The 72,089-nt window shown below is 47.3% G+C and overlaps 1 protein-coding gene and 1 pseudogene across 1 annotated transcript; one reads left to right on the top strand and one right to left on the bottom strand.

The window, feature by feature from the left end:
- Positions 1-38,712: 38,712 nt before the first annotated feature.
- On the top strand, positions 38,713-46,104 carry LOC149440127 (C-type lectin domain family 2 member B-like). Its single transcript, XM_089658899.1, has 5 exons — positions 38,713-38,846; positions 40,969-41,073; positions 41,854-42,029; positions 43,466-43,572; positions 45,167-46,104. Exons 1-5 carry the CDS (start codon positions 38,747-38,749, stop codon positions 45,312-45,314), a joined length of 636 nt encoding a protein of 211 aa, XP_089515025.1. The 5' UTR covers positions 38,713-38,746; the 3' UTR covers positions 45,315-46,104.
- A 12,305-nt stretch (positions 46,105-58,409) lies between these two features.
- On the bottom strand, positions 58,410-58,523 carry LOC149440126 (U2 spliceosomal RNA; annotated as a pseudogene).
- Positions 58,524-72,089: the final 13,566 nt, after the last annotated feature.

The raw sequence follows: 72,089 nt of genomic DNA, 5'->3' as shown, positions 1-72,089 counted from the left end.
TATAGTGAATGCGGGGTCCGGGGAGACCAGATACAGTGAATGCAGGGTCCGGGGAGACCAGATACAGTGAATGCGGGGTCCGGGGAGACCAGATACAGTGAATGCAGGGTCCGGGGATATCAGATATAGTGAATGCGGGGTCCGGGGATATCAGATATACTGAATGCGGGGTCCGGGGAGACCAGATATAGTGAATGCAGGGTCCAGGGTTTAGTAACACTTTAAATGGCTAGAATTGTTACATCGTATCTGTTGCTGCAAAGATATTTCCTATGCTCCTTAGGTCCATCTAGTGGCTATAGTGCAGTATTTTACTAATGCCCATAATAAAAGCACATTACAGTAGTTCCAAAGAGAAAATAGCCTAAAGAACATTTGTTCTGTTTAATCTGCACAGCACAAACATACCTGCAGATTCACCGGCTATGAAAAAGTGTTTATGAATAGACCCCTTGTAGCGGGGTTAGGCAAATGTCAGCCCTTCAGCTGATGTGGAACTACAAGTCCCATTATGCCTCTGGGAGTCATGCTTGTGGCTGAGTCTTGCAATGCCTCTGGGACTTGTAGATCTGCTGCCAGAATACACATAGCAAACAATGTTGAAAAGCTACAACAAGCTATAAAAATTCCTCTTATCCATTATATTGTATATACAAAAACCACGATAGAGCCGCGCCCCGTATAGATCTTTATTACCCAGATATATTGTTAAAACCGCCATGGTAATGCAAACAAGGGCACGGCTCTATGATGATTTGTGCATCTGGGTGAGTAGAACTGTACACCTTTATTGTCTCTTATGCAAAAAAAAAAAATACAGAATCTCCTGGAGAAGAATATCAACATGACAAACATAAAAGATCTGTAAGAACAAGACTATAAAAACAATTTTATGCATATAAAAAGTCTACACACCCCTGTTAAAATGTCAGGTTTCTGTGATGTAAAAAATGAGAGTGCCGGAATCACATCAAAAGGGGCTTCAACAAAGGATTAGTGTAAGGGTGTGCACACTTATGCAACCAGATTGTTTTAGTTTTTTATTTTTACTTCCCTCCACCTAAAAGATTTCAGTGTGTTGTTCAGCTGAATTGTACATTTTATAGGTCACATTAAAGGAGGAAAAAGTTCTGAAATGACTTATCTTTGTCTCATTTTTTACATCTCAGAAACCTGACATTGTAACCAGGGTGTGTAGACTTTTTATATCCACTGTATATGTGTGTTTTTATGTGTATATATATATGTAAAACTATCCTAAGAGCTGTGCCCTTCCTTCAGTTTCGATGGATATTGTTGCCATGGTGGTTTAACAATGTATTCGGGTAATAAAGATCTAAACAAAAACACGGCTCTCTGGCTATATTTGTCTTTGATCTCCTGCAGTCTATTTGCAGCCACTTCCTGCGACGTGCTGTAGGGATGGATGTGAGAATTTCCAGGCAGATAGCTATATAACACTCAATGTATAATTTCCTGAATAGCGGAATGTTTCCATTCAGGGACAAGAGACTAAAATACAACACTGGCACTGGCCCATGGGAGCTAAGCCCCCCCAAACCCCTCCCCCACTCCAGTCCTCTTATGTACTTTATACAAAAACTGAAGAAAAATATTTTGTTTGTATTTAAAGCTGAACTCCGGGATTAGCGAATATTGTCCATTGGTCATGTGTATTCTTCCTTGAATCTTGCTGTGCTTTGTCAGTGGTGTATTTTGCTTTTGTGATGCCCTAGGCGACACATAAATAGGGAACCCCCTCCCCCCCAAAATGAGAGAGAGAAAAAGAGAGAGGGGGAGAGAGGGGGAGGGAGGGGGGAGAAAGAGAGAGGTGGGGAGGGGGAGAGAGATGGGGGGGGAGGGAGGAAGAGAGAAAGGGAGGGAGGAAGAGAGAAAGGGAGGGAGGAAGAGAGAAAGGGAGGGAGGGAGGGAGGAAGAGAGAAAGGAAGGGAGGAAGAGAGAAAGGGAGGGAGGGAGGGAGGAAGAGAGAGAGGGGGGAGGGGGATAGAGATGGGGGGGAGAGAGAGGGAGAGAAGGAGAGAGATGGGGCCAGAGAGAGGGAAGCGAGAGGGGGGAGAGAGGGAAGAGGGAGGGAGAGAGGGGGGAGAGAGAGGGTGAGAGTGGGTGAGAGAGGGAAGAGGGAGGGAGAGAGAGAGGAGAGGGAGAGGGAAGAGGGAGAAAGAGGGGGAGAGAGAGAGGGGGGAGAGAGGGAGAGAGAGGTGGGAGAGGGAGGGAGAGAGAGAAGGAGAGAGGAAAAAAAGAGAGGGGTGGGGGGAGAAAGAAAGGGTGAAAGAAAGAGAGGGAGGGAGAAATAGAGAGAAAGAAAAAGTTGGACCTAACAATAATCGGCTGATTTTCGCTCTGTTAGTGGAGCAATGGCACCGGCCCACTTTCACGATTCCTCCCAGTTCGTTTATTGGGCATGCTGGAAAATTTGTGAAAAATGGCCGATTTTTGAAATCATTGGAGGCATTGTCGGATTACAGAACGAACAATGTTTTTGATTTTCGATTGAAAAATCTTTCGGAATTTGACCCATATATGGCCTGCTTAAGTCAAATGTCCTTTACAAAAACGCCCAGAAAGCGTGGCAAAAACGCGGTAAAAAACGCCTATGTGCTTTTGCTGTGTTTTTGCGGTGGATCAGTGTGAAAGTAGCGTATATCCTCTGGAGGGCGAGTCCTGTATAATGAGCTAGTACGCCATGCATCCTAGAACATTATGACATTACCTTGCAGGGGACTTTTTTGTTTCTCAAGCTGCGGTTTATTACCGTTTTAGAGTGTATGTATAATTTTTTTTTTTTTAGTTTTGGATTGGGACGGGTTCAAGAGGAATTAAGAGGTTAATAAAAAAACCAAACCAACATGTGGGCGGTGCTGCAGCTGTCCTACAGCTGAGAGATCACATGACCATTGATCCAAACAGTCACTGGAGTGACAGGCTGGGGAGAGGGGCGCCCATGACGGGCTCTGACTGCCACTCAGGTGCTGAGGGGTGTCAGCTCTCAATCAGGTGATTAGAAGGATCTGAAATAGTAGGATCATCTCTAGACGTGGGGGTTCCCCGTCACCTGATTGAAAGCAATGGCCTGATATCACCCGACTCTGACATACAGGGCTGTGACCGCAAATCAGCTGACTTCCTGTCTGTGCCTTATCCTCATGCACACAGGACATTCTTACAGTGGCTGTTTTTGGCTTTTGATGTTTTTTCTACAGCTGATAAACCGCCCCAGCATGTTATCCTATTGTCCATCCCCGGCGTGTTATCCTATGTGTCCATCCCCGGCGTGTTATCCTATGTGTCCATCCCCGGCGTGTTATCCTATGTGTCCATCCCCGGCGTGTTATCCTATGTGTCCATCCCCGGCGTGTTCTCCTATGTGTCCATCCCCGGCGTGTTATCCTATGTGTCCATCCCCGGCGTGTTATCCTATGTGTCCATCCCCGGCGTGTTCTCCTATGTGTCCATCCCCGGCATGTTCTCCTATGTGTCCATCCCCGGCATTTTCTGCTTTGTGTCCATCCCCGGCGTGTTCTCCTTTGTGTCCATCCCCGGCATGTTATCCTATGTGTCCATCCCCGGCATGTTCTCCTATGTGTCCATCCACGGCATGTTATCCTATGTGTCCATCCCCGGCATGTTATCCTATGTGTCCATCCCCGGCATGTTATCCTATGTGTCCATCCCCATCATGTTCTCCTTTGTGTCCATCCCCGGCGTGTTATCCTATGTGTCCATCCCCGGCGTGTTATCCTACGTGTCCATCCCCGGCGTGTTATCCTACGTGTCCATCCCCGGCGTGTTATCCTACGTGTCCATCCCCGGCGTGTTATCCTACGTGTCCATCCCCGGCGTGTTATCCTACGTGTCCATCCCCGGCGTGTTATGCTACGTGTCCACCACCGGCGTGTTATCCTACGTGTCCATCCCAGGCGTGTTATCCTACGTGTCCACCCCCGGCGTGTTATCCTACGTGTCCACCCCCGGCGTGTTATCCTACGTGTCCACCCCCGGCGTGCTATCCTACGTGTCCACCCCCGGCGTGCTATCCTACGTGTCCACCCCCGGCGTGTTATCCTACGTGTCCACCCCCGGCGTGTTATCCTACGTGTCCACCACCGGCGTGTTATCCTACGTGTCCACCCCCGGCGTGTTATCCTACGTGTCCACCCCCGGCGTGTTATCCTACGTGTCCACCCCCGGCGTGTTATCCTACGTGTCCACCACCGGCGTGTTATCCTACGTGTCCACCCCCGGCGTGTTATCCTACGTGTCCACCCCCGGCGTGTTATCCTACGTGTCCACCACCTGCGTGTTATCCTACGTGTCCACCCCCGGCGTGTTATCCTACGTGTCCACCCCCGGCGTGTTATCCTACGTGTCCACCCCCGGCGTGTTATCCTACGTGTCCACCCCCTGCGTGTTATCCTACGTGTCCACCCCCGGCGTGTTATCCTACGTGTCCACCCCCGGCGTGTTATCCTACGTGTCCACCCCCGGCGTGTTATCCTACGTGTCCACCCCCGGCGTGTTATCCTACGTGTCCACCCCCGGCGTGTTATCCTACGTGTCCACCCCCGGCGTGTTATCCTACGTGTCCACCCCCGGCGTGTTATCCTACTTGTCCACCACCGGCGTGTTATCCTACGTGTCCACCCCCGGCGTGTTATCCTACGTGTCCACCCCCGGCGTGTTATCCTACGTGTCCACCACCTGCGTGTTATCCTACGTGTCCACCCCCGGCGTGTTATCCTACGTGTCCACCCCCGGCGTGTTATCCTACGTGTCCACCCCCTGCGTGTTATCCTACGTGTCCACCCCCTGCGTGTTATCCTACGTGTCCACCCCCTGCGTGTTATCCTACGTGTCCACCCCCTGCGTGTTATCCTACGTGTCCACCCCCGGCGTGTTATCCTACGTGTCCACCCCCGGCGTGTTATCCTACGTGTCCACCCCCGGCGTGTTATCCTACGTGTCCACCCCCGGCGTGTTCTCCTGTGTGTCCATCCCCGGCATGTTCTCCTATATGTCCATAACTTAACATACACACCCGCAGCGGTTCGCATGAACGGGGTGCGATTCTGATTCAGTGCGGAATTTGCACAGAAAACATCTGTGTGAACCCAGGCTAAGACATGGCAAACCGGCATTTTTGGAAATTTTTTTGAGCAATTTTTTGTGTAAAAAAAACACAGAAAAATCGTGGCTAAACGCTAATGAAAAAAGACTAAAAAAAAATGAAAAACTTGTGTTTTTAACGTAATTTTACACATCTAACGCTACCAGAGTTATTAAAATGCCCCGTGTGCATGGAGTCTAAGAGACAGAAAAATAGTTTGCTCACACTTTTCCGAAAATTTCTGATGGTATTTTGCTGTCTGTTTCCTGTTGGGGAGATTGTCTTCCTCTTGCTGGCGCACTTATAAAGGACGGTTCACACAATAGAAATGCAGTCCAGATGTGTTCCAGATGCGTTTCCACATGCACCTTTTTGATGCATTCCGGTGCGTTTTTTATGCATTTCAGTTCATTTTTTCCCCCTCTCTTTATCTTCAATTTAAATAGGGATATCATTATTCTGGCTAAAAAAAAACAAAAGTCCATCCAGTTCAACCATTACAAAAAAAAAAAAAAAAAAAATTAAAATCCTACACCCACAGCTGATCCGGAGGAAGGCAAAAACACCCAGCAAAGCATGATCCAATTTGCTCCTGCAGGGGAAATATTCCTTCCTGACCCCCCGAGAGGCAATCGGATATTCCCTGGATCAACTTTACCTATAAATGTTATATTCTGTGTATCCAAGAAAGAATCCAGGACTTTCCTACAGCAATCCACTGAGCTGGCCACAACCAACTCTGGAGGGAGTCTATTCCACATTTTCACAGCTCTCACTGTGAAGAAACCTTTCCGTGTTTGGAGATTACATTTCTTTTCCTCCAGACGTAAAGAGCGCCCCCTTGTCCTCTGTGATGACCTCAGGGGGAATAACTACACCGGGTTCACTATATGAACCACTGATGTATTTATACATGGAGATCATATCCCCCCTTATGTATTATACATGGAGATCATATCCCCCCCTTATGTATTATACATGGAGATCATATCCCCCCCTTATGTATTATACATGGAGGTCATATCCCCCCTTATGTATTATACATGGAGGTCATACCCCCCTTATGTATTATACATGGAGATCATATCCCCCCCTTATGTATTATACATGGATGTCATATCCCTCCTTATGTATTACACATGGTGATCATATCCCCCCTTATGTATTATACATGGTGATCATATCCCCCCTTATGTATTATACATGGAGATCATATCCCCCCTTATGTATTATACATGGAGATCATATCCCCCCTTATGTATTATACATGGAGATCATATCCCCCCTTATGTATTATACATGGAGATCATATCCCCCCCTTATGTATTATACATGGTGATCATACCCCCCCTTATGTATTATACATGGAGATCATATCCCCCTTATGTATTATACATGGAGATCATATCCCCCCTTATGTATTATACATGGAGATCAAATCCCCCCCTTATGTATTATACATGGAGATCATATCCCCCCTTATGTATTATACATGGAGATCATACCCCCCTTATGTATTATTCATGGAGATCAAATCCACCCCTTATGTATTATACATGGTGTTCATATCCCCCTTACGTATTATACATGGAGATCATATCCCCCCTTACGTATTATACATGGAGATCATATCCCCCCTTATGTATTATACATGGAGATCATATCCCCCCTTATGTATTATACATGGAGATCATATCCCCCCCTTATGTATTATACATGGAGATCATATCCTCCCTTATGTATTATACATGGAGATCATCCCCCCTTATGTATTATACATGGAGATCATATCCCCCTTATGTATTATACACGGAGATCATATCCCCCCTTATGTATTATACACGGAGATCATATCCCCCCTTATGTATTATACACGGAGATCATATCCCCCCTTATGTATTATACACGGAGATCATATCCCCCCTTATGTATTATACACGGAGATCATATCCCCCCTTATGTATTATACACGGAGATCATATCCCCCCTTACGTATTATACACGGAGATCATATCCCCCCTTACGTATTATACACGGAGATCATATCCCCCCTTACGTATTATACACGGAGATCATATCCCCCCTTACGCATTATACACGGAGATCATACCCCCCCTTACGTATTATACACGGAGATCATATCCCCCCTTATGTATTATACATGGAGATCATATCCTCCCTTATGTATTATACATGGAGATCATATCACCCCTTATGTATTATACATGGTGATCATATCCCCCCCCCTATTGTATTATACATGGTGATCATATCCCCCCTTATGTATTATACATGTTGATCATATCCCCCCTTATGTATTATACATGGAGATCATATCCCCCCCCTTATGTATTATACATGGTGATCATATCCCCCCCTTATGTATTATACATGGAGATCATATCCCCCCTTATGTATTATACATGGAGATCATATCCCCCCTTATGTATTATACATGGAGATCATATCCCCCCTTATGTATTATACATGGAGATCATATCCCCCCTTATGTATTATACATGGTGATCATATCCCCCCTCATGTGTTATACATGGAGATCATATCCCCCCTTATGTATTATACATGGAGATCATATCCCCCCCTTAATCTCCTCTTCTCAGTAGAGAATAAATTCAGTTCCTCTAATCTTCCCTCATAGCTGATCTCCTCCATGCCTCTTATCAGTTTGGTTGCCCTTCTCTGTACTTTCTCCAGTTCCCCAATGTTCTTTATGTGAATTGGAGCCCAAAACTGAACTGCATATCCCAGATGAGGTCTTACTAATGATTTGTACCGGGGGGGGGGGGGGGGAATAATGATATCTCTCTCTCTGGAGTCTATATCTCTCCTAATACAAGAGAGGATTTTGCTCGCTTTAAAACCCGCAGCTTGGCATTGCTGCCATTATTAAGCTTGTGATCTCCCAGAACTCTCAAATCCTTCTCCACCATTGACCCCCTCAGTTGTACCCCCCCCCCCCCACACGCATTCCAGTGCATTTTTGGTGCATTTTGGATGCTTTTTATTGCGTTCCAGTGCAGTTCTGTGCAGAAAAAATGTAGCCTGTTCTTTTTTTTTTCTGCTACTGGAACTGCAAGCACTGATGTGAACTATGACATTGACAACCATATAACCTACGTTCTGTGCATTTTGGATGCAGAAAAAAAGCAACTGAAACGCATTTAGTGCAAACAGGCCCGAAGTCCTCATGGACACTGGACGTTTTTACAGCAGACACGCAAACGCAGAACAATGCGGCTAAACGCTAATGCAAAAACGATTTTCTGATGGTCTTTCACTAGTTTTGCATTTGGCTAGGATCAGTGTCACTACTGAACAGTGCAGGAGATGACCAGAGACTGCGGACACAGTACAGGGGATGACCAGAGACTGCCGACACAGTGCAGGGGATGACCAGAGACTGCGGACAGTGCAGGGGATGACCAGAGACTGCGGACACAGTGCAGGAGATGACCAGAGACTGCGGACACAGTGCAGGGGATGACCAGAGACTGCGGACAGTACAGGAGATGACCAGAGACTGCGGACACAGTGCAGGGGATGACCAGAGACTGCGGACACAGTGCAGGGGATGACCAGAGACTGCGGACACAGTACAGGGAAATACCAGAGACTGCGGACAGTGCAGGGAATGACCAGAGACTGCGGACAGTGAAGGGAATGACCAGAGACTGCTGACCTTTGGGGATGGAGGGGGAGCGGGTACCTGAATTTGACAGGTACCCGCTCCCACTTCCGCGTAGTTGTCCTTCCCTCTTCTTCCCGGGCCGGCTTCTGTGACAGCCGGGTGCCCACTGCGCATGTGCGAGAAGCGCTGCGCTTTGTGAATGGCCCGGCGCCTTCTGGGACCTTTCATGTGTCCCAGAAGACAGCGGATCATTCACAAAGCGCAGCACATGCGCAGTGGGCACCCGGCTGTCACAGAAGCCAGCGCGGGAAGACTGTGCAGCGCTGGAGCGAGGAACAGGTAAGGCCCTGCAGGAGAGAACAGCTGAGCGGCCGGCCCGGTATTCTGACATGGTGGCGACAGAAATAAAAATAAAAAAAAATAAGACGCACTGACATTTTCCCCCCTTTTTTGGGGGGGAAAAAGTGCGTCTTATGGAGCGAAAAATACGGTACATGTTTGCTTTTGGGTTTGATGATTCTTTGAGCCTCAGTTCACACTATGAGCTGCATATGAATTGCACAGGAACCGCACCGCATTCCTGTGCAAGTCACATGAGATTCCATGCGGTGTGATTTCAGCCCATTCTTTTTTAATGGGCTCAAATCGCATCGCATTGCACAAAACATGTGCATGCAGTAATTTTATATATATACTCTATATTGCCAAAAGTATTGGGCCGCCTGCCTTTCCACGCACATGGGCATCCCAGTCTTAGTCCGTAGGGTTCAATATTGAGTTGGCCCCGCCCTTTGCAGCTATAACAGCTTCAACTCTTCTGGGAAGGCCGTCCACAAGGTTTAGGAGGGTGTCTATGGGAAGGTTGGACCATTCTTCCAGAAGCACATTTGTCAGGTCAGGCACTGATGTCGGGGGAGGAGGCCTGGCTCACAGTCTCCGCTCTAATTCATCCCAAAGGTGTTCTATGGGGTTGAGGTCAGGACTCTGTGCAGCCAGTCAAGTTCCTCCTCCCCAAACTGGCTCCTCCATGTCTTTATGGACCTTGCTTTGTGCACTGGTGTGCAGTCATGTTGGAGCAGGAAGGGGCCATCCCCAAACTCTTCCCACAAAGTTGGGAGCATGAAATTGCCCAAAATGTATTGCTATGCTGACACCTTAAGAGTTCCCTTCACTGGAACTAGGGGGCCAAGCCCAACCCCTTAAAAACAACCCCACACCATAATCCCCCTCCACCAAAACTTTACACTTGGCACAATGCAATCAGGCAAGTACTGTTCTCCTGGCAACTGCCAAACCCAGACACATCCATCAGAGGATTGCCAGACAGAGAAATGTGATTGGTCACTTCAGAGAACACGCCTCCATTGCTCTAGAGTCCAGTGGCGGCGTGCTTTACACCATGGCATCTGACACTTTGCATTGCACTTGGTGATGGAAGGCTTGGATGCAGCTGCTCGGCCATGGAAACCCATTCCATGAAGCTCTCTACGTACTGTTGTTGGGCTCATCTGAAGGCCACACCAAGTTTGGAGGTCTTTAGCTATTGACTCTGCAGACAGTTGGCGACTTCTGCGCACTGTGCGCTTCAGCATGCGCTGACCCCGCTCTGTCATGTGACGTGGCCTACCACTTGGTGGCTGAGTTGCTGTTGTTCCCAGTTGCTTCCACTTTGTTATAATCCCACTAACAGTTGAGCGTGGAATATTTAGTAGCCAGGAAATGTCACGGATGGATTTATTGCACAGGTGGCCACCTATCACGGGACCACGCTTGGAGTCACTGAGCTCCTGAGAGCGACCCATTCTTTCACCAATGTTTGTAGAAGCAGTCTGCATGCATAGGGGTGTGATTGTATACACCTGTGTCCATGGAGGGGATTGGAGCACCTGAATCACATGATTTGGAGGGCGGGGACAATACTTTTGGCAATATAGTGTGTATGTATATTCACTGCTGCAGCCTTGGCTGACTGCCATTGATCATGTGATAGCACATAGTACATTGCCTGGGGTCAGCCATAAATAGTATTGAGGGAGTGAAGGTATACTGTATGTCACAGAGAGAAAAAGTACAGCCTACATCTTTAGTTTCCCTTTGGATAAGAAATCATGCCAAGCCACAGAGTCACTAAGAAGGAAATCTCTCCTGCTGGGAATTCCTGAAACTCATCCTGGTGCTGATCTCAGGAGAGGGCAACGAGCCAATCAAAACTTCAGATGAGACTTCTGTAGAAGTTGTGCGCTTCAACAGCAGAAATCCCCTGGCTTTTCATATTACAAAAAAGGAACTTTCACATCTTTTAACAAAAATAAAAAAAAGAAAGCTGTTGGCTGAAATGATGAGAACATGTTTAATTACATTATTAAATTACAAAGTGCAACAATTATTCAGTATATGTTATATCAAATTTTTATATACATACCCATACAAATGTTACAAAACATATAGCGTATTACATTTTTATATATAGAATTGTTATGTATGTAGGTATATACCATATATGGGATGCCATTAGAGTTCATGTGCGTGTAAAGGGAGGCGTCCCAACACATTTAGCTATATACTGTGTGTGTATATAAATACATATATATATATATATCTCCATTACAATTCTATATATAAATATTATGTGTGTATGTGTATATATATATATATGTGTATGTGTATATATTTTATGTATATATATGTGTGTGTATATATAGATATATATATTAATATTATAAGCCATGTTGTATAATCCATTTTAAAACTTGTAAAACTGGAATTTTACCCGTTACAACTTGATAATAAAAAAATGTTCTTTAGCAAAGAACATACATTCCATAATAATAACAACTATGCTACCAAAATGAGTGTGTGCTGTAAATTGCCTCCAGAATTTCTCCTGTTTCTTCTTGCTGGAGGCGGCCATTTTTCTGAAGCCCAGAGCCCCTGAGCAGCAGTAAATCTTTAGACTGTCACCAGATTGGCCTACATATTTTAGGCACGGTTCCAGAAAAATAGAGAGCAACTGAGCATGTGCAGAGCCAGGGGAGACAGCGTATTACTGGATTATAAACAGTATACGCAACATGAAGTGATCTAGCGGGACTTCATTTTCTGACTAAAGTTCCACTTTAAAAAAAAAATCAAAGTCAATTTAACCCCAAAACTATTAAACATTCCCTTCAAAATCCAAACTAAATGTGGTGTCACAGATTGTCTGGGAAATGTTTCAGCAAATCTATCATCAACAAAACTCCAAAGTCCAACAAGTTTACCCACCTGGTATAAATAGAGACGTATTGAGAACTTTGGACAGACACATTTATGAGTGATCTGGCTGAGGCAACCAACGTATTTCTGTGTCATGTCTCTACAATACATGACTTCTGATTTTCGTATTTGTATGTCTAGTAGAAGCCACAGGAGTGTCAGGGACATATCCCACCTGAGAACCACCAATGTCCTATTCCAATCACCATAGAAAGGCAGATGTTGATTTCCAAGACCAGGATGAGAGATGTGGAGCCACCCTGGTCTAGTAGATAACCCCATCCTTGGTGTCAGAAAGATTCCATAGATGGTAATCCTTCGATCCTTCGGTTTACTTGGCTGAAGGTGTGAATCGTCAAAGCCCTGGGGTAGAGATATTCCGATTATATATGGGTGACAGATTGTGTTGAAGGCCCCCACACACACTGGTTCAGTGATGATTGTTCCAGTATGACGTACAGGAGGAGGCCCCTTTCACATTCCTGTGAACCAGATGTACTAATAATACCATACCATGATCTGGATAAAAGACAATCCTCCTCGTGGACATACATTGTATTCTTGTTCCACTTTTCTCTGTGGTGGGTTGATATGCTTAAATAGTATACTAGAGCAGTGATCTCCAAACTGCGACTAATGGGCCAGATACTGCTCTATGCCTGCCTTTATAAGGCCCTTGGGGCACTATTCCTCTCACTGACACCAACAATGAGGCACTATTCCCTCCACTGACACCAACAATGAGGCACTATTCCTCCCACTGACACCAACAATGAGGCACTATTCCTCTCACTGACACCAACAATGAGGCACTATTCCCTCCACTGATACTAGTATTGGGGAACTATTTCTCCCACTGACACCATTGGTGGGGCATTGTTCCTCCCACTGACTCCAATGACAGGGCACCATTCACCCCACCGATACTAGTGATGTGGCATTATTCCCCCCATTGACACCAATAACGGACCACTATACCTCCCACTGACACCAAGGACGGAGCACTATACCTCCCACTGACACCAAGGACGGAGCACTATACCTCCCAATGACACCAGGGACGGGGCACTATACCTCCCACTGACACCAGGGACGGAGCACTATACCTCCCACTGACACCAATGACGGGGCACTATTCTTCCCACCGACACCAATGATGGGACACTATTCCTCCCACTGACACCAATGATGGGGCACTATTCCTCCCACTGACACCAATGTTGGGGCACTATTCCTCCCACTGACACCAATGATGGGACACTAATCCTCCACTGACACCAATGATGGGGCACTATTCCTCCCACTGATACCAATGATGGGACACTATTCCTCCCACTGACACCAATGATGGGGAACTATTCCTTCCACTGATACCAATGATGGGACACTATTCCTCCCACTGATACCAATGATGGGGCACTATTCCTCCCACTGACACCAATGATGGGGCACTATTCCTCCCACTGATACCAATGATGGGACACTATTCCTCCCACTGACACCAATGATGGGGCACTATTCCTCCCACTGTTACCAATGATGGGGCACTATTCCTCCCACTGATACCAATGATGGGACACTATTCCTCCCACTGACACCAATGATGGGGCACTATTCCTCCCACTGATACCAATGATGGGACACTATTCCTCCCACTGACACCAATGATGGGGCACTATTCCTCCCACTGACACCAATGATGGGGCACTATTCCTCCCACTGATACCAATGATGGGGCACTATTCCTCCCACTGATACCAATGATGGGACACTATTCCTCCCACTGACACCAATGATGGGACACTATTCCTCATACTGTTACCAATGATGGGACACTATTCCTCCCACTGACACCAATAATGGGGCACTATTCCCCCCACTGATACCAATGATGGGGCACTATTCCTCCCACTGATACCAATGATGGGGCACTATTCCTCCCACTGACACCAATGATGGGGCACTATTCCTCCCACTGATACCAATGATGAGGCACTATTCCTCCCACTGATACCAATAATGGGACAGTATACCTCCCACTGACACCAATGATGGGGCACTATTCCTCCCACTGATACCAATTAGAGATGAGCGAATTTTTCAAAAATTCAATTTGGCTGATTCGGCGAATTCCAGGAAGAAATTCGATTCGATGCGAATTAATTCGCTATGAAGTTAACTTATAAAAAGGGTTTCTAGGCTTCAGAGAGCCTTTAAATTAGTGCAGAACACTGTACCTTTAATTTAAATGCCCTTGGAGATGAGGAAGGAGAAGGATGAGAAGAAGGAGAAGGATGAGAAGAAGGAGAAGGATGAGAAGAAGGAGAAGGAGGAGGAGGAGAAGGAGAAGGATGAGAAGAAGGAGAAGGAGAAGGATGAGAAGAAGGAGGATGAGAAGGAGAAGGAGGAGAAGGACAAGGATGAGAAGAAGGATGAGAAGAAGGAGAAGGATGAGAAGAAGGAGAAGGATGAGAAGAAGGAGAAGGATGAGAAGAAGGAGAAGGATGAGAAGAAGGATGAGAAGAAGGAGAAGGATGAGAAGAAGGACAGTTCTGTGACAGTTTCTGTCTATTTCTGACAGTTGTGGGACATTCCCTCCATACAGCGGTTGAAACATTGTATCTATTTGTTTCCATAAATGACATTCTGCAGATACACTTTTTGCCGGCTTGGAATTATTCTTATTTTCATCCTACTTCTTCCTCTTCTTCTTCTTCATCCTCATCCTCTTCTTCTTCTTCTGAGGATGAGGATGAAGAAGAAGAAGAAGTAGGATGAAAATAAGATTAATTCCAAGCCGGCAAAAAGTGTATCTGCAGAGCTCCTCTAAGTGTATCTGCAGAATAGAGGAACTCTGCACATACACTTTTTGCCGGCTTGGAATTATTCTTATTTTCATCCTACTTCTTCTTCTTCATCCTCATCCTCTTCTTCTTCTTCTGAGGATGAGGATGAAGAAGTAGAAGAAGAAGAAGAAGTAGGATGAAAATAAGAATTCCAAACCGGCAAAAAGTGTATCTGCAGAGCTCCTCTATTTCTGACAGTTCTCTGACAGCTTCTTCACATGTACAGCGGTTGAAACATCTGTATCCGAAATGGAAACAAATAGATACAATGTTTCAACCGCTGTACATGTGAAGGAACTGTCAGAGAACTGTCAGAAATAGCGGAGCTCTCTGCAGGGACACTTTTGCCGGGTGATCGGGAAAAATCCGATTCGCGCACCCGAAGTAGGCAAATATTCAGATTCTACGCGAATCGAATTTTTCCTGAAATTCGTATCGAATTCCGGTTCGCCTGGTTCGATTCGCTCATCTCTAATACCAATGATGGGGCACTATTCCTCCCACTAATACCAATGATGGGGCACTATTCCTCCCACTGACACCAATGATGGGGCACTATTCCTCCCACTGAAACCAATGATGGGACACTATTCCTCCCACTGACACCAATGATGGGGCACTATTCCTCCCACTGACACCAATGATGGGGCACTATTCCTCCCACTGACACCAATGATGGGACACTATTCCTCCCACTGATACCAATGATGGGACACTATTCCTCTCACTGACACCAATGATGGGGCACTATTCCTCATACTGTTACCAATGATGGGACACTATTCCTCCCACTAATACCAATGATGGGGCACTATTCATCCCACTGACACCAATGATGGGGCACTATTCCTCCCACTGACACCATTGATGGGGCACTATTCCTCCCACTGATACCAATGATGGGACACTATTCCTCCCACTGATACCAATGATGGGGCACTATTCCTCCCACTGACACCAATGATGGGGCACTATTCCTCATACTGTTACCAATGATGGGACACTATTCCTCCCACTGACACCAATAATGGGGCACTATTCCTCCCACTGATACCAATGATGAGGCACTATTCCTCCCACTGATACCAATGATGAGGCACTATTCCTCCCACTGATACCAATGATGGGGCACTATTCCTCCCACTGACACCAATGATGGGGCACTATTCCTCCCACTGATACCAATGATGAGGCACTATTCCTCCCACTGATACCAATGATGGGGCACTATTCCTCCCACTGATACCAATGATGGGGCACTATTCCTCCCACTGACACCAATGATGGGGCACTATTCCTCCTTCCACTGATACCAATGATGGGACACTATTCCTCCCACTGACACCAATGATGGGGCACTATTCCTCCCACTGACACCAATGATGGGCACTTTTCCTCCCACTGATACCAATGATGGGACACTATTCCTCTTACTGACCTCAGGTACCATTTCATTTGTTTTTTTACTCCTACTGACCACAAAGCCTAAGGTACTGTTTTCTCCCTGTGATGCCGGGGCATTTTCTACCCCATTGGCCACAGTCTCCCCCCTAAAGTCTGAAAGACAGCTTACTGGCCCTTTGTGCATAAAGTTTGGAGCCCCCCTGCTCTAGAAGATGAGGGCCAGTCTTGTGGTAGGAAATGACACCGACTCATGTGATATCACTGAGGTCAGGCTGTACTGTATGTAATAGGATCAGTATTGTATTATGTTATATTGGATTATATTTGGTTGGATTGTAATGTGACGGCACGGTATAGATGGCTTGTGTTCTATCCCCCCCCCCCCAAAAAAAAAGTCTGTAGAAATGTCTGTGGTGATCAGCGTATTTTTTCCCCCTCATTTTCTACAGAGCTGATTCTTCTTCTGCATTTTCTATAGCGTTGCAGAAACACATTGACACCATTTACATTATACAGTCTATATCCTCATTCTTCATACTTCTTCCTATTTATTCTATTATGAGGGGTTCCCGCCATCCCTGTGCTGAGTTCCCGGGTCTGTACGCCCGCTGTGCCCATTATGAGGGGTTCCCACCATCCCTGTGCTGAGTTCCCGGGTCTGTACACCCGCTGTGCCCATTATGAGGGGTTCCCGCCATCCCTGTGCTGAGTTCCCGGGTCTGTACGCCCGCTGTGCCCATTATGAGGGGTTCCCACCATCCCCGTGCTGAGTTCCCGGGTCTGTACACCCGCTGTGCCCAATATGAGGAGTTCCCACCATCCCTGTGCTGAGTTCCCGGGTCTGTACGCCCGCGGTGCCCATTATGAGGGGTTCCCACCATCCCCGTACTGAGTTCCCGGGTCTGTACGCCCGCGGTGCCCATTATGAGGGGTTCCCACCATCCCCGTGCTGAGTTCCCGGGTCTGTACTCCCGCTGTGCCCATTATGAAGGGTTCCCACCGTCCCTGTGATCAGTTCCCGGCTCTGTACACCCGCTGTGCCCATTATGAGGGGTTCCCACCACCCCTTTGCTGAGTTCCCGGGTCTGTACTCCCGCTGTGCCCATTATGAAGGGTTCCCACCGTCCCTGTGATCAGTTCCCGGCTCTGTACACCCGCTGTGCCCATTATGAGGGGTTCCCACCGTCCCTGTGATCAGTTCCCAGCTCTGTACACCCACTGTGCCCATTATGAGGGGTTCCCACCGTCCCTGTGATCAGTTCCCAGCTCTGTACACCTGCTGTGCCCATTATGAGGGGTTCCCACCACCCCTTTGCTGAGTTCCCGGGTCTGTACTCCCGGTGTGCCCATTATGAGGGGTTCCCACCATCCCTGTGATCAGTTCCCGTGTTTGTACACCCGCTGTGCCCATTATGAGGGGTTCCCACCGTCGCTGTGATCAGTTCCCGGCTCTGTACACCCGCTGTGCCCATTATGAGGGGTTCCCACCATCCCTGTGATCAGTTCCCGGCTCTGTACACCTGCTGTGCCCATTATGAGGGGTTCCCACCACCCCTTTGCTGAGTTCCCGGGTCTGTACTCCCGGTGTGCCCATTATGAGGGGTTCCCACCATCCCTGTGATCAGTTCCCGTGTTTGTACACCCGCTGTGCCCATTATGAGGGGTTCCCACCGTCGCTGTGATCAGTTCCCGGCTCTGTACACCCGCTGTGCCCATTATGAGGGGTTCCCACCATCCTTGTGATCAGTTCCCGGCTCTGTACACCCGCTGCGCCCATTATGAGGGGTTCCCACCATCCCTGCTGCATTTATATTTAGTATTTTTTATTATGGGGAATGTAACAGAAGGAAGATCTGGAACACTCTGACATGGGGGAGGTGAGTACAGCCGGGGTCCATGAGACAGCTCACTTACCACATCAGACTTCACCTAGAAGTTAAACAGCATTTCTTGGGTGCTTTAACCCTTAACAGAGCAGAAGGATTTTCTGAGCTAGTTTAGTGGACGTCGCGGTGATGATGTAATGCGATCACATGTAACATGTTATTATTGGAGCACGCTCAGATGACTTCATACCGTGACTCAGCAATGTACTCTCCGGAATGGCCCAGAAAGTAGTGAGTCACCTTTAGATGGATCGTTCGAGACGTTTCATATCTCTGAGCCGCCTCCTCAGGCTAGGTTCACACCTACGCAGATTGCGTTTGACCCGATTCTGCATTGCGTTTTGGCCACGTTTTTAATGTTTATTTTTTTTATTTTATTTTTTATTTTCTTGTTGCTGGGCAGATTTAAAACAGAAAACACATAAAAATGCGTCAAAAACGTGGCAAAATGCTCTACACGCTTTTCTGCAGCATTTCCAGTGAAGTCCACAGAACCAAAAGCGCAACGTTTTGCATTCAGAAAAGCCCCTGACCCTTTCAAAAAAACTCAAACAGAAAACAGGGAGATGTGAACCTGTCCCATAGGAAATCATGTTCAATGGACTGTACTGCGTTTCTGCAAAATGCTACGGAAAACGCATAGGTGTGAACCTAGGGTGGCGGTACTGAGAGGTGGGGAGGGGGTGGAACCAAGGGACGGTGCTCAGAGGTGGGTAGGGGGTGGAACCAAGGGACGGTGCTCAGAGGTGGGTAGGGGGTGGAACCAAGGGACGGTGCTCAGAGGTGGGTAGGGGGTGGAACCAAGGGACTGTGCTCAGAGGTGGGTAAGGGGTGGAACCAAGGGACTATGCTCAGAGGTGGGTAGGAGGTGGAACCAAGGGACTGTGCTCAGAGGTGGGTAAGGGATGGAACCAAGGGACTGTGCTCAGAGGGGGGTAAGGGATGGAACCAAGGGACTGTGCTCAGAGATGGGTAGGGGGTGGAACCAAGGGACTGTGCTCAGAGGTGGGTAAGGGGTGGAACCAAGGGACTGTGCTCAAAGGTGGGTAGGGGGTGGAACCAAGGGACTGTGCTCAGAGGTGGGTAAGGGATGGAACCAAGGGACTGTGCTCAGAGGTGGGTAGGGGGTGGAACCAAGTGACGGTGCTCAGAGGTGGGTAGGGGGTGGAACCAAGTGACGGTGCTCAGAGGTGGGAGGGGGGTGGAACCAAGTGACGGTGCTCAGAGGTGGGTAAGGGGTGGAACCAAGGGACTGTGCTCAGAGGTGGGTAAGGGGTGGAACCAAGTGACGGTGCTCAGAGGTGGGTAGGGGGTGGAACCAAGGGACTGTGCTCAGAGGTGGGTAGGGGGTGGAACCAAAGGACGGTGCTCATAGGTGGGTAGGGGGTGGAAACAAAGAACTGTGCTCATAGGTGGGTAGGGGGTGGAACCAAAGGACGGTGCTCATAGGTGGGTAGGGGGTGGAAACAAGGGACTGTGCTCAGAGGTGGGTAGGGGGTGGAACCAAGTGATGGTGCTCAGAGGTGGGTAGGGGGTGTGCCCAGGGGCGGACTGACCATTTGGAAACTCGGGCACTGCCCGAGGGCCCGGGGTCAGTAGGGGGCCCCATGAGATGCCCCTGGCACCTTTTTCATAGGCTTTTTTGAGTTTGGGCAAGGACACAGGGGCCCCATGATCCCCTATTGCCCGGGGGCCCCATGAGTTGTCAGTCCGCCCCTGGGTGTGCCACGATTACAAGCGTTTTGCATTTGAACCGCTGATAAAATCGACTTTTTCTGCATTCAAAAAAACAAATGTAAACTCAACGGCCTGTAAACGACTGTAAAGGATGATGTGTACACGGACACATAGGAAAACATTAGGGAGAGTTCAGGGGCTGCTGAGAAAAAACCGCTGAACATCTCCTAAACGTCAGTTTATCAGCTGCAGGGTACATGAGCCCTTAAGATCCCTGTCGCTGACAGCCACTCTATCCAAAACTAAAAAAAAAAGTTTTTCCTTTAGTTACACTTTAATAATGTCCATATTCACTTGGAGTTGATTTACAAAAGGAGTAAAACCTGTTCATGTAAATGATGGTAAATAAGGTGAACCAGTGGCTACTTGGAAGAGCCAGTCATCTGCAAGGGAAAGGTAAAACATTTTTTTGCTTGAATGTGATTGGATGGTTGGAGCAAATACAGCTTTGCGGTATTTATTAAAACTGCCCATACATTAGTGAAATTTTGTTAAAAATGTTAGTTCGATTTTCATTGACAAGAACATTTAAAAGCAGCAGAATTACTCAATCTCAGTCTTAAGGGGACTGAGATTGAGCTCTGCAGTCACTTTTGCAGCAGCTTTTTTCTTATTGTGGGTCACAATCCTGCGTGATATTCTTTTGTCCCGTTCGGTCAGCTGACCATGTCGATCTCATGTATACGTATCAGACAGCGTTTTCCCGAAAACTGTATACGCTGTTATAACCTTTGATACTGTACCTCGCGTCATGGCAAATAAATTGGCAACTTTAGTCACAGAGGAAGCGGCACCAACAATTGGCCCTCTTTGAAGCTCAGTAATCTCTGACATGGCTCTGTATTACTAGCAGTACACACAGAAAATGAGGAAAGTGAGGCTTCCCACCTGTTAGCTAGGTGTCTCATCACACAGCGGAAGCAAAAGAATGTTACATCACTTCCGCTTTCAACGTGAAACGTGTTGTCGCTTTCACACCTGCAAATCATGTAGCATATCCAGTTATTTTGTCCAGCCCCTGAAATATCTATATACAGGTGAAACTCGAAAAATGAGAATATGGTGCAAAAGTTCATTTATTTCAGTGCAGCAACTTAAAAGGTGAAACTAATATATGAGACTCATTACATGCAAAGCAAGATAGTTCAAGCCGTGATTTGTCATCATTGTGATGATTATGGCTTACAGCTCATGAAAACCCCAAATCCACAATCTCAGAAAATGAGAATATTGTGAAAAGGTGGAATATTCTCGGCTCAAAGTGTCCCACTCTAATCAGCTCATTCAGCCATAACACCTGCAAAGAGTTCCTGAGCCTTTAAATGGTCTCTCAGTCTGGTTCAGTAGGAATCGCAATCATGGGAAAGACTGCTGACCTGACACCATCATTGACACCCTCCATAAGGAGGGAAAGCCTCAAAAGGGAATTGCAAAAGAAGTTGGATGTTCCCAAAGTGCTGTATCAAAGCACATTAATAGAAAGGTATGTGGAAGGGAAAAATGTGGAAGAAAAAGGTGCACAAGCAGCAGGGATGACCGCAGCCTGGAGAGGATTGACTATTCTTCCAGAAGCACATTTGTGAGGTCAGGCACTGTCCATGTCTTTATGGACCTTGCTTTGTGCACTGGTGCGCAGTCATGTTGGGACAGGAAGGGGCCATCTCCAAACTCTTCCCACAAAGTTGGGAGCATGAAATTGTCCAAAATGTCTTGGTATGCTGACGCCTTAAGTGTTCCCTTCACTGGAACTAGGGGGCCAAGCCCAACCCCTTAAAAACACCCCCACACCATAATCCCCCCTCCACCAAACTTTACACTTGTCACAATGCAGTCAGCCAAGTACCGTTCTCCTGGCAACCGCCAAATCCAGACATGTCCATCGTAGCCAGACAGAGAATCGTGATTGGTCACTCCAGAGAACACGTCTCCACTGCTCTAGAGTCCAGTGGCGGCGTACTTTACACCACGGCATCCGACGCTTTGCATTGCACTTGGTGATGTAAGGCTTGGATGCAGCTGCTCGGCCATGGAAACCCATTCCATGAAGCTCTCTATGCACTGTTGTTGTGCTAATCTGAAGGCCACACCAAGCTTGAAGGTCTTTATCTATTGACTCTGCAGACAATTGGCGACTTCTGTGCACTGTGCGCTTCAACATGCGCTGACCCCGCCCTGTCATGTGACGTGGCCTACTACTTGGTGGCTGAGTTGCTGTTGTTCCCAGTTGCTTCCACTTTGTTATAATCCCACTAACAGTTGAGCGTGGAATATTTAGTAGCCAGGAAATGTCAGGGATGGACTTATTGCACAGGTGGCCACCTATCACGGGACCACGCTTGGAGTCACTGAGCTCCTGAGAGCGACCCATTCTTTCACCAATGTTTGTAGAAGCCGTCTGCATGCCTAGGGGCTTGATTGTATACACCTGTGTCCATGGAGGGGATTGGAACACCTGTGTAACATAGATAATATAATAATTAGTTTATATTATGTGATTATATATACATATGGCAGCACAGTGGCTTAACGGTTAGCACTTCCGCCTGGTAGTACTCGGGTCGTTGGTTGAAATCCCAACCACGGCACCACCTGCCTGGAGTTTGCATGTTCTCTCTGTGCCTGTGTGGGTTTCCTCCAGGTACTCCGGTTTCCTCCCACACTCCAAAGACATGCTGGTAGGTTAACTGGATCCTGTTTAAATTGTCCCTAGTATGTGTATGTATGAATGTGAGTTAGGGACCTTAGATTGTACACCCCTTGAGGGTTAGGGACTGATGTGAATGTACAATATATATGTAAAGCGCAGAGTAAATTGATGGCGCTATATAAGTACCTGAAATAAATAAAATATATATATATATACAGTTGTGTTCAAAATAATAGCAGTCAGACATCACTAACCGGATCAATCACTGTTTTTGGTAGAAATGATACTTCTACATGGCAAATAATTTCCTAGCAGGTGTAGTAGAGTAATAGAAATCCAACAGACCCAACAGTCATGACATGCATGCTGCTGATTCTGTGTCATTGAATCACTCATTGAAAGGGGCGTGTTCAAAATAATAGCAGTGTGGAGTTCTACTAGTGAGGTCATTCATTCTTTGAAAAACAGGTGGCAATTATTGCCCTTATTTAAGGAAGGAAGGCAGCAAATGTTGGACATGCTGGTTACAGTGCATTTCTCTCTGAAATTCTGAGGAAAATGGGTCGTTCCAGACATTGTTCAGAAGAACAGCGTACCTTGATTAAAAAGTTGATTGGAGAGGGGAAAACATATAAAGAAGTGCAGAAAATGATCGGCTGGTCAGCTAAAATGATCACAAATGCTTTAAAATGGCAACCAAAACCTGAAAGACGTGGAAGAAAGCGAAAAACTATCATTGGAATGGATAGAAGAATAGCCAAAATGGGGCGGACTCAGCCAACAATCAGCTCCGTGAAGATGAAAGAAGGTGTGACGTTCCCTATGAGGACTGTTACAATTAGAAGACGCCGATGTGAAGCCAAGCTATCTGCAAGAAGTCCCCGCAAAGTCCCACTGTTGGGAAAAAGACGTGTGCTGAAGAGGTTACAATATGCCAAAGAGCACATTGACTGGCCTGAAGAGAAATGGCGCAACATTTTGTGGGCTGATGAAAGTAAGATTGTTCTTTTTGGGTCTAGTGGGCGGAGACAGTTTGTCAGATGACCCCCAAACACTGAATTCAAGCCACAGTACACTGTGAAGACCGTGAAGCATGGTGGTGCAAGCATCATGATATGGGGATGTTTCTCATACTACGGTGTTGGGCCTATTTATCGCATACCAGGGATCATGGATCAGTTTGAATACATCAGAATACTTGAAGAGGTCATGCTGCCTTATGCTGAAGAGGAAATGCCCTTGAAATGGGTGTTCCAACAAGACAACGACCCCAAACACACCAGTAAACGTGCAACATCTTGGTTCCAGACCAACAAGATGGACGTTATGGAGTGGCCAGCCCAATCTCCGGATCTTAATCCAACAGAAAACTTGTGGGGTGACATCAAAAATGCTGTTTCTGAGGCAAAACCAAGAAATAGAGAAGAACTGTGGAATGTGGTCCAATCATCCTGGGCTGGAATACCTGATCACAGGGGCCAGAAGTTGGGTGACTCCATGCAACACAGATGTACAGTTCTCAGAAACAGTGCGACTACAACCAAATATTCATTAATGCAGGCCATAGATGCGTCGAAAATCGGCCGATTTTCGGATCGTTAATGGGCTAATTGATCGGCCGTTTTTCGGTATTTTGGCAGATTTTTTTTATCGGTAAAGTTGGAAAAAAATCGGCCGATTTTGCGGCAATAATGGGCAAATCGGACGATTTTTTATCGATAAAAAAATCTGCGCATGAGCAGTGACCTGCAAGAGGAAGACAAAAAGAAGAAGGAAATGAAGAAGAGGAAGAGGAAGAAGAAGAGGATGAAGAAGAAGAGGATGAAGAAGAAGAAGAAGAAGAAGAGGATGAAGAAGATGAAGAAGATGAAGAAGGGGAAGAAGAGAAGAAGAGGATGAAGAAGAGGATGATGAAGAAGAAGAGGATGAAGAAGAAGAAGAGGATGATGAAGAAGAAGAAGAAGAGGATGAAGAAGAAGAAGAGGATGAAGAAGAGGAAGAAGAGGATGAAAAAGAAGAAGAAGAGGATGAAGAAGAAGAAGAGGAAGAAGAGGTAGAAGAAGAAGAGGATGAAGAAGAGGATGAAGAAGAAAAAGAGGATGAAGAAGAAGAAGAGGATGAAGAAGAAAAAGAGGATGAAGAAGAAAAAGAGGATGAAGAAGAAGAAGAGGATGAAGAAGAAGAAGAGGATGAAGAAGAAGAAGAGGATGAAGAAGAAGAAGAGGATGAAGATGAAGAAGAGGATGAAGAAGAAGAGGAAGAGGATGAAGAAGAAGAAGAAGAGGATGATGAAGAAGAAGAGGATGAAAAAGAAGAGGAATTCCAGTCCGGCAAAAAGTGTCCCTGCAGAGAGCTCCACTATTTCTTTGACAGTTCCTTGACATTTATAGCGGTTGCAACAATGTATCTATTTGTTTCTGAATAAAAACATCTGTATCCTAAATGGATACAAATAGATACATTGTTGCAACAGCTATAAATGTCAAGGAACTGTCAAAGAAATAGTGGAGCTCTCTGCAGGGACACTTTTTGCCGGCTGTAGACGGGATGAAAATCGGACGATTTTTTTAACCGTTGCTGGTAACGTCGGCCGCTTGAACGACTGATTTTTCGTTTTTTAAAAGAAAAATCAGCCGATTTTCGACCCATCTATGGCCTGCATTAGTCATTCAAAGGAAAGCAAAATCTTCAAACATTTTTCAGTTTATATAGTGAATGTTTGAGTTTGTAAAGAAGAATACAAACACTGCGATTTTTTTGAACCGTCTAATATTCACTTTTCTTCAATTTTTTTTAGAGGAACAACACAAATTTGATGTATTTTTCTTCATGTTTTGATTTGGAATAGAATGTGTCGTGTTCCCAATGCATTTGTGTGGATGGAAATAAAAGCTATTAGAAGGATTTTCAGCTTTATTCACTTTTTTCAACACACTGCTATTATTTTGAACACAACTGTATATATACATAGATTATCTATATCTGATGATTCATGGAGTGACTCAGCACAAAAACTGTGGATGACATAACTCACTTCTCTATATAAAGTCTGAACATTACAGCTCTTGAACCCAGAGCGAGTATACTACAGATCCTGGAGGTAAGGTCCTCTTTTGTCTCCTCTCACAGGTGTCTACATACTTCTATACTAGCTATCCATCCCAGTGTAGTTCCTGCTTACCATTAGCAGATCTTTGTACATAGAGAAGACAGAATATCCATCACCAACGTACTTCCTATCTGCAGTTACTGTAAGAAGATCAGCCGTCACTTTGGGGCGTATTTATACAGCAGTTCACCAAACATTCACCGCAGGAGTCCTCCCGGTTCGGGTATTTTATATTTAATCTCATCTTTATTACATTTAATATATTTTATTACGACTCTAGATCAGTGCTAAGGGTTACGTTTGGTAACATTTCTATTTGTTTCCTCAGCCCCCCTCCCTCCCATAGGACCACACAGGTTCGACTAATTCAGGGAACCCCAAAGAGTCCCCCCAACCCAGCTTCCCCTCTACTCTTCTTCATTCCACTGACAGAGACCGAGTAGAATTGTTTCCACCCGCCGACACAGCAGCCTCACATTCCTTTACATTGATTTGTGGTGTCAGCAGTAACTAAACTGATATCAGATGTGTAATAATAGAGTAATACATTGTAATGACTGCTAATATGATTATAAAGAACACGGCTTCCTGTCTCCTCCATCTTCATGTCAGTCAGTCTCCTCCTCCATCTTCATCTAAGTCGGTCTCCTCCTCCTATTTGTTGAGATTAGCTGTTTTTTTTTTTTGGTGGTGTTGGATGTGTTCCGGCTTATTTCTGTGCAGAAATTATTTCATCGGTGTCTAACATATTTTCTTTCATACGAAACCTCAAAGTATGGTGTACCGGGTCCATTTGAGTCCCAGGAAAACACTTTGCATGCATTTTTCATGATGAAAAAAGGCTCCGGACAGCATCTGGAAATGGAAGAGTTAAAAATATTTTCCAAACGCAAACACCTATAAACGTGGTTAGCCGCGTTTACAAGCGTTTGAAACGCTGATAAAATCTACTCCTGAACACAAGTTTGGTGTGTTAAAAAAAACGACTGTAAACCCAACTGCCTGTAAAGGACGATGTGTGCATGGACACATAGGAGAACATTAGGGAGAGTTCAGGGGCTGCTGAAGAAAAACGCAGAAAAGCTCCTAAACGTCAGTTTATCAGCTGCAGTGTACATGTGTGGGGGATGAGCTGATGGAGAAAGTTCAGTTTTTAGCTGAAGGCAGGATAGGTTTTCCTGAACAGATGAGTTTTCAGGGATCAATATAGTGGACAGAACAGGAGAAAGCCGGACAGATTGGGGTAGGGAGTTCCAAAGGATGGGAGAGGCTCTGGAGAAGTCCTGGAGTCATTCGTATTCCTTCATACACAGCAGAAAAACTGATGGATGTTTGAAGGCAGCAGTTCCTAGATTGTAAGCTCCCAGGATCAGGGCCCTCCTATCCCTCTTGTATTGAACTGTATTGTTGCTGTATTGTCTCCCGTTATATTGTAAAGCGCTGAGCAAACTGTTGGCGCCATAAATCCTGTATAATAATAATATAAATCCTGTATTATAATAATAATAATATAAATCCTGAATAATAATAATATAAATCCTGTATAATAATAATAATAATATAAACCCTGCATAATAATAATAATAATAATATAAATCCTGAATAATAATAATATAAATCCTGTATAATAATAATAATAATAATATAAATCCTGAATAATAATAATAATAATAATAATATAAATCCTGTATAATAATAATAATATAAATCCTGAATAATAATAATAATAATAATATAAATCCTGAATAATAATAATAATAATAATAATAATATAAATCCTGTATTATAATAATAATAATATAAATCCTGAATAATAATATAAACCCTGTATTATAATAATAATAATAATAATATAAATCCTGTATAATAATATAAATCCTGTATTATAATAATAATAATAATAATATAAATCCTGTATAATAATATAAATCCTGTATAATAATAATAATAATATAAATCCTGTATAATAATATAAATCCTGTATAATAATAATAATAATATAAATCCTGTATAATAATATAAATCCTGTATAATAATAATAATAATATAAATCCTGTATAATAATATAAATCCTGTATAAAAATAATAATAATATAAATCCTGTATAATAATATAAATCCTGTATAAAAATTCAATAATACCTGTAGAAGCAGAGAGGAGATAAGACAATGGGGCTGATTTACTAAAGACAAATAAGCTGAGCACTGCAAGTGCAGTTCTAAATCTGAGGGGAACATGCAAAGAAAAAAAAAATGCATTTTTGCTTGCACGTGATTGGATGAAGGAAATCGGCAGAGTTTCGCCTCATTTCAGAGCTCCCCCTCGGATATAAAGCAACTCCACTTGAAGTGCACAGACTATTTGACTTTAGTAAACCGACCCCAATGGGATGATGCCATGATTTGGGTGGCAAATGTCTGTCCCTGACCCCTCTGTTGGGGGTTCCATAGGTAAAATCCAAAGCAAAACATGCTAATGGGACAGTTAAGGGTTAATACGGTTAGAGATGCCGGAGGATTGTACTGCCCATGTAGGCTTGGAGTGGAATTTCTAGGCATTCTTGTGTGCTGAGATCACACCTATACACTACAACCTCCTGGTTTCTATGTATATCAAAACAACGACGTCATACATTACAGCGCAGCAGTCCATGGATATGACCTCATTCATTGTCTTCTTTCAGGAAAAGTCCATTTTCTGTATCCAAAACAGATGATCCTGATAAAATTCCAGGTTCATTTAACCCCTCGCCTACCAGGCACTTCCACACCCTTCCTGCCCAGGCCAATTATTAGCTTTCAGCGCTGTCACACTTTGAATGACAATTGTGCGGTCATGCAACACTGTACCCATATGACATTTTTATCATTTTTTTGAGATATAGAGCTTTCTTTTGGTGATATTTAATCATTACTGGGGGGGTTATTTTTGGTAAACAAACGACAAAAGACCAAAAATCCCCCTCTCCCAATTTTCTTTTTGTTTTAAAAGTTTGCAAACAGGTAATTTTTCACTGATGTGCAGCCTCATTAGTGGTGCACTGCAATGAGACTGCACTGATGGGCACTGATATGCAGCACAGATGGGCACTGATAGGCTGTACTGATGAGGTGACACTAATGAGGCTGTACTGATGAGGTGGTACCAGGGGTGGACTGACAACTCATGGGTCCCCCAGGCAATAGGGGATCATGGAGCCCCTGTGTCCTTGCCCAAACTCAAAAAAGCCTATGAAAAAAGGTACCAGGGGCATCTCATGGGGCCCCCTACTGACCTCAGGCCCTCAGGCAGTGCCCGAGTTTCCAAATGGTCAGTCCGCCCCTGGGTGGTACTGATGAGGCTACACTGTCACAGGTAGGAATGTGCAGCCAAAAACCAACAACTGTATTTACATTGTGATCAGCTGTGTCATAGGACTAATCTGATCACGTGGTAAAAGGAGCAACGATTGGCCCTTTACTATGTCATGTGATCAGCTGTGTCCAAAAGACACAGCGATCACAGGGCTTGCCGGGTGCACACCCCAGGGTGCGCAGTTCTAGAGGACTTCATATGACGCCCTCCCAGAACTAACCTTCTGTGCACTGAACTGAAATCCCTTAGGGTCCTTTCACACGGACGTTCCATTTTGTTTTCTTCCGTTCAGTCATGTTTTTTCAAAGAAAAAAACAGATGAGTTTACATTCGGTTTGTCATCCATTTACATCCTTTTTTAGTCATCCGCTGTCAGCAGAGTTCCCCACTGACAGCTGAATGTAAAAAAAAAATAAATTGCCGGCAATTAAAAAGCAATTTAAAAAATGGCGCGGGGTCCCGACCCTCCATCCATACCAAGCCCCTCAGATCTGGTTTGGATATTGAGGGGAACCCCCACGCCAAAATTAAAAAAAAAAAAGCATGGGGTCCCCCCCAAGATCCATACCAGACCCTTATCCAAGTATGCAGCCTGGCAGGGCAGGAAAGGGGGGGGGGCGAGCAAGTGGGAGCGCCCCCCCCTCCTGAACCATACCAGGCCACATGCCCTCAACATGGGGGGTGCTTTGTGTTGATGGGGATCAGGGCCTCTTCCCCACAACCCTGGCCAGTGGTTGTGGAGGTCTTATTGGAATCTGGAAGCCCCCTTATTGGAATCTGGAAGCAAGGGAGCCCCCAGATCCCGGCCTTCCCCCTATGTGAATGAGTATGGGGTACATGCAGGGGCGGATTGACCATTTGGAAACTCAGGCACTGCCCGAGGGCCCGGGGTCAGTAGGGGGTCCCATGAGATGCCCCTGTTACCTTTTTTCATAGGCTTTTTTGAGTTTGGGCAAGGACACAGGGGCCCCATGATCCCCTATTGCCTGGGGGCCCCATGAGTTGTCAGTCCACCCCTGGGTACATGGTACCGCTACCCATTCACAAGAAAAAGTGTAGTGTGAGAAAAGACAGGACACGGCCCCTGACAAATCCTTTATTAAAAGAAGAAAAATAAAAGAATGTCCCCTGCAGTAGATCCAACGTCAATCACGATGCCCGCTGCCGCCGCCACCCACAGGAAAGAAAAAAAAACGAAGGCTCCGCACCCAATGCTGGCTCCTGCCATGTGACTTCCCCAATGGTTTGACAGTTCTTAAATATGTAAGGGGCGGGACCACCCAGCGACATCACCCGTGTGACCCCCGCCCCGTGTGACAACATCAATCGGGGCATGCTGGGTCAATGATGTCACACGGGGCGGGGGCACATACATTATGGCCCCGCCCCTTATATATTTAAGAACTGTCAAGCCATCGGAGCAGCCACACGGCGGAAGCATCGGGAGTGGAGCCTTTGTTTTATTTTTTTGGGTGGCGGGCATTGTCTTTTTTCACACTACACTTTTTTGTGTGAATGAGTAACGGTACCATGTACCCCATACTCATTCACATTGGGGGCTGCTCCATAGAAATATATGGGGGGGGAGTCTGTTTTTCATCCGTAAACAGACAGATCAAAAACGGACATACGGAACACCCGTGTGAAAGAGGCCTACGAATGTTCCCAGCTATGCTCTTGAATCACAGAACACCTCCATCTATGTAACAGAGATAACGAGGAGGGAAGGTGTTTGTAGTCCAAATCAGGAGAGCAGCCTAGGATGACAATGCTGTTCCTCCATGGATACAGTACAGAGAGTGAGCGTTGTCACCAGGACAGGAAGTGTGTTATTCACAGGTGAAAATACCAATTAAAAAGCCAGAAAATGGAAACTAATACAGCCAATACATCTAAGGACTGATATGCTGCAATATAGAGGATTATTTTTTTTGGTTTTGATATTCGATTTAAAGTGTTACTAGAACCACAACAGTAAAATCAGTCTGTATATACAGTAAAGCACGCTTGTTATGCTCATTGTGGAGCCTAAGGGGTTAATCCTTGTGTAAAAAAGCTGTTTGATCCTGTCTTCTCTGATCCTCCCCTTCTTCCACTGTCCCCAATCCATCTGCTGATAGTACAGAGCTCTTGGAGTCACTTTGCACATGCTCAGTTTGGTGTGTTTTGCTAGAGTTTTTTTCTTCTTTGGGAGAGTGCCTGTGATCACCACAGGGCCAATCAGCACTGTTCAGACAGAGGTCAAGGGCACTGCATCCTCCTAGAGCACAATGAAAACTCTTCCTACAAGCTTTAACCAGTGCTCTGCTGGACACTGATAGAAGTCACAAGACTGCTATATACTGCTGATGAGAAAAGCTATTTAGCAGTTTATATTTACTAAAGTAATTGCATTTCCATGTTCTGTGTACTATGGGAGACCAGATATAGTGAATGCCGAGTCTGGGGAGACCGGATATAGTGAATGCAGGGTCTGGGGAGACCGGATATAGTGAATGCGGGGTCCGGGGAGACCGGATATAGTGAATGCAGGGTGTGGGGAGAGCGGATATACTGAATGTAGGGTCCGGGGAAAGCGGATATAGTGAATGCAGGGTCCGGGGAGAGCGGATATAGTGAATGCAGGGTCTGGGGAGACCGGATATAGTGAATGCAGGGTCCGGGGAGACCGGATATAGTGAATGCAGGGTCCGGGGATTGGATATAGTGAATGCAGGGTCCGGGGAGACCGGATATAGTGAATGCCGGGTCTGGGGAGACCGGATATAGTGAATGCAGGGTCCGGGGAGATTGGATATAGTGAATGCAGGGTCCGGGGAGACCGGATATAGTGAATGCAGGGTCCGGGGAGACCGGATATAGTGAATGCCGGGTCCGGGGAGACCGGATATAGGGTATGCAGGGTCTGGGGAGACCGGATATAGTGAATGCAGGGTCTGGGGAGACCGGATATAGTGAATGCAGGGTCCGGGGAGAGTGGATATAGTGAATGCAGGGTCTGGGGAGACCGGATATAGTGAATGCGGGGTCCGGGGAGACCGGATATAGTGAATGCGGGGTCTGGGGAGACCGGATATAGTGAATGCAGGGTCTGGGGAGACCGGATATAGTGAATGCGGGGTCCAGGGAGACTGGATATAGTGAATGCAGGTGTAGTGGATTGTGATAGACAGTCCACGTTTTATTAGATGATCAGTAAAATGACAATTTTATAGTCTTGCTACTATCTGCTTCTTGCTCTTTAAATTCCTTACTCTCTTAAGTAAACAATCAGATATAGGTTGACAGAACAATGATGATAATTAAGATGGCGCCTTCATCCGGAGTCTCACCCTAGGTGACTCATTAGGAGAAAAGTATCTTTTAACGTAAACAACCCCCATAAAAGGGAATGAGTCTTTTTGGGGACAATGATTGGAAGATATCAACACGGATGGAAGAACACGCAGAAACCTAGTGGACTTTTCACCCAATCAATGTATATGCTTTGCCTGCATCATAAGCCCTATAAATGATACTGTTAGTTCCTCAATAAAACAGAATTTTAGGAAGTTGACAAACTGCAACAGTGTCAGTGTCTTACTTCCACGTGCACGTAATTCTATATTAATTTGGCTCACTGGTAGATCACGGTAAATGGTCTGTAAGTGACCGAGTCCAAAACACAGGGTCCGGGGAGACCGGATATAGTGAATGCCGGGTCCGGGGAGAGCGGATATAGTGAATGCAGGGTCCGGGGAGAGCGGATATAGTGAATGCCGGGTCCGGGGAGAGCGGATATAGTGAATGCGGAGTCCGGGGAGAGCGGATATAGTGAATGCGGGGTCCGGGGAGACCGGATATAGTGAATGCGGGGTCCTGGGAGACCGGATATAGTGAATGCGGGGTCCGGGGAGACTGGATATAGTGAATGCAGGGTCCGGGAAGAGCGGATATAGAGAATGCAGGGTCCGGGGAGACCGGATATAGTGAATGCAGGGTCCGGGGAGACCGGATATAGTGAATGCTGGGTCTGGGGAGATTGGATATAGTGAATGCAGGGTCCGGGGAGAGCAGATATAGTGAATGCCGGGTCCGGGGAGAGTGGATATAGTGAATGCGGGGTCCGGGGAGAGCAGATATAGTGAATGCCGGGTCCGGGGAGAGTGGATATAGTGAATGCAGGGTCCGGGGAGAGTGGATATAGTGAATGCAGGGTCCAGGGAGACCGGATATAGTGAATGCAGGGTCCGGGGAGAGCGGATATTGTGAATGCCGGGTCCGGGGAGAGCGGATATAGTAAATGCAGGGTCCGGGGAGAGCGGATATAGTGAATGCTGGGTCCGGGGAGATTGGATATAGTGAATGCAGGGTCCGGGGAGAGCGGATATAGTGAATGCTGGGTCCGGGGAGATTGGATATAGTGAATGCTGGGTCCGGGGAGATTGGATATAGTAAATGCAGGGTCCGGGGAGAGCGGATATAGTGAATGCTGGGTCCGGGGAGATTGGATATAGTGAATGCAGGGTCCGGGGAGAGCAGATATAGTGAATGCGGGGTCCGGGAAGAGTGGATATAGTGAATGCGGGGTCCGGGGAGAGCGGATATTGTGAATGCCGGGTCCGGGGAGAGCGGATATAGTAAATGCAGGGTCCGGGGAGAGCGGATATAGTGAATGCTGGGTCCGGGGAGAGCGGATATAGTGAATGCAGGGTCCGGGGAGAGCGGATATAGTGAATGCAGGGTCCGGGGAGAGCGGATATAGTGAATGCGGGGTCCGGGGAGAGCGGATATTGTGAATGCGGGGTCCGGGGAGAGCGGTTATAGTGAATGCAGGGTCCGGGGAGAGCAGATATAGTGAATGCGGGGTCCGGGGAGAGCGGTTATAGTGAATGCGGGGTCCGGGGAGAGCAGATATAGTGAATGCGGGGTCCGGGGAGAGCGGTTATAGTGAATGCAGGGTCCGGGGAGAGCGGATATAGTGAATGCCGGGTCCGGGGAGAGCGGATATAGTGAATGCAGGGTCCGGGGAGAGCGGATATAGTGAATGCAGGGTCCGGGGAGAGCGGATATAGTAAATGCAGGGTCCGAGGAGCCAAAACGCACAGAAAGTCGGTGATATGGTTGTCAATGTCATAGTTCACATCAGCGCTTGCAGTTCCAGTGCGTTCCGGTTGCAGGAAAAACAGTTGAACAGGCTGCATTTTTCCTGCACAGAACTGTACTGGAACGTGGTAAAACACAACAAATATGCACTGGAACACACGTCCCTATTTGAATTGAAGAAGAGAGGAGAAAAAATGCACTAGAATGTGTCAAAAACGCGCATGCAGGAATGCATCTGGACTGCGTTTCTATAGTGTGAACCGGTCCTTTGGGTCAGTTCACACTCCGTGCGTTTCAGTTGCTTTATTTCTGCATCCAAAACGCACAGAAAGTAGGTTCTTTGGTTGTCAATGTCATAGTTCACATCAGCGCTTGCAGTTCCAGCGCAGTTCAAGTTTCAGAAAAAAAAAGTAGAACAGGCTGCATTTTTTCTGCACAAAACTGCACTGAAACGCGGTAAAACGCATCAAAAACACATTGGAAGGCAATGGAACACAGCTGCAGGGATCGTCGGCTTGCTTTACAACTTACCTTTTCGTGGAGCGGGTCCGGTGTCACCCCGTGCGGTCGGTGTTACCTGGTGCGCACCGCACCTGCCTCGGGACACCGCTGCTTCTGCTATAGGGTGGACAGGAAGCAGTTAATGAAGGGGGGGGATTTTGAAATGTGGAATTTCCTCTTTTGTCGCCCTATGGCAAAAAATGGTCTGGCCAGGAAAGTGTGTGTGTGTGTGTATGTGTGGGGGGGGGATGAAATCCTCTGGAGGGCAAATGGTTAATCATCATTTACTATTTTTCTGAATATTACATTGTTACATAGTTAGTCTGGCTGAAAAAAAGACAAAAGTTAATCCTTGCAATATTGTTATGTGTCGAAATGTTGTGACACCTTAAAAAGTCCTGTTTTTACATATCTCTACAATGTCTTTAATACGAAAAAAACAGAATACACAAAACCTTTTAAAATGATAAAATGGTTATGTAATGATTTGTGATGTCAATGGATACAATGTATCAATAGAGACTATCCATACGATGGTTAATGTAAGGAGTCGGAGGATTATGGAATGTTTTGTTGTCAACACAAAGTCCTTAGCCCCTCGCACACCCATGTGACTATTACGTCACTCGTTCTGCTATAAAGGCTGAACACTAGTATCAGAGCGAACTCAGAACGAACATCCTACCGAGCAGGAAGGTAAGGCGAGATCGTCTAATTCCTCCTATCCATGTTATATACTGACACGTGGCTGCATTTAGCTAGCTAGCAGTCACAGTATGCTCCTTACTTTTCATTAGCAGATCTTTGTAGGCAGAATAGAATAGAATAGAACATTTCTTTAATGACTTCATACTTGTTGAGTTGTGACTCGGAAAGTTGTCAATGTTTAGCTGTCGGTCGGTGTCGACTTACGTCAGCATGAGATCTGTTCTCCGAGGTTGGGTAGAACACGTTGACTTTCAATGCGATTTTCACTTATCTTTGAGAAGGAGGTTAAACCCAGCGGACGTTTCTCTTTCCAAAGAATACAGAATCTTGAGCAAGGAGATTAAAAAAATAAAAATGGATTTTTGCTTGTACGTGATTGGATTAAATAAAATTGTTATTATTATTATTATACAGGATTTAGCACCAACAGTTTGCTTAGTGCTTTACAATATAAAGGGAAATAGGTTTTCAGAGATTGCCTAAAATTGGGCAGAGTAGGCGATAGTTGGATAGATTGGGGTAGAGAGTTCCAGAGGATGGGGGAGGCTCTGGAGAAGTTTGGATTGTGTTTGATGTAGCCAAGTCACTTTTCTTGCAAAGGTAATATTCGCTTCGCTTACTGAATGAGATGAAGTTGTCTTGACTTCCGTCATCCAATCGTGTGTGAGAGATAAAGACAATTTTAATTAGAGTTCATCTAGGATCTTGATGCCCAACCTGTGGCCCAAGGGCCACATGCAGCCCTTTGGTACTTTCTGTGGCCCTCGGACCCCTGAAGTCTGTAGTGGGTTGTTGGGGGGCTGGACTACGGCTAGAACATGCTAGTTGTAAAATGGATTTTTGCTTGTACATGACCGGACGATTAAACACAATTATTATTATACAGGATTTATGGCGTCAACAGTTTGCTCAGCGCTTTACAATATAACAGGAGACAATACAGCAACAATACAGTTCAATACAAGAGGGTTAGGAGGGCCCTGATCCTGGGAGCTTACAATCTAGGAGGGAGGGGCTAGTGGGACAAAAGGTAGTAACTGTGGGGGATGGTCTAGTTGGAAGAATAGAAGATTCCATTATTAGCTGAGAGCAGGATAGGCTTCTCTGAAGAGATAGGTTTTCAGAGATCGCCTAAAAGTGAGCAGAGTAGCCGATAGTCTGATAGATTGGGGTAGAGAGTTCCAGAGGATGGGGGAGGCTCTGGAGAAGTTTGGATGTTATTCATTCAGCCAAGTCACTTTTCTTGCAAAGGTAATATTCGCTTTGCTTACTGAATGAGATGAAGTTGTCTTGACTTCCGTCATCCAATCATGTGTGAGAGATAAAGACAATTTTAATTAGAGTTCATCTAGGATCTTGATGCCCAACCTGTGGCCCAAGGGCCACATGCAGCCCTTTGGTGCTTGCCGAGTGGCCCTCGGACCCCTACAGTTTGTAGTGGGTTGTGGGGGGGCTGGACTACGGCTAGAAAATGGGAAGTATTACACCTTATTCCTTTACCTGTAGACTTACCAACCTCTTGCAGTTGGGGGAACCCATTGCAAAGGTAGTGTTATTTATCAGTCACGAAGTTCAGCTTTGTCACTTTGTCCATTCAAGGCCATTGGCTTACCAATACTTACCTCTCCAGTTACCTTCTCCACTGTTCCTTCCTCCATTGCAACCACTACCCAAATCTGGTGTTGAAGCCTAGAGGGATGAGTGAGGTCTACACCTCTGTCATGGGACAGCGTCTGAGCCTGGAGATTGGCTGCTGGACCCAAACACTGCTTTAAGGGGGAAAGCACATACTCCCCTATACCCCAAAGCACTGAGTATTTTAGGTTGGCTATGAGAGAGGAGGGATTGGTGGTGGGGTCAGTATCAGTGGGTCAGGCAGAATGGAATTAATTGTCAAAGTGGCATTGTCTTTTTAATGTGTAGCACCCTCTAGTGTGCTACTAGAATAGTGTAGAGTATTATAGGTAAAATCATTGTGTGCGACTCATGGTAGTTGTGTGAGTCATGTGATTGAGGTTGGGTTATTGCAGGTCAGCTGGATGACTCACAGGTTGTAGCTCGCCCTGACTCTGGAGGACCAAAGAACCTTCTAAAAGTCAGTAAGAAGGAAGGGGTGGAGGCATAATCTGCATATTCATTCCGGCCAATCCCAGGTTTGGAGGCCCTGATAGCGTGGTGGACTGGCCTATATATATGAGAGAGTCAGACTGACAGTTGGTGTGAAAGATAGAGTGCTGAGGAAACTGTTGGCGCCTAGGAGGGGTCCCCTAGGTCTGGGGGGGCCGGCCTCTAGGCCTGGCACAGGTTGGCTCAGGAGGGTACATTCTGCGGTGAGGTGTGGATGGGATCAAGGCCTGGAGCAGCAGGGGAAAAGAGCAAAGAGGAAAGTGAGTACAGCCGCACACTCTGGGATCTACAAGGAGAAAGACTACCACACATAGCTAGCTTTCCAAAGACGGCATTGAGCTAAATCCTTTATCCTTGTCCTGGGAGATCTCCCGAAAAGCCAGGAGGGCTGGTAGTGCTTGCATCCTATGGAGCTGGGAGAAGGTCTGTAGTGGGACAGAAGACGTGTCTGCATGTAGCTACAAGGAGTAAAGTGATTTTTGAGGGGCTGCTAGTTCCTCAACCTTGGCGTGCAGCTGAGAACAAAGGACGTCCGATCAGCTGCACTCCAAACAATCCACTTTGTTGAACCAAGATAAAACCAATACAGACAGTGGAAATACAGTGGGGGACTGGCAAGTAAACGCGTTTCACGCTAAAGACAGCTCTTATCCATTACCCACTAAAGGGCAGCTGCTATTGATCCGCCAATGACTAACGGCTTTCAGGAAAAGAAGAGTTCAGGATCTTCTTTGTACATAGGAGGGAAGTGTCCCCCTTCCATTGTTTCAAGCCAAATTGGGCATCCCATAACCCTTATTCCCCATTCATTTTGATTTCCCCTAATAAAATAACAAAAGCATGTCCATGGACTGGCCATTGTCTTTGGATCCAAGTTGGTGCGAGAAACACCTGTTGCCTGGATGTGCGGAGAGAGGCTCAGGGATACCCGCTACACAGCGGCCCTCACGAAGGTAGCGCTTCAAATGTATGGTTTTACTTTTGTGCTAAAGATAAGTTCTCTAACTCCTCTTTCATTGACAATACCCAAGAATAGACCTCAGATGAAGCATAGACCCCACACCCTCCCCACTCCCTTTGGTGGTTACCCCCATTTTTCCCCCACAATTTTGCTCACGGCACTGGATTATGTAATGAATGGAAGAGTTGAGTTTATGGTTGGAGATATGGTTTATGGTTGGAGTTTATGGTTGGACACAGATGTCCACATTCCTACTATGAACATATATTTTCATGTAGAAGTCCTATTCATTCCTGTTTTTCTTCTCTTTACAGATCATTAAAAACAGCCAACAGACATTTTCATCTGTCCAATGAGAGAAATTAGGGAGGAAGCAGAATACCTCGGATTTATCAGTCTCCAGGACACCGCCAAACCCAGACCAACAATTCTACATGATTTATCAACATCTGGTAAGAACTGGGGAATTGTGGAATTGGTCAAGGAAATTTAAAGCTCAGTTGTAATCCCGGTTTATACAACCTAGGGAAAGTCGGGAAAAATTAAATCTGTAATTATCTTTCTTCTATTTTTGACCTTATGATGCCCCTACACCATCCCAGGCTCCCCCACCCTAGCAGTCTGCTAAAGATGAGGACCTCTGCCCTCTGAGTATGAGCAGCGGACTCTCTGCCGCAGTCACAACTACTGTTGTCCAATCAGTAGGCAGTATGAGCATTGCTGATTGAAGCACAGTAGTTGTCATTGTACACGGGGGTTGGACTGCTGGGGACAGACCACTATTTTGACTTAATAGCACCCCTGAACCCCCTCCCTTAGTTAAAGAAACCTGCCCATAGTTGGCAGAAGCCTTGCTGTCTGTAGTGCCTTATGAGTTCAGCATTGTGTTCAGGTATTCACATTTCATCTGTAATTGTTGCTGCTACAGTGATTGCTGCAGTCTTCCGGTGCTGAGTGGCTGTCCTTCTGTATAGTGACCAAAGAGGGTCACCTGCTCGCCACCATTCACAAAATGTCTTATATGTGTTCTCTGACTGGATGAGCTGGAGATTATGACATCAACACTCCACTTCATCCAATCAGGGAATGGCTTGTATCTACTGACAAAATAGAAGACGTTTTGTGAATGATAGTAGTGCTTAGCAAGCAAACCCCTGGCAACACTCCATAAAAGGCACTGGACCTGAAAGATTGTGGCGATCAGTGTAGTAGCGGCGACTACTACAAGTGACTACAAGTGTCACCTTCCCCAGCAGTCCCTCAGGTGTGAGATAGTCATACTTGTATTGTGCCAAGCGGGACCAATGCAAGTATTGAAAGCAAGATTGCACCTAGACCATAACTGGATTGAAGAAATTGGAATTCCAACAGTAGGAGGTGAGTATCTTTTTGCGCTCTGATGAAGTGGGGCCCTTAGAACCCAGGAAATGTGTTGGTGTTTAATGTACACTCACCAGACACTTTATTACATCCACCTTGTTAGTACCGGGTTGGACCCTCTTTTGCCTTCAGAACTGATTTCATTCTTCATGGCACATATCCAACAAGGTGTTGGAAATATTCCTCAGAGATTTCGGTCCATATTGACATGATAGCATCACGCAGTTGCTGCAGGTTTGTCGGCTGCACATCCATGAACTGTTGATACAAGGCAGGATGGATCCATGCTTTCATGTTGTTTACACCAAATTCTGACCCTACCATCTAAATGTTGCAGCTGAAATCCAGACTCATCAGACCAGGCAATGTTTTTCCAATCTTCTATTGTCCAATTTGGTGATCCTGTGTGAATTGTGGCCTCCTTTTTCTATTGTTAGCTGACAGGAGTGGAGCCCGGTGTGGTCTTCTGCTGTTGTAGCCCATCTGCATCAAGGTTTGACGTGTTGTGCTTTCAGAGATGATATCCTGCCTACCTTGGTTGTAACGAGTGGTTATTTGAATTACTGTTGCCTTACTATCATCTGAAACCTGTCTGCCCATTCTGCTCTGACATCAACAAGGCATTTTCCTCCACACCACTGCCACTCACTGGATATTTTCTCTTTTTTGGACCATTCTCTGTAAACCCTAGAGATGGTTGTGCATGAAAATCCCAGTAGATCAGCAGTTTTTGAAATACTCAGACCAGCCCGTCTGGCACCAACAACCATGCCATGTTCAAACTCACTTAAATCCCCTTTCTTCCCCATTCTGATGCTCGGTTTGAACTTCAGTAAGTTGTATTCACCACGTCTAGATGCCTAAATGTATTGAGTTGCTGCCATGTGATTGGCTGATTAACAGTTTGTGTTGCCAAGCAATTGAACAGGTGTACCTAATAAAGTGGCCGGTGAGTGTATATATTGTTAATTGTAAAAATCATTTGGACTTCAACATCTGTCTGGTCTTGTTTTCTGTATCAGTAAAATCCTGACAGAGGTTCTATAACTTCCTGAAAGGAGTATAAACCTCCTAAATGAGGACAGCTGTGAAAAAGTTGATAGAGAAGTCCTTTGTTTCAGAACGAACATACCACACATGGCTTGTTGTATCTCTGAATTGTATATCTGAAGTTTTTTATTTTCTGCTTTGCAGATACCAAGAAACATATCCGTGAGAGGCTTCTTTATATAATATTGGCATTTGCTTTGATCAACATTGTACTCTTCGCTGCGATCTGGACAGTTCTTTCTATCAGAGGTGAGTCCATGTGAAGGACACTGTTATGCAAGGGACATCGCACAATGATATGGGTTGCTGGGACTAATGTATGAATAGCCCTCTAAAATGAAAGTGTTCTCATTGCCCGAAAAACTAAATCAAAATCTTCTTTTAGGGTTTGTTCACATGGGTGGCCAAGGGACAGTAAAAATAGGCAGTTCAGTCGCAGTTCTACTACCCCTTGACTGTCCCTCATAAGCTGCAATAGCGGCCAGTTGGGGTCATACTTGTGCAGCTGGATATATTCCCTATGTCACGATCGGCAGGTACTTATACTGCTGGGATATAAAAAAATTATATTTATAACAGGGGCGGACTGACAGCTCATGGGGGCCCCCAGGCAATTGGGGATCATGGGGCCCCTGTGTCCTTGCCCACACTCAAAACACACCCAAAAAAGCCTGTAAAAGGTACCAGAGGCATTTTATGGGGACCCCTACTGACCCCGGGCCCTCGGGCAGTGCCCGAGTGCTCGAATGGTCAGTCCGCCCCTGATTTATAATATATAGTATTTGGAAACCAGAAAGAAAAAAGTGTTTCTGTATACCCTTCAGATTATAGTTGTCTTTCCAAACTTGGGATATGAAAAAGAAAATGCCATTTCTACAGGCAACTCAGAAAAACATTCCCACTTCATAATATGTTTGCCACACGGATGCTAGTTGTAAATTGAACCAAACGTATGTTTGACCTCCAAGATGTGGCTCATTGATGAAATCACCAGCACCAATGTAAGTATTGTGTATTTTCTGATTTCAGGGAAGTGCGACGTCTGCCGAGAGGTCACCTTTGAAGCTCCATGTGAAAATGACTGGATCTGGTACAGAAAGAAATGTTATTATTTCTCCAAGCAATATAATGAGTGGCAAAACAGCCAGGACTTCTGTGTCTCCCACAATGCATCACTCGCCCATATCGATTCCCAGGAAGAGCTGGTGAGTTGATCAATGTGCATATCTGTGTGAATTCTACCTCTCCAGCGCTCCTCTGCTGCAACTTCTTCCTTGGAACCCGCTGCAAAATACCTGGTTCTTCTGGGTATGAGGGAGGATCTGACCTCTAATGCTGGGTCTTTCTGGTTCTAGGGGAGGATAGGACCTCCTCCTATGATGGGTTCTTGTGGGTATAGGGGAGGATCTGACCTCCTCCCTTGATGGGTTCTTCTCAGTATAGTGGAGGAACTGACCCTTCCTTGATAGGTTCTTCTGTTTTTAGGGGATGAACTGACCTCCTCCCATGATGCGTTCTTCTGGGTATAGGGGAGGATGTGTCCTCCCACCACAATAGTTTCTTCTGAATACAGGGGAGGATGTGACCTCCTCCCATGATTGGTTCTTCTGGGTATAGGGGAGGATGCATCCATCTACCATGATGGGTTCTTCTCAGTATAGTGGAGGATGTGTCCTGCCATAATGGGTTCTTCTGGGTATAGGGAAGGATGTTTCCTCCTGCCATGACGGGTTCTTCTGGTTGTTATAGGGGAGGATGTGTCCCACTCCCATGATGGGTTCTTCGGGGTGTAGGGAAGGATATGACCTTCTCCCATGATGGGTCCTTTGGGTATAAGGAAGGATGAGACCTCCAATGATGGGTTCTTATGAGTATAGGGGAGGATGAGACCTCCTTCCATGATGCGTTCTTCTGGATACGGGGAGGGGGAAGTGACCTCCTCCCATGATGGGTTCTTTTTGGTATGGGAGAGGATGTGACTGGAAAAATGTGAGCACAAACCAGCAGGGGAGTGGGAAAGGAGGACAACTGTACATGGCAATTGGCATGGTACAAGGCAACTGTGCCCAGTGTGACTACACCCCTACCTTTCGTGATGTCACTTCCTTCTACTTTCAAACCCTTCCACAAGCAAAATACATTGAGGCCGAGAAAGATCAGGCAAGATGGTGGATGGCAGTTTAAAAATGCAAAATAATCTAAACTACAAAACAAATGAATGCATTCTGTTTTCAGCTTGGGATAGTTCTGCTTTAAGAAGACCTTCAGGCCCCTGCTGGTATAAATTGGTTGGCCAACTTTGTCATTAGTACATGTGTAAACCACAGGGACTACAGTTTTTGGGTTGCCAAGATAAACCACCTAAAGCTTTTCGTCATCAATGGAGATCTGCCATTATAGTTTTGTACCTGGTCACCTGGTTTCAATCTGATCAGTTCTGGCATTGCTTGGTCGTGTGGGCAGTAAACGTTATTGGCAGTAGATTGGAGAAGCTGAATGGTGACCTTGTTGTTTGGCATTTAACTAGGTGTAGTAGAGAATCCAATCAAATTGTTCCTCAATGATTGACCCAGGACACACATGCATTACACCCAGTCAGCTAGTGCTTGGTCGTTCTAACATTTAATTTTTTTCCCACCAGGAGTTTCTTCAACGATTTAAAGGCTCGTCCGATCACTGGATTGGTCTGAAGAGAGAAGAAAATGGGGGGCTGTGGACGTGGACAAATGGATCAGTGTTTAATGACACGTAAGTCTGGTTTATATTAAAAGGAAACTTAATTGGTTTTGGGTCAATATTATTTGAAATGATTTCAATATTTTGAATATATATAAAAAAACAACTAATAATATACAGTATATCCTTAAAGGAAGGAAAAAAATAAAAATAAATAATAAAAATAAATAATAAAAAAAACAAAAGAAAAACAAAACAAAAAATTAAATTAAAAAAAATAAATACATAAAAAAAATAAAAAATAAAAAAATATATATATATATATATATATATATATATATATATATATATATATATATATATATATATATATATAAATAAAAAAATTATATATATATAAAAATTATATTTATGTGTGTGTAATATGTAGAGAGAGCCTACCACCTTGCCTATTCCAGACTTCTTTTAAGTCCCTGACCCAGTTATAATTGCTCCCTTACCACTCCTTACATCACAGCTACCACAGAATAACTAGTCCTTCCAGGTATGGAGGACCTCATGTGACCTCTCCCCACTATACAATGTTTGGGTCTAGCAGCCATTTGCTAGGACTGGGCAGGGTGAGCAATGTGACAGATCCCCTTTAATGCTGGGTTGTCCTATGGCACCGGTGTCAGAGCATTCTCAGCTTACCAAGAAAAGTGCCCACCAAACTGTTTGCTTTCAGTCTGTAATTGAACCACGCAGAGCAGGAAAGGGGTGAGGGGATAAACCACTCATTTTGACTTATACAATTGCATAAGAGCTTGAGTATGTAAACAAAAATCTTTTTTTCCACAAAGCAGTCAAGATTAGCCTGGTAAATATGAAATGCAGCCTAGGGATTCACCTACAGGCGAAAATAATTACTAGAATAATATTTTTTTAACAATGTATTTATTAGTCCTGAACATAATAAATCCATAAACAGATAAATAAAAATGATAACAAAATATGGGTTTTTTGTCTGTCTCCAACAAGGGGAACAAGGGAACTACAGCTGTGCTCAAACGTTTGCATACCCTGGCAGAAATCATGAAATTTTGGCATTGATACTGAAAATATGACTGATCATGCCAAAAACCTTTTATTCAAGGATAGCAATCATACGAAGCCATTTATTATCACGTAGTTGTTTGGCTCTTTTTTTAAATCATAATAACAGAAATCACCTAAATGGCCCGGATCAAAAGTTTCCCTCCCCTGGAATGTTTGGCCTTGGTGCCAACACACAAGGTGACACACACAGGTTAAAATGGCAATTAAAGGTTAATTTCCCACATCTGTCTGTGTATAGTCAATGAGTTTGTTAGCTCTCATGTGGATGCACTGAGCAGGCTAGATACTGAGCCATGGGGAGCAGAAAAGAACTGTCAAAAGACCTGCGTAACAAGGTAATGGCAGTTTATAAGGATGGAAAAGGATATTAAAAAAATGTCCAAAGCCTTGAATATGCCAATCAGTACTGTTCAATCACTTATTAAGAAGCGGAAAATTCGGGGATCTCTTGATACCAAGCCATGATGAGGTGAATTAACTCCATTCCGAAGTAAAATAATCGAGCTGTTAGGTAAACGTTCATTTTGGTATGGCAGTGTCCTCACCATCTGTCTTGGTTCTCCTCCAGGTTCCACATTGATGGGGTGTCTCCATGTGTTTTTTTCAATCGGGAGCGGGTCTCCAGCGCAGCCTGTTACTCCGATCGATATTGGATTTGTAACAAGCCGGACCGACAAAATGAAATGGCGATGGGCTTTAGGCTTTGTGCCACTTAAAGCATGACTGACTAATGGGCAACCGCCTTCTTGTACTTCCTAACATCTGGTCATTGAGTGGGAAGACTTCCCACAGGACCACACTTACCAAAAATTGCAAAAATCTATTGACTACTAAAAGACATTGGACTGGCCTTCTCTTATAATGGACACAACTACAACAGGGGCGGACTGACAACTCATGGGGATCATGGGGCCCCTGTGTCCTTGCCCAAACTCAAAAAAGCCTATGAAAAAGGTACCAGGGGCATCTGATGGGGCCCCCTACTGACCCCGGGCCCTCGGGCAGTGCCCGAGTTTCCAAATGGTCAGTCCGCCCCTGAACTACAACACATTCTGGTGTTGGCCAATTATTCGTTCACTTGCTAGAATTGGATCTTCAGCATGCTGGAGGATTTCCATTTGACGATTTTCTTATTGCCTGATATTCTTACTTGAATGGTGACATCCATACTGAATGGTCTTCCAACTCTTGCAAAGACTTTGGTTACGTTCCGCATTGCAGATACCACCCGGCCCGTGCGCCCAACTGCAGCCAGTTCTGGGATATGTCAACTTTTATTTGTTCAGCTGTGAATGTTCGATTGATTCTTTTACAATCATTATCTTGTATATTGTTTTACATACTTGCAAAGCGGGATCCTTTGACAGATATTTATTTACTTCAACTTTTTATAAAGATAGTTATTTTTTTTCCTAATTTAACAGCTTATTGTTTTGTATCTGAACTTTTCTCAAATGACAGTAACAGATATGACTCTCATAGACAATAAAAATAGTTAAAGTGGAACTCCAGCTTGTATTTCCCTCCCATTTCTCCTCAACCTTTCCCCCTCCCACCTCCCCAGATGTTTTTTAATTTAAAAAAAAAAAAAAACACACCCAGTGTGTACCTTTTTTTTTTTTTTTTTTTTTTTTTTTTCCCTGCAGTCCTCTAGCTGGTCTGATGTTATCAGTGCTACTTCTTCCTCTAGGACTGAGCGCCTACTGGGGTACCTTGAGCATGGCCTGCATGACGATGCGTCCCCTAGAGAAGAGTATAAAGGACAGGCTGGGTTCACAAGACATGAGCAGAATGACCCGAGGAGGAGGAGGTTGGGGACGTTGAAAGAGGATGGAGATGGTAACTGGAGATGAGTAATTTTTTTTTTATATGGGGGGGAATCTAAAAATAAAAAATGCAAAAATTAAAAAAAAAAATGGTGTTCTACTTTAAAGTAAGCATGGGGTAGATTCATCACAGGCCAGTAAATGTTGATCTTTTACCAAGGCCACCAGTACACCAGATATATGCAGCTGCTCACAGGATGGAAGGGAAATCTCCAACACTTATCACAGTTGGTCTATCCCTGTGAGCTACGCTGCACTGAAGAGACCCAATGAGGTTGAAATATTTGTGTGATTCTATTTTTTTTCAGTATTATGTATTTATTTTGGAGATACAATTTCTTTATGCAAAAAAGGGACCTGAATGTCTCAATAAGTATAGGGGTTCAGCAAATAATGTACAAAACAATGATGAAAATGACATCAGATTTCGTCATTAGTCTGCATTTGGGTTGGAGTCGTCATCCACATCCGTGCTGTTCTGGAGCATTCCCCTTCTAGAGACCACCTTCGGGTGCAATCTCATTGGTCAGCTTGATGCACATACCCATCCAGACACCTAACTTCAATGTATGTACCCTATTCCAAATGACTTCCTAAAAACATTTCCTGTTGTTTTTTGTGTTATGTATTATTTTTTTCAATATAAGTTATTAATTTATTATTCATTCATAATTTAAAGTACACCAATAAACTGCTTGACCAACTATTTGAGTTGTCTCGTGTATTGCTTCAATGTTTAAAATGTATCTAAACCAAATAACCAAAATGATACATAATGAGCAGCACAGTGGCTAAATGGTTAGCACTTCCGCCTGGCAGTGCTCAGGTCGTTGGTTCAAATCCCAACCACGGCACCACCTGCCTGGAGCTTGCATGTTCTGCCTGTGTGGGTTTCCTCTAGGTACTCCGGTTTCCTCCCACACTCCAAAGACATGCTGGTAGGTGAATTGGCTCCTGTCTAAATTGTCCCTAGTATGTGTATGTATGAATGTGAGTTAGGGACCTTAGATTGTACGCCCCTTGAGGGTCAGGGACTGATGGGAATGTACAATATATATGTAAAGTGCGGAGTAAATTGACGGCGCTATGTAGTAGTTGTAACAAATAAATAATAGTGCAGCTTACCAGTCCTTATGTGTTATGGCTCTATTAGGTTCAGTTCACACCATACAGGTGTGACCGGGCACATTTCCCTCCTCAACATCTCATGTAGGGCAACCCATTCACTTTGGTTTCCAAAAATACACCAAATTGCGTAGCGTTTCAGCACCACACGGTTTGGTGTACGTAAAAACAGCCATGTTTGCAGATGGGCTACCATAAAAGCAGCAAATCCTGTAGCTGCTGACTTTTATTATAAGGACACGTACATGTCCAGGGATTTTTATTATTATACAGGATTTATATGGCGCCAACAGTTTGCTCAGCGCTTTACTATATAAGGGAGACAATACAGCAACAATACAGTTTAGTACAGAAGGAATAGGAGGGATCCAGCCATGTCCTCACCCGAGCCCATTCTTTAATTGGGTGCTGGAACCGGCATCTCAATTATGCTTTGCGGCTTCACAGCCGATTTCCTACTGCGTATGCGCGAAGCGTGCTGTGCTCTGTGAATGGTCCCGCAGGCTTCTGGGACCTGTGGAGTTTTCCAGAAGGCTATAATGGAAGGAGGGGGGACGAAGTTCCGGCTCAGATTGCCGTGGCGCATCTGACCGGAGGTGGGAGCATGTACCTGTCTTTTATTATAAGGACCCGTACCTGTCCAGGGATCCAGCCATGTCCTCACCCGAGCCCATTCTTTAATCGGTTGCTGGAACTGGCATCTCAATTATGCCTTGTGGCTTCACAGCCAACTGCCTACTGCGTATGCATGAAGCGCGCTGTGCTCTGTGAATGGTCCCACAGTCTGCTGGGACCTGTGAAGTTTTCCAAAAGGCTACGATGGAAGGAGCGGGGGAGGGGCGAACGTCCGGCTCAGATCGCCGCGGCTCATCTGACCGGAAGTGGGAGTATGTACCTGTCTTTTATTATAAGGACACGTACCTGTCCAGGGATCCAGCGATGTCCTCACCCAAAAGGGGAGGTTCCACTTGTTTGTACCCTTCATTGCCACATTTGGCACTTTTTTGAGGGGGGGGGGGGTTCCCTGGTTTTGACAGGTATATGCTCCCACTTCTGGTCAGATGCGCAGAGGTGACCTCGGTCGGAGGTTTGGCCTCTCTTCCTTCCACCGTAGCCTTCTGAAAAACTTCAAAGGTCCCAAAAGACCGCGGGACCATTCACAGAGCACAGCGCACTTCGCGCATATGCAGCAGGAAGCCGGCCGTGCAGCCACAAGGCATAATTTAGATGTCGTTTCCAGCACCCGACTAAAGAATGGGCTCAGGTGAGGACATCGCTGGATCCCTGGACAGGTACGTGTCCTTATAATAAAAGTCAGCAGCTATAGGATTTGTAACTGATGACTTTAATTTTTTTTGGGGGGGAGCGCAGAGCACCACTTTAACAATCAATGGCATCACTGTGTGTCTGCTAAAGAACAGCGCGTTTCTGTGCATGTCAGGAAAGTCAGTAATTTTGCGTGAGTTCCCAACACAGCCTATGGCGAAATTCATACGGCAGCTGAAAAGAGGGGGGGAGGTGTTAAAAATAGGCTGCTGATCCCCATTTTTACCACCCCAACTGTGGACATGGCAGCTGCTTATCTCTCCTTGCTATGGCCATAATGCACCAGTTGATGGCGATTTTTATTCAGCAATGCCCCACTATGACGGTTGTGGTGCTGAAGTTCAATGTCGATTGCCCATTGGGATGAGAAAACTGGCATTCAGGAGGCTGCAATTTTACCTCCTGATTGCCTGTAAACTGCAAAAAAGCAATCCACCACTGATCGCTTTTTAAAGGGGGGGTAGAGCCTGTCACTCATGTAAACAACACCCTCCTCCTTTTCTCATATCCACACCATGAGGGGAAGGTGTTCTGTAGTTTACAGAGAAAACTGGAAACAATATAACTGACAAGAATTTATTTTTTTCATTTATCAAACAGATATAACTAAATGCTTTCAGTGTTATATTTAACTGACCAAAAGGGAACAAATCAAAGAAGTTTGTTGTTAGGGTTTACATACATGTGTATGCATAAAACATCTGCATAACAATCTGCCCAGTAATTGTGTGTACATTATGTCTGTGCAAATGGGGCAAAAAAGTGGATGTTATTAGGCCATTTCCTGTGCTGGATGAATGTGTTACATTGCTTTAAAATGGAAAATAATGCATTTGGGAACTAGATGGTGCTTGGTATTAGTGACTCAGCTCTTCCCACTTCTACCTCCGGCAGTAACTCAGCTCACCCTGCTTCCCCCTCCAGCAGTGACTCAGCTCTTCCCACTTCTACCTCCGGCAGTAACTCAGCTCTCCCTGCTTCCCCCACCAGCAGTGACTCAGCTCTCCCCGCTTCCCCCTCCAGCAGTGACTCAGCTCTCCCCGATTCCCACTCCAGCAGTGACTCAGCTCTCCCCGCTTCCCCCTCCAACAGTGACTCAGCTCTCCCTGCTTCCCACTCCAGCAGTGACTCAGCTCTCCCTGCTTCCCCCTCCAACAGTGACTCAGCTGTCCCTGCTTCCCACTCTAGCAGTGACTCAGCTCTCCCTGCTTCCCCCTCCAACAGTGACTGAGCTCTCCCTGCTTCCTCCTCCAGCAGTGACTGAGGTCTCCCTGCTTCCTCCTCCAGCAGTGACTGAGGTCTCCCTGCTTCCTCCTCCAGCAGTGACTCAGCTCTCCCTGCTTCCTCCTCCAGCAGTGACTGAGGTCTCCCTGCTTCCTCCTCCAGCAGTGACTCCGCTCTCCCCACTACCCTCTCCAGCAGTGACTCAGCTCGCCCTGCTTCCCCCTCCAGCAGTGACTCAGCTCTCCCCGCTTCCCCTTCCAGCAGTGACTCAGCTCTCCCCGCTTCCCTCTCCAGCAGTGACTCAGCTGGCCCTGCTTCCCCCTCCAACAGAGAGTCAGCTCTACCTGCTTCCCCCTCCAGCAGTGACTTCAGCTCTCACTGCTTCCCCCTCCAGCAGTGACTTTAGCTCTCCCTGCTTCCCCCTCCAGCAGTGACTCAGCTCTCCCTGCTTCCTCCTCCAGCAGTGACTCAGCTCTCCCTGCTTCCCCCTCCAGCAGTGACTCAGCTGTCCCCGCTTCCTCCTCCAGCAGTGACTCAGCTCTCCCCGCTTCCTCCTCCAGCAGTGACTCAGCTCTCCCCGCTTCCTCCTCCAGCAGTGATTCAGCTCTCCCCGCTTCCTCCTCCAACAGTGTTTCAGCTCAGACCTCCTATTCTCAGCAGTAACTCAAGTTTAGCCCTCTACTTCTTCTTACAAGCTGTAAATCATCAGTTTAGCCCCCTGATCCCCCCTCCCAGTGATGCAGCTTTTCCGCATCCCCTGCTCCTGCCCCCCTACAGCAGTGACTTAGCTATTCAGCTTCCCCTGCTCCCATCTCCAGCAGTGACTTAGCTATTCAGATCCCCCTGCTGCCTCTCCCCAGCAGTGACTTAGCTTTATGGCTCCCCATCCCAGTAGTGACCCAGCTTTTCAGCACCTCGTACTCCCGGCCTTTCCCAGTAGTGACCCAGCTTTTCTGAATTCCAGATATGGCAATTTTTTTTTCCATAGTTACATTGTTCCAGCTTGGAGCATGGGAAGTATTTATGTGGCAGAGCTGTGGGATCTCTCTAGAAGCTGGAAATCACTTAGGTCCCTTTCACACGGGCGTTCCGTATGTCCGTTTTTCATCTGTCCGTTTATAAACAGACCCCTGTGTATTTCTATGGACTAGCGTATGTACATCTTTTTACATTTTGTCCACATCCATTAACATCCGTTTTTTTGAACGAAGGAAAACCCCATTTTTCTTCCGCACAAAAACCCCGAAATGGACAAAAAACGGATGTAAACGGACCAAAAATGGATTAAATGGCCGTGCGCTCCACAGTCCGAAACAGCAGACACCGTTTATGAACGGCAACCCGCCCCTGCACTGCTCCCATCCGTTTATATATACAGCGGCCAGACGGGAAGTGGTTAAACCCACAACTGCTTTTTTTTTACCACTACTATTCCTTTATAGTGGCTTTGGCATTTACAGATGCAGCAGTTTAGACATCGGATGACAGGTTTAGCCTGGGAAACACGTTTATATACATAAACTATATAGATCAGACCAAAATGAGGGACTAATGAGGAGGAAAGAAGGACAGAGGGACTTTGTTCCAAATCAGGGACAGTCCCTCGAAATCAGGGACAGTTCCTCGAAATCAGGGACAGTTCCTCGAAATCAGTGACAGTTGGGAGCTATGGCTGATCACATGACACAGTAAAGGGCCAATCACAGTGGCCTATTACCACGTGATCAGCTGTGTCTTATATAGTTGCCAACAGTCACGGATTCCCCGGGACACTCCCAGAAATCAGAGCAGAGTCCCGGACAGCAGAGACGTTCAGGCACAGACACGGCGTACAAAGAAGCTCTGCCGGTAAGCAGAGGTTAATCTTCAGATCCTTTCCCCATCTCCTCTGCTTGCATGAGGTCACGTGGTGCCTTTCTCGCGTGTGATTGGTTAGTACTACCGGTAGCAAGGAGACGTGGCTTGCAGAAGGCGATCATTTCCTTTTAGCACATGGAGAGGAGGCTGGACAGGCCAGTGATCAGCCCGGGATGGACACAGACTCTCACTCCTGGCAGGTTGCCGACCAGATCGGAACAGAGACAGACACAGGAGGCTGTGAGAGACCCAAGCAAACAGGACTGAGGAGCCGGAGGGCCCAAAGACTGCAGAGGAGACAGGTAAATAGTTGATGTACTGTGCTTTCAGTCCCTGACGGTCTCCTGTACCGTGCCCGCAGTCTCTGACCCTCTCCGGTATCGTGCCCGCAGTCTCTGACCGTCTCCTGTACCGTGCCCGCAGTCTCTGACCCTCTCCTGTGCCATGCCCACAGTGTATGACCGTCTCCTGTACCGTGCCCGCAGTCTGTGACCATCTCCGGTACCGTGCCCGCAGTGCCTGACCGTCTCTGGTACCGTGCCCACAGTGCCTGACCGTCTCCTGTACCGTGCCCACAGTCTGTGACTGTCTCCTGTACCGTGCCCGCAGTCTGTGACCGTCTCCTGTACCGTGCCCGCAGTCTGTGACCGTCTCCTGTACCGTGCCCGCAGTCTGTGACCGTCTCCTGTACCGTGCCCGCAGTCTGTGACCGTCTCCTGTACCGTGCCCGCAGTCTGTGACCGTCTCCTGTACCGTGCCCGCAGTCTGTGACTGTCTCCTGTACCGTGCCTGCAGTGCCTGACCGTCTCCTGTACCGTGCCCGCAGTCTGTGACCGTCTCCTGTACCGTGCCCGCAGTCTGTGACCGTCTCTGGTACCGTGCCCGCAGTGCCTGACCATCTCCGGTACCGTGCCCACAGTGCCTGACCGTCTCCGATACCGTGCCCGCAGTCTGTGACCGTCTCCTGTACTGTGCCTGCAGTGCCTGACCATCTCCGGTACCGTGCCCGCAGTGCCTGACCGTCTCTGGTACCGTGCCCACAGTGCCTGACCGTCTCCTGTACCGTGCCCACAGTGCCTGACCGTCTCCTGTACCGTGTCCGCAGTCTGTGACCATCTCCTGTACCGTGCCTGCAGTGCCTGACCGTCTCCTTTACCATGCCTTACCGCCTCCTGTACCGTGCCCGCAGTCTGTAACCATCTCCTGTACCGTGCCCGCAGTGCCTGACCGTCTCCTGTACCGTGCCCGCAGTGTCTGACCGTCTCCTGTACCGTGCCCGTAGTCTGTAACCGTCTCCGGTACCTTACCCGCAGTGCCTGACCGTCTCCGGTACCGTGCCCGCAGTCTGTGACCGTCTCCTGTACTGTGCCTGCAGTGCCTGACCGTCTCCGGTACCGTGCCTGCAGTGCCTGACCGTCTCCGGTACCGTGCCCGCAGTGCCTGATCGTCTCCGGTACCATGCCCGCAGTGCCTGACCGTCTTCGGTATTGTGCCCGCAGTGCCTGACCGTCTCCTGTACCGTGCCCGCAGTCTGTGACCGTCTCCTGTACTGTGCCTGCAGTGCCTGACCGTCTCCGGTACCGTGCCTGCAGTGCCTGACCGTCTCCTGTACCGTGCCCGCAGTGCCTGACCGTCTCCTGTACCGTGCCTGCAGTGCCTGACCGTCTCCTTTACCATGCCTGACCGTCTCCTGTACCGTGCCCGCAGTCTGTAACCATCTCCTGTACCGTGCCCGCAGTGCCTGACCGTCTCCTGTACCGTGCCCGCAGTGTCTGACCGTCTCCTGTACCGTGCCCGCAGTCTGTAACCATCTCCGGTACCGTGCCCGCAGTCTGTAACCATCTCCTGTACCGTGCCCGCAGTGCCTGACCGTCTCCTGTACCGTGCCCGCAGTGTCTGACCGTCTCCTGTACCGTGCCCGCAGTCTGTAACCGTCTCCGGTACCTTGCCCGCAGTGCCTGACCGTCTCCGGTACCGTGCCCGCAGTCTGTGACCGTCTCCTGTACTGTGCCTGCAGTGCCTGACCGTCTCCGGTACCGTGCCTGCAGTGGCTGACCGTCTCCGGTACCGTGCCCGCAGTGCCTGACCGTGTCCGGTACCGTGCCCGCAGTGCCTGACCGTCTCCGGTACCGTGCCCGCAGTTCCTGACCGTCTCCGGTACCGTGCCTGCAGTGCCTGACCGTCTCCTGTACCGTGCCCGCAGTCTGTGACCGTCTCCTGTACTGTGCCTGCAGTTCCTGACCATCTCCGGTACCGTGCCTGCAGTGCCTGACCGTCTCCTGTACCGTGCCCGCAGTGTCTGACCGTCTCCTGTACCGTGCCCGCAGTCTGTAACCGTCTCCTGTACGTTCCCGCAGTCTGTAACCGTCTCCGGTACCGTGCCCGCAGTGCCTGACCGTCTCCTGTACCGTGCCCGCAGTGCCTGACCGTCTCCTGTACCGTGCCCGCAGTGCCTGACCGTCTCCTGTACCGTGCCCACAGTGCCTGACCGTCTCCGGTACCGTGCCCGCAGTGCCTGACCGTCTCCGGTACCGTGCCCGCAGTGCCTGACCGTCTCCGGTACCGTGCCCGCAGTGCCTGACCGTCTCCGGTACCGTGCCCGCAGTGCCTGACCGTCTCCGGTACCGTGCCCGCAGTGCCTGACCGTCTCCGGTACCGTGCCCGCAGTGCCTGACCGTCTCCTGTACCGTGCCCGCAGTGCCTGACCGTCTCCTGTACCGTGCCCGCAGTGCCTGACCGTCTCCTGTACCGTGCCCGCAGTGCCTGACCGTCTCCTGTACCGTGCCCACAGTGCCTGACTGTCTCCTGTACCGTGCCCGCAGTGCCTGACCGTCTCCGGTACCGTGCCCGCAGTCTGTCACCGTCTCCGGTACCGTGCCCGCAGTCTGTCACCGTCTCCTGTACCGTGCTCGCAGTGCCTGACCGTCTCCGGTACCGTGCCCGCAGTCTGTGACCATCTCCTGTACCGTGCCCGCAGTGTCTGACCTTTTCCTGTACTAACTGCAGTAACCTCTAGCCACCAATCAGTGAGTGTAATGATGTGCTGTAACCTCTAGCCACCAATCAGTGAGTGGTAATGATGTGCTGTAACCTCTAGCCACCAATCAGTGAGTGTGGACCAGTTTTTTGTTTACTTTATTAAAACATTTTTTTTGATAAGTCTATGTGTGTTTTTTGGGATGTTGGGGTGCAGAGCAAAATTGCATTGGGGGAGCCTGAAAAAATCTCAGACTCTATTTACCATATCCCCTTTAAGCTTAGGGGGGTGGGGGAATTAATGAGCCTGTCTGTGCGAGTGGTTTGGCTGCACGGATTTTCTTGCAGATCTGCAGCGGCACCATCTGCATAGATGTGAATCGAGGGTTAAGCCTCCTACACAGCTGTGTCTGTTTTAGTTATGGACTGTTTCAACCTACATATTATTATTATATTATTATTATTATACAGGATTTATGGCGCCAACAGTTTGTTCAGCGCTTTACAATATAAAGGGAGACAATACAGCAACAATACAGTTCAATACAACAGGGATAGGAGGGCCCTGCTACTTACAATCTAGGAGGGAGGGGATAGAGGTACAGGAGGAAATAGCTGTGGGGGATGGAGTGGTAGGAGGAGTGGAGGAGTTCAGTAATTAGCTGAGGGTGGGGTAGGCTTCCCTAAAGAGATAGGTTTTCAGGGTGCGCCTAAAGGAGAGGAGGGAAGGTGACAGTCTGACGGATTGGGGTAGTGAGTTCTAGAGGATGGGGGAGGCCCTGGAGAAGTCCTGGAGACGGGCATGGGAGGAGGAGACCAGGGAACTGGAGAGTAGGAGGTCTTGTGAGGAGCGGAGAGTGCGTTTTGGGTGGTGAAACATATGAAATTGATGATCATTAGCACCTGCTTGGTATATTTGGTTAATCATACACCTGATCCTACAAAATCCCGGACTTTGTGCAAGTGTAAGAACTGGTGCTGCTTTGAAGCCAAAGGGTAGCCACACCAAATACTGATTTAGATTTTTCTTCTGTCTGCTCACTTTGCATTTTGTAAATTGACATATAAAGCCATTCACAACGCTGCCCCAAACTACCTAATTGACATGATACCCAAATACCGCCCTACCCGTGCCCTTCGGTCCTCACAAGACCTCCTACTCTCGAGCTCCCTGGTCTCCTCCTCCCACGCCCGACTGCAGGACTTCTCCAGAGCTTCCCCTATCCTCTGGAACTTCCTACCCCAATCCATCAGACTATCACCTACCCTCCTCACCTTCAGGCGCACCCTGAAAACCCATCTCTTCAGGGAAGCCTACCCCGCCCCACCTAACAGCCGATCTCCTCCACTCCTCCCACCACTCCATCCCCCACAGCCACTTCCTCCTGTACCACTACCCCCTCCCTCCTAGATTGTAAGGAGCAGGGCCCTCGAACCCCTCGTGTATTGTATTGTACTGTTTTGTCTCATGTTCTGCCCCCCCCCCACTATTGTACAGCGCTGAGCAAACCCTTTGGCGCTATATAAATCCTGTATAATAATAATAATAATTGATAAAATTAAGGCCCCATGTACACAGGACACTTCTGAATGATGGAAGCTGCTGGAAAACGTAGGTTAAAAAAAAAAGTCTGTTTAGCCGGGTTTATGTGTTTGCCTTTAGAAGCGTTTTTAAAAGATAACCTCAGGAGACCTTCCAAAATGCCCAGAATGCACTGAAAAACAGTAAAAAATTAACTATTTCAGACATTTGAGAGAAATAGAGAGAGGAGAAGCAGAGAGAGCAGTATGTGTGGAGATTAGCTGTCTTTATTTTTTTAACCTCAAAGTAACCTCAAAGTATGGTGTACCGGGTCCATCTGAGTACCGGGAAAACGCTTCGCATGCATCTTTCATGATGAAAAAAGGATCCGGACAGCATCTGGAAATGGAAGAGTTAAAAGAAAATTTCAAACGCAAACGCTTCTAAACGCGGTTAGCCGCATTTACAAGCGTATGGCATTTGGAACGCTGATAAAATCTACTTTTTTTTTTTTTTAAGTCCGCGAACGTGCGAAAAACGAAAAACCCGTAAGTGTTCACAAAAAACGTGCAAGTGCAAAACACCACACAAAAAAGTGCACTTGGGGGTGTGCTTTGTCCTTCCCTCGAAGGGGATGGACCTCTACCCTGATCCCCCGGGGCACGAAGCTCCTGACAGGGGCAAGGTTCCCATTTGGTCCACCTAACCAAAAGACCTGGCGGACCCCGTTCCTTGTGGCCAGCCTAAGCCAGCCACTCAGTACTTGGTAAGGGGGCTCTCCCGAAGAGAAAACCCCCTAGGGACAGGGGAGGAAGGAACCAAAAGGCCACACATCCTCCCCCTAGACTTCAGGGTAGGCCCGAGGACCCACACTCTCCATCCTGTGAGGAAATAAAACACACACAAAAGTGAAAAGTGACAAACGGGGGAGAAAAATAAATAAATAAATAAAGGTGGTCGTGCAGATTGTGCACTGGCCAGGCCCTGAGCCCCGTAGCAAAAATTGCCCAGAACTTAGCCAGAAGGCTGTCAGGGCAGGGGCAGAGGAACGGACAGGCAGGCCTAACAATGTAACGCACTGGCTGACGACAACCACCACCCACAGACCGAAGTCCCTGAGGGCGCGGAGTCTAAGTCCCAGGCTGCCCTTCACCAGGGCCCCTGATGGTGGGGATGGACTTGACGCAGCCAGGAACCAGGTCGCGGCCCCCGAGACACCTCAGCTGCGGTAATGGCCGCCGCCAATGGCGTGTAGCTGGTGGAAGAGACAAAAGAGTAGTCAGACAGGCCGGGTCAACAACAACAGGACAAAACAGTACAGGACAGCAGACGAGAATCACAGGTCACGAGCCGGGTTCAGCAACAGAGGGTCAGATCAAAGGAGAATACAAAGAATAGTCGAGTCACAAGCCAAATCAGATACCAGGAGAGTCACGAGAGTCAGAACAGAGTAATAGCAACACAAAGACACAAGTGCAAAGAGCATGTGCGGACCACAGGCTTATATGTCATCAGCCACACCCCTCTGGGGGATGGACCTCAGAGACCTGAAGGCATAAAAGGATTCCCACCATGCACAGCAGAAATCCAAGATGGATGCCAGCACATGGAGTAACATAACCTCAGGGAAAAGGTAGGACCTTGACAAAGGCCCGGTCCTAAAGGCACTGTGCAAGAAAAGTGCTTTGAACACAGTGACCATGTGCCTTTTCACACGTTGGGGTCCCACACCCAAGTGTTACTAAGAGCACCCCTGAGGCAACCACTCAGGGGGCACTGGTTCGTGGACTTTCTGCCTTCCCGGCCCCTGGCCAGACAAGGTAGATCCGCTCACATCAGGAGGAACTGGGCCCCTCCGGTTTTCCAGGGGGAATTACTCCCGGGCCCCAGCAGCCTGTGGGCGCCTCGGTTTCTGTTCCAACCTGTACTAGCCATCAGGACCCCCATCCTACCAGCAGGGGTACTATACAACCAATCATCCCCGCAAAGCTAGAATGACCGTAGAGCGCCCTACTGGACACTAAGAACAGATACTACACTTGATCTTAGCCAAAAGGCCGAGAAGCGATATGGAAATGGAAGAGTTAAAAGAAAATTTCAAACGCAAACGCTTCTAAACGCAGTTAGCCGCATTTACAAGCGTTTGGCATTTGGAACGCTGATAAAATCTACTCCTGAACGCATGTTTGGTGCCTTCAAAAAAATGACTGTAAACTCAACTGCCTGTAAAGGACGATGTGTACATGGACACATAGGAGAACATTAGGGAGGGTTCAGGGGCTGCGCAGAACAGACCCTGAACGTCCATTTATCAGCTGCAGTGTACATGGAGCCTTAAGAAGTAAAATATGTATTTTTTAAAACATTGTTACTTTAGAGCTTCCTAAAACGTTTGCACGGTACTGTATTTATTTGCTGTATATGATCCTGCAAAGCCTTGTGACCGAGGATGGACTTGGCACCACATCACAATAATAAATATGGGTGTAAAGGGCGGACTTTATGTTGTCAGTCAAGGAAAGGAAGTGAAACTCTATGTAACCATAACACCAGACCTACCGGAAAAAAACATGTTTTCAGTGTTTTGTTGTTGCCAGCAGCTTTGTAACCCTTTTTACGCTACAATAAACAGGGAGGGGTTGGGGAGGAAGAACACGCAGGTGTAAGCTCAACTATTTTTTTTTTGTTTATGAATTTATTGTTTACTATGTTATTGTTTATTTGTTTTACACACTTTAATACAACCAAAGATAACTTATGAAATTATCTCCAAACAGATGTGGTCTCGGTTTGATCAGATGCTTTGGAGAGCAGAGGAGAGAGCTGGGGTCTCATCTATCCAAAAAAAAAAAAAAAAAAGAGGACCTGTTATGGCTCGTTCTAGCACAAGGGATGTTATTACCATACAGGATTTCTATAGGACCAACAGTGTATGCAGTGCTGAAGTAATCAGGAATTTTGGGGCCCCTTACACAGCTTTAGGCCTGCCCCCCCCTCCCAGGTCTGACCACCAACATTCCCCAGGGCCCACCCACTTACCATCCCACCAAATCCACTCACTGGCCATCCCATTGAGTCCCATCCCATGTCCTCTTCTTCCTCCAGTCCCATCTCCTACATCCCATGTTCACCCCTCCTGCAGTCTGATCTCCTTCATCACATGTCCTTCTCCAGTCCCATCACCTCCATCCCACAGTTCTCCTCCTCCTGCAGTCCCATCTCCTTCATCCCATGTCCTCATCCAGTCCCATCTTCTCCATCCCACATCCTCCTCCTGCAGTTCCATCTCCTCTATCCCATGTCCTCCTCTTCCAGTCCCATCTCCTCCATCCCATGTCCTTCTTCTCCTCTGGTCCCATCTTCTGCATTCTATGTCCTCTTCCAGTCCCACCTTCTCCATCCCATGTCCTCCTCCTCCTGCAGTCTCGTCTTCTCAATCCCAGATCCTCTTTCAGTCCCATCTTCTCCATCCCAGATCCTCTTTCAGTCCCATCTTCTCCATCCCAGATCCACCTTCAGTCCCATCTTCTCCATCCCATGTCCTCCTCTTCCAGTCCCATCTCCTCCATCCCATGTCCTTCTCCTCCTCTGGTCCCATCTCCTGCATTCCATGTCCTCCTCCAGTCCCATCTTCTCCATCCCATGTCCTCCTCCTCCTGCCGTCTCGTCTTCTCCATTCCAAATCCTTGTTCAGTCCCATCTTCTCCATCCCACGTCCTCCTCCTCCAGTCCCATCTCCTCTATCCCATGTCCTTCTCCTCCTCTGGTCCCATCTTCTGCATTCTATGTCCTCTTCCAGTCCCACCTTCTCCATCCCATGTCCTCCTCCTCCTGCAGTCTCTTCTTCTCCATCCCAGATCCTCTTTCAGTCCCATCTTCTCCATCCCTGATCCACCTTCAGTCCCATCTTCTCCATCCCATGTCCTCCTCCTCCTGCAGTCTTGTCTTCTCCATCCCAGATCCTCGTTCAGTCCCATCTTCTCCATCCCATGTCCTCTTCCTCCATCCCATGTCCTTCTCCTCCTCTTGTCCCATCTTCTGCATTCTATGTCCTTTTCCAGTCCCACCTTCTCCATCCCATGTCCTCCTCCTCCTGCAGTCTCATCTTCTCCATCCCAGATCCTCTTTCAGTCCTAACTTCTCCATCCCAGATCCACCTTCAGTCCCATCTTCTCCATCCCAGATCCGCTTGCAGTCCCATCTTCTCCATCCCAGATCCACCTTCAGTCCCATCTTCTCCATCCCATATCCTCCTCTTCCTGCAGTCTTGTCTTCTCCATCCCAGATCCTCGTTCAGTCCCATCTTTTCCATCCCATGTCCTCCTCCTCCATCCCATATCCTTCTCCTCCTCTGGTCCCATCTTCTGCATTCTATGTCCTCTTCCAGTCCCACCTTCTCCATCCCATGTCCTCCTCCTCCTGCAGTCCCATCTTCTCCATCCCAGATCCACCTTCAGTCCCATCTTCTCCATCCCAGATCCACCTTCAGTCCCATCTTCTCCATCCCAGATCCACCTTCAGTCCCATCTTCTCCATCCCAGATCCACCTTCAGTCCCATCTTCTCCATCCCAGATCCACCTTCAGTCCCATCTTCTCTATCCCATGTCCTCCTCTTCCAGTCCCATTTCCTCCATCCCATGTCCTTCTCCTCCTCTGGTCCCATCTCCTGCATTCCATGTCCTCCTCCAGTCCCATCTTCTCCATCCCATGTCCTCCTCCTCCTGCAGTCTCGTCTTCTCCATCCCAGATCCTCATTCAGTCCCATCTTCTCCATCCCATGTCCTCCTCTTCCAGTCCCATCTTCTCCATCCCATGTCCTCCTCCTCCAATCCCATCTCCTTCCCCCACAGGAGGGGGACAATTGGACAGGTGGGGGGCAGTGGGACAGGAGGGGGACAGTGTGAGAGGAGTGGAGCAGTGGGAGAGGTGGGTGGACAGGTGGGGGGAAGTATAACTCTGATCATACACGTCTTGGGAAGCATCAGTCCTCCCAGCTCTCACCTGTTCTGCAGCAGCTCCTCCAAATGATGTCAGTGGAGAGGATCTGGTGCCAGGAGGGTATCTGAGCCTGTGTCCCATCTCCACAAGGATCTCTGGCGGAAGCTGCAACAAAGAGTGTGGAGGGCTCCTTCACCCTAATCTCCTCCTCTTCTTCCTCCTCCTCCACAGGGTGCACACCACCATTCCTGAATAAAGCCTGCCTGACAGGCCTGGACCAGTCCGCTACCTTCACACACCTAGGATCACCCACCACTCCACCCTCCTCTGCATCCTGGCAGGTCTGCTCTGACAGCAGCTGCCCCACCTTAAAGGTGGTCCTGGTTGGCTCCCTGGATCCCTACATGTGTATGGGCTATCCCCCCCATGACCTGACGGCAGAACAGGTACAATACATTTCAATGCAGGAGGGTTAGGAGGGTCCTGCTCTTAAGAGCTTACAATCTTGTAGGAAGAAGTAAGTGATACAAAAAGTAATACCTGAGAAGGATGAGCTGATGATGAAAGTCAAATTTTAGTTGTTTAGTAGAGGTTTGATAGGCTTCCCTGAAAAGATGAGGTTTTGGGGATCAGGTCAAGGTGGACAGAGAAGGAGATAGTCTAACAGATTGGGGTATGGATTTCCAGAGGATAGGAGAGGTTCCTGCAATATTCAGATATGGAGAGCTACATGGGTCCTGAACATACACTATATTGCCAAAAGTATTGGGCCAGCCCTCCAAATCATTGGATTCAGGTGTTCCAATCCCCTCCATGGCCACAGGTGTATACATTCAAGCCCCTAGGCATGCAGACTGCTTCTACAAACATTGGTGAAAGAATGGGTCGCTCTCAGGAGCTCAGTGACTCCAAGCGTGGTCCCGTGATAGGTGGTCACCTGGGCAATAAGTCCATCCGTGACATTTCCTGGCTACTAAATATTCCATGCTCAACTGATAGTGGGATTATAACAAAGTGGAAGCAACTGGGAACAACAGCCACTCAGCCACCAAGTGGTAGGCCACGTCACATGACAGGGCGGGGTCAGCGCATGCTGAAGCGCACAGTGCGCAGAAGTCACCAACTGTCTGCAGAGTCAATAGCTAAAGACCTCCATCCTTCATGTGCCTTCAGATGAGCCCAACAACAGTGCGTAGAGAGCTTCATGACCGAGCAGCTGCATCCAAGCCTTCCATCACCAAGTGCAATGCAAAGTGTTGGATGCCGTGGTGTAAAGTATGCCACCACTGGACTCTAGAGCAGAGGAGACGTATTCTCTGGAGTAACCAATCACGCTTCTCTGTCTGGCAATCTGATGGACGTGTCTGAGTTTGGCAGTTGCCAGGAGAACAGTAGTTGCCTGACTGCATTGTGCCAAGTGTAAAGTTTGGTGGAGGGGGGATTCAAGCGGGGATTTGGGTGTGCGGTTGTTTTTTAGGGGTTGGGCTCTTAAGGTGTCAGACATCCAAGAGATTTTGGACAATTTTATGTTCCCAACTTTGTGGGAAGAGTTTGGGGATGGCCCCTTCCTGTTCCAACATGACTGCCCACCAGAGCACAAAGCAAGGTCCATAAAGACATGGAGGAGCCAGTTTGGGGTGGAGGAACTTGACTGGCCTGCACAGAGTCCTGACCTCAACCCCATAGAACACCTTTGGGATGAATTAGAGCGGAGACTGCGAGCCAGGCCTCCTCCCCCGACATCAGTGCCTGACCTCAACCCCATAGAACACCTTTGGGACGAATTAGAGCGGAGACTGCGAGCCAGGCCTCCTCCCCCGACATCAGTGCCTGACCTGACAAATGTGCTTCTGGAAGAATGGTCCAACCTTCCCATAGACACCCTCCTAAACCTTGTGGACGGCCTTCCCTGGATAGTTGAAGCTGTTATAGCTGCAAAGGGCGGGGCCAACTCCATATTGAACCCTACGGACTGAGACTGGGAAAACTGTTGGTTCTATATAAATCAAATATAATGATAACAATAGATACTCCACCCCGAGAAGAAACAGGAGGGATGGACCAGGTGACATGTAAGGGTGCAATAATGACTTGAAGTCAGCAGTAATTCACTGTGTGATTGTCTCAGTCGTTCGCAATTTGCCTAATAATTTATTTCCTATGATCTTCAGCTTCATCTAGTGGCCAAAATGCAGTACTTTTTCTAAAATACGTAATTCAGGACAACACTGCATCATAACCACTAGATGGAGCCAAAGATTAAAAAAAATAAACATTAGGCAAATTACAGTAACTTTTCGTGGTGGTTTGGGTCAGGGGCGGACTGACAACTCATGGGGCCCCCGGGCAATAGGGGATCATGGGGCCCCTGCGTCCTTGCCCAAACTCAAAAAAGCCTATGAAAAAGGTACCAGGGGCATCTCATGGGGCCCCCTACTGACCCCGGGCCCTCGGGCAGTGCCTGAGTTTCCAAATGGTCAGTCCGCCCCTGGTTTGGCTAGTGCTAGAGACATTCACACAGCGAATGTATTATAAATAGACCCCTTAGAGACAGAGATTCAAATCAGCTCTGTATTCCCCAATACACCATTACAGAAAAACGTTAGTCCCCCCCCAAAAAGAAAGATAAAAAGGAACAGCCCAATAAAAGATAAGAAAACAAAAACAGCTTTTTCTTCAATATTCGCCTGACGATTACAGAGCTGAATTCACTTGTGCTTTTTATATCTGACCAGAGTTCTGCTTTAAGTTATTTTTTATTGCAAACTCTGCAAGTACCTGAATTTAACCTGGTGTTAGCAGTCACTGAACAGTAGAGCTCAGACTGGGAGTGGGGGAAGCAGCACAAGGAGCCAGTCAGGTTTGAGCAGTGCCCATTTGCTAATAAAAAAGGGATATGCTGATAGAAGGAGAGAGCAGAGTGACAGAGAGATGAGTTCATGAATGTGCTGCTTCTCCTTTCCCGGTCAAATCACAGGATGGGGGGAAGGACAAGACCAGGGGCGGACTGGCAACTCATGGGGCCCCCGGGCAATAGGGGATCATGGGGCCCATGTGTCCTTGCCCAAACTCAAAAAATCCTATGAAAAAGGTACCAGGGGCATCTCATGGGGCCCCCTACTGACCCCGGGCCCTCAGGCAGTGCCCTAGTTTCCAAATGGTCAGTCCACCCCTGGACAAGACCTGTAAGTTTTACTTAACTGCAACATGCATATAATCAGGTCTCCTGCCCTGGCAGACAGGGCTTTGCTGTGTGGCAGAGCTGTGTAAATCCTAGGACTGGATGGATAGAAATACAACACCTTTGGTAAGTACAGATCTAATATACGGTATGTGTTACATCGGTGTGTTTAGATGTTTGTCTGGAGGTCAGATTTAAATATTAGAGTGTGACTTACATACTGGCATTGGATCTTTGCCTATTCTCCCATCTCCAGCCATTAGTCATAGGAATAAGCCCAATCCAAGACGTCTCCATTATTGGATTCATAGTTCTGTTTATGAACAACTCATCATAAATGATCTATTATAGAACATGACTTCAGATACAAGACGGAGAGCCCTGACACCCTCTGCTGGTAGAACATGTGTACTGCTTCTATGATGATCCCACAGGTATGATATACACTCCCTGGTCACTGTATTAGGTACACCCAGGGGTGGACTGACCATTCAGGTACTCGGGCACTGCCTGAGGGCCTGGGGTCAGTAGGGGGCCCCATGAGATGCCCCTGGTACCTTTCATAGGCTCTTTTAGGTGTGGTTTGAGTGTTGGCGAGGACACAGGGGCCCCATGATCCCCCTATTGCCCGGGGGCCCCATGAGTTGTCAGTCCACCCCTGGGTACACCTATTCAATTGCTTGGTACCAAAAATTGCTAATCAGCCAATCACATGGCAGCAACTCAATGCATTTAGGCATCTAGACGTGGTGAAGACAACTTCCTGAAGTTCAAACTGAGCATCAGAACGGGGAAGAAAGGGGATTTAAGTGACTTTGAATGTGGCATGGTTGTTGATGCCAGACGGGCTGGTCAAAAACTGCTGATTTACTGGGATTTTCACACACAACCATCTCTAGGGATAGTGTGGGGGTCCTATCGGAATCTGGAAGCCCTTTTTAACAAAGGGGCCCCCAGATCTCCCCCTTGGTACCGTTACCCATTCACAAAAAAAAGTGTAGCATAAAAAAGACAGGAGACAGTCTTTGTCAAGTCTTTTTATTAAAAATAAAAGTTAAAAAAAATGTCCCCAAAAGTAGATCCAACGTCAATCACGATGCCCGCTGCCACCGCTTCCTGAAAAAAAGGGAACAAAATCCGTTCCACTTGCGATGCTGGGCATCTGACAGCTGCGCCCTGATGACAGTTCTTACTGATGACAGTTCTTAAATACTCTCATGATGTCACAAGGGGGCGGGGTTCAAACAGGGGACGAGCAGCCCGCCGAACGCCCGTACCATTTGTGTGTTCAGCAAACACATGAACGGCCCACTTCGATTCGACTCGAACATGTAGCCCAACACTAAACATGACAATGAGTTAATTGCACTCCAATGGCCTCCACAATCACCAGATCTCCATCCAATAGAGCATCTTTGTGATTTAGTGGAACAGGAGATTCGCATCATGGATGTGCAACCGCCAAATCTGCAGCAACTGTGTGATGCTATCATGTCTATGCTCTCACCTCCTCGATCCCCTACAGTCCGGCTTCCGTCCCCTACACTCCACCGAAACTGCCTTACTCAAACTCTCCAATGACCTGCTAACCGCCAAAGCTAATGGCCACCATTCAGTGCTCCTACTCCTTGACCTCTCTGCGGCCTTCGACACAGCCGACCACCCCCTCCTCCTCAAAAAACGACACTCCCTCGGCCTCAGAGATTCCGCTGTCTCCTGGCTCTCATCCTACCTGTCACAACGCTCTTTCAGCGTTACCTATAATGCTACCACCTCCCCCTCACTCCCCCTCTCTTTTGGGGTCCCTCAAGGTTCTGTCCTCGGGCCCCTTCTCTTCTCCATCTACACCTCCTCCCTTGGCCAACTCATACACTCCCACGGCTTCAACTACCACCTCTATACCGACGGCACACAAATCTATCTCTCAACCCCCCACCTCACCCCCTCGGTCTCAGCCCGAATCACACACCTACTGAGCGACATATCAGACTGGATGTCACTCCACTTCCATAAACTGAACCTCTCCAAAACCGAGTTTCTTGTCTTCCCCCCAGCCCGGACACCACCCCCCATTGACTTCTCCATCACATCCAACAACGCCACCATCAAACCCGCCCCGCAGGCCAGAGTACTTGGTGTCATTCTGGACTCCAACCTATCCTTCCAGCCCCAAGTCCAATCTTTAACTAACTCATGCAGACTCCACCTCCGCAACATCGCCAAAATACGCCCATTCCTAACCCCAGAAACCACTAAACAGCTCATCCACTCCCTCATCATATCACGACTCGACTACTGCAACTCCCTCCTCACTGGCCTGCCTCGCCGCTGGCTATCCCCGCTTCAGTCCATCCTGAATACGGCTGCCAGACTCATTCACCTTTCCAACCGCTCCGTTTCTGCCACCCCCCTCTGCCAATCCCTCCACTGGCTTCCGATTGCGCAACGGATCAAATTCAAAATCCTAACACTGACGTACAAAGCCGTCCACCATACTGCCCCGAACTACATCACTGACCTAATATCCAAGTACCACCCAGCATGCACACCCCGCTCCTCACAAGACCTCCTTCTCTCTAGTTCCCTGGTCTCCTCCTCCCATGCCCGCCTCCAGGACTTCTCCAGGGTGTCACCCATCCTCTGGAACTCCCTGCCCCAACCCATCAGATTATCACCTACTCTCCTCTCCTTTAGGCGCACCCTGAAAACCCATCTCTTCAGGGAAGCCTACCCCACCCCCTGCTAACCTGCCGACCTCCTCCACTCTTCCTACCACTCCATCCCCCACAGCTATCTCCTCCTGTACCACCATCCCCTCCCTCCTAGATTGTAAGCTCCAAAGAGCAGGGCCCTCGATCCCCTCATGTTTTGCATTGTATTGTTATTGTTCTGTCCCCCTTGGTAATGTACAGCGCTGAGCGAACCATTGGCGTTTTATAAATACTGTATAATAATAATAATGTCAATAAGGACCAAAATCTCTGAGGGATGTTTCCAACACCTCGTGGAATCTATGCCATGAAGAATGAAGGCAAAAGGGGGTCCAACCCGGTACTAGCAAGGTGGACGTAATAAAGTGGCCGCTGAGTGTACATTAAACTCCAACACGTTTCCTGGGTTCTAAGGGCCTCACTTCATCAGAGCTCCAATTTAAATACAATACCTAAACTTCAGCTTTAATGATACACTCCTCCTAAGGATACAGTGTTGGAGCCTGGTGCGTCCCCAAAAGGAGTCAGGAGAGAAGGTGCCATACACCCCCATACCCATGCAAAGGGTATTTCCAAAAACTCCAACGATGGGGAAGCATGGTAGAGTTGAGTATCAGCGGGTGAGAGAAGACTTCCTTAACCACTTCCTGTCCGGCTGTTGTATATAAACGGCTGGATGGTGGCAGTGCAGGGGCGGGTGGCCGTTTATAAATGGCCTCCCCCGACCCCTGCTTGTGCGCGCTCCCTGGGAGCACGCAGCACCGCGATCTGGTGCACCGATCTGTGCGAGGTCCCGATCATGTGATCACTGATTGGCCAATCAGAGTAGTAAGCAAGATGTCACTTCTGACATCATTGCTTACTACGCGTGAAATCTTTGAATGATCACAGAGATCACATGGTACAGGGCTATTCACAACAGCCTTGTACCATGTGACAAGCTGTGACCAATCACAGCTCTCACAGTATTTCTCAATGGCTGCAAGAATGCAGCCAGAGAGAAGGATAAATGATTGCTTTTACATCCTATATGGGTGTAAAAGCAATCAGTGTAAAAAAAAAAAAATCTTCATAACCCCCCACAAGTAGTACAGTGTCACCATGGTACTGTACTGCTAGGGTGACAGTATGTAAAAAAACCCAAAACAAAACAAATAATATAAAAAAATAAAATAAAAATGTAAACATTTTTTTTAAAAATTATAATTTTTGGTTATAAACTAATTTGGGTTTACTAATTTTTTTTTTTTACTAAAAATATAACTGAATACATTTTGGCCAAGATTTATGAAGAAAGATTATTTATTTGCAAAATTTTATAAGAAAAACACTTTTTTAAAAAAATGTTTGGACTTTTTCATTTCTATAGCAAAAAAATAAAAATCCCAGCGGTGAATAAATACCACCAAAATAAAGTTTTATATGTCTTAAAAAAATGCTGTAAAATTCATCTAGGTACAGTGTTGCATGACCGCGCAATTGTCATTCAAAGTGTGATAGCGCTGAAAGCTGAAAATTGGCCTGGACAGGAAGGGGGTGAAAGTGTCCGGACTGGAAGGGGGTGAAAGCGTCCGGACTGGAAGGGGGGGAAAGCGTCCGGACTGGAAGGGGGGGAAAGCGTCCGGACTGGAAGGGGGTGAAAGTGTCCGGACTGGAAGGGGGGGAAAGTGTCCGGACTGGAAGGGGGGGAAAGTGTCCGGACTGGAAGGGGGAAAGTGTCCGGACTGGAAAGGGGGGAAAGCGTCCGGACTGGAAGGGGGGGAAAGCGTCCGGACTGGAAGGGGGTGAAAGCGTCCGGACTGGAAGGGGGGGAAAGCGTCCGGACTGGAAAGGGGGGAAAGTGTCCGGACTGGAAGGGGGGAAAGTGTCCGGACTGGAAGGGGGGGAAAGCGTCCGGACTGGAAGGGGGGGAAAGCGTCCGGACTGGAAGGGGGGGAAAGCGTCCGGACTGGAAGGGGGGGAAAGCGTCCGGACTGGAAGGGGGGGAAAGCGTCCGGACTGGAAGGGGGTGAAAGCGTTCGGACTGGAACTGGTTAACAAGAAGACCTCCCATGGCTCCAAATGGGAAGTTGACAGCTTCTTTTTGATGAATGAATCGCAGATGTTGACCATATCTCTTACCTGCTGCTCCCAGTGCTCCCAGTCCTCCCAGTCCTCCCAGTCCAGTAGGTGGGCTCCCATCATATCACACTGGCTCTGGCTCTCCTGTCACATTGTGATGGCGTTTAAATGAGTGTAACCGTTGTCTCTATCACCCGGCCAGCCGCTGGGACACGGCACACTCTGAAACACAGGGGACATATTTATCCTTGATATATACCATAGGTGTGCGCAGCCTATTGCATTAGAGTGTGCACCCCAAAGCTCGAACATACTGTACATGCGTGTATATGTACATCACGGGTGCTCAACCTTCTGAAGAGCGAGGGCCACTTAAGTGATTTGGTAGCCGTTCACGGGCCACAAAAAAATGAAATGGTTCACAATTTAAATTTTTTCTATTTTGAATAGCATAATAAACATTTTCCTCCAACAGCCTCTGAATGTCGGCAGAAGAGAGAGGAGCAGAAGTCAGCTTTTAGTGGCTGCAGGAGGACAAAACAGACACGAAGGTCGCATGGGCCCCCTGGAGGATGAGTCGGGGTTGCTAATGTGACCCCCTGATGCCACATCAGTGGTTGGGGGTGTGTGGTAAAAACACATCTCAACAATGGGGTTCCGCCCTCGAACTGCAAATGTAAATGAGCCCTTACTGTCCTGAGCCCCCTAAAAGGCTGCTTTCAGTGGCACCTGCGGCTTTCCTGCGGGTTAGCTGAGACTTCTATTATATCTTGCAGGTATGGCGCACTTTCTGAAGGCGCACCAAATCCACAGGATATAATAGAAGTACATTTTTTTTAATGGTTGAACTGGATGGACTTTTGTCTTTTTTCAGCCAGACTAACTATGTAACTATATTAAATCCCTTCTTCTGCTCTGTGTATACAAAGGAGCATGGGGGTGGGGGCTCTTGTCCATAATGGGCGTGGTACTGCCACAGCTCCAGATGATCCACATTGGCTCACTATTGATATGATCCGGAAATATTTAGACTGAATAAAGGTGAATAAAGCCCCTGGACCGGATGGCATACACCCACGGGGGGCTTAAAGAATTGAGCTCTGTTATTTCAAGCCATTGTTTCTCATTTTTAGGGACTCTTTAATGACTGGCATAGTAACACTGGATTGGTGTAAGGCCAATGTGGGGCCAATATTTAAAAAGGGGTCAAAATCTTTCCCAAGTAATTATAGACCTGTTAGTGCACCTTCTATAGTTGGAAAGATACTGGAGAGTTTAATAAAAGACCACATAGATGAGTTCTTGCTGGAAAAAATATTTTAGGCAACAGACAGCATGGATTCATGAAAGACGGAAGTTGTCAAACAAATCTGATTTCTTTATGAGGAGGTGAGCAAAACCTTGGACACAGGGGTGGCGGTGGACGTGGTATACTTGGACAGAGGGGTGGTGGTGGACGTGGTATACTTGGACAGAGGGGTGGTGGTGGTCGTGGTATACTTGGACAGAGGGGTGGTGGTGGGCGTGGTACACTTGGACAGAGGGGTGGCTGTGGATGTGGTACACTTGGACAGAGGGGTGGCGGTGGACGTGGTATACTTGGACAGAGGGGTGGCTGTGGATGTGGTACACTTGGACAGAGGGGTGGCGGTGGACGTGGTATACTTGGACAGAGGAGTGGCAGTGGAAGTGGTATACCTGGAGAGAGGGGCGGCGGTGGATGTGGTATACTTGGACAGAGGGGTGGCTGTGGACGTGGTATACTTAGACAGAGGGGCGGCAGTGGGTGTGGTATACTTGGACAGAGGGGTGGCGGTGGACGTGGTATACTTGGACAGAGGGGTGGCTGTGGACGTGGTATACTTGGACAGAGGGGTGGCTGTGGACGTGGTATATTTGGACAGAGGGTTGGCGGTGGACGTGGTATACTTGGACAGAGGGGTGGCGGTGGATGTGGTATACTTGGACAGAGGGGTGGCGGTGGACGTGGTATACTTGGACAGAGGGGTGGCAGTAGACGTGGTATACTTGGACAGAGGGGTGGCTGTGGATGTGGTATACTTGGACAGAGGGGTGGCTGTGGATGTGGTATACTTGGACAGAGGGTTGGCGGTGGACGTGGTATACTTGGACAGAGGGTTGGCGGTGGACGTGGTATACTTGGACAGAGGGGTGGCGGTGGATGTGGTATACTTAGACAGAGGCGTGGCTGTGGACGTGGTACACTTGGACAGAGGGGTGGCTGTGGATGTGGTGCACTTGGACAGAGGGGTGGTGGTGGACGTGGTAGACTTGGACAGAGGGGAGGCGGTAGACATGGTATACTTGGACAGAGGGGCGGTGGTGGAAGTGGTATACCTGGACAGAGGGGTGGCAGTGGATGAGGTATACTTGGACAGAGGGGTGGTGGTGGACGTGGTATACTTGGACAGAGGGGTGGTGGTGGACGTGGTATACTTGGACAGAGAGGTGGCGGTGGACGTGGTATACTTGGACAGAGAGATGGTGGTGAACGTGGTATACTTGGACAGAGGGGTGGTGGACGTGGTATACTTGGACAGAGAGGAGGCTGTGGACGTGGCAATCTTGGATTTTGCAAAAGCGCTTGATGCTACAATCCTATGGATGCTAAATAATAATAATAAAGGGGTATTAATAACCATCCTACATGAGACATAAATGGGGGATGGTGGATTCAATGGATTGTATCCTTTGTTCCTTGATTCTAGTTCAGGTTGCTGAT

The sequence above is a fragment of the Staurois parvus genome, unplaced genomic scaffold, assembly GCF_062004578.1.
Source record: "Staurois parvus isolate SC_StPar_1 unplaced genomic scaffold, SC_StPar_1.0 ptg001111l, whole genome shotgun sequence".
Taxonomy (NCBI): Eukaryota; Metazoa; Chordata; class Amphibia; order Anura; family Ranidae; genus Staurois; species Staurois parvus.
The sequence above is the reverse complement of the archived record's forward strand: the minus strand, read 5'-3'. Positions and strand labels throughout refer to the sequence as shown.

Coding starts and splice junctions, on each gene's coding strand:
- LOC149440127 (XM_089658899.1), top strand. CDS start 38,747: ATGAGAGAAATTAGGGAGGAAGCAGAATACCTCGGATTTATCAGTCTC. Junction 41,074..41,853: donor GACAGTTCTTTCTATCAGAG/GTGAGTCCATGT, acceptor TTCTGATTTCAG/GGAAGTGCGACGTCTGCCGA. Junction 42,030..43,465: donor TCGATTCCCAGGAAGAGCTG/GTGAGTTGATCA, acceptor TTTTCCCACCAG/GAGTTTCTTCAACGATTTAA.